The 72,089-nt window shown below is 41.7% G+C and overlaps 2 protein-coding genes across 6 annotated transcripts; one reads left to right on the top strand and one right to left on the bottom strand.

Moving 5' to 3' along the window:
• Window positions 1-22,556: 22,556 nt before the first annotated feature.
• On the bottom strand, window positions 22,557-32,399 carry LOC115160708 (beclin-1). 2 transcript variants are annotated; one of them, XM_029711019.1, is made up of 11 exons: window positions 32,332-32,399; window positions 31,219-31,352; window positions 31,037-31,101; window positions 30,852-30,910; window positions 30,482-30,709; window positions 29,162-29,356; window positions 28,479-28,625; window positions 28,053-28,202; window positions 27,787-27,847; window positions 27,389-27,531; window positions 22,557-24,234 (listed from the first exon to the last, which is right to left on the bottom strand). In XM_029711019.1, the coding sequence occupies exons 2-11, from the start codon at window positions 31,343-31,345 to the stop codon at window positions 24,066-24,068; spliced, it is 1,344 nt and encodes a 447-aa protein (XP_029566879.1). In that variant the 5' UTR covers window positions 31,346-31,352; window positions 32,332-32,399; the 3' UTR covers window positions 22,557-24,065. The 2 variants fall into 2 exon arrangements, with proteins under 2 accessions (XP_029566879.1, XP_029566869.1); XM_029711009.1 differs by lacking the exon at window positions 32,332-32,399 and adding an exon at window positions 31,431-31,448.
• On the top strand, window positions 31,765-71,303 carry LOC115160697 (breast cancer type 1 susceptibility protein homolog). Of its 4 annotated transcripts, none has more exons than XM_029710984.1 (21): window positions 31,765-31,844; window positions 34,874-34,975; window positions 35,199-35,252; window positions 35,450-35,530; window positions 35,776-35,864; window positions 35,977-36,013; window positions 36,180-36,301; window positions 36,553-39,534; window positions 39,641-39,714; window positions 42,413-42,569; window positions 42,791-42,860; window positions 45,006-45,133; window positions 46,567-46,811; window positions 47,000-47,087; window positions 54,811-54,888; window positions 55,066-55,106; window positions 55,349-55,432; window positions 56,816-56,873; window positions 68,502-68,575; window positions 69,944-70,004; window positions 70,947-71,303. In XM_029710984.1, the coding sequence occupies exons 1-21, from the start codon at window positions 31,801-31,803 to the stop codon at window positions 71,039-71,041; spliced, it is 4,764 nt and encodes a 1,587-aa protein (XP_029566844.1). In that variant the 5' UTR covers window positions 31,765-31,800; the 3' UTR covers window positions 71,042-71,303. The 4 variants fall into 4 exon arrangements, with proteins under 4 accessions (XP_029566844.1, XP_029566834.1, XP_029566828.1 ...); XM_029710974.1 differs by having other exon boundaries at window positions 36,529-39,534; window positions 46,570-46,811; XM_029710968.1 differs by having other exon boundaries at window positions 36,529-39,534.
• Window positions 71,304-72,089: the final 786 nt, after the last annotated feature.

The raw sequence follows: 72,089 nt of genomic DNA, 5'->3' as shown, positions 1-72,089 counted from the left end.
AAATAGATTTTTTGGAGAAAAAAATAGTTTAACAAATGATTCTTCTGTACTGTTGTATAGTTTTTTGCCAGTAGTTCTGAATATAGCCCTCACAAGCCCAAAGTGTCCCTGAAAATGTTGTGCTATGTCAGATATGTGCAGATACAGTGCCTTCAGAATGTATTCATACCACTTGACTCAATTCACATTTTGTTGTGTTACAGCCTGAATTCAAAATGGATTAAATATATTTTTGTCTCACTCATCTACACATAAGACCCCATAATGATAATGTGAAAACATGTTTTTTTGAAATTTTTGCACATTTATTGAAAATAAAATATACAATATCTAATTTACATAAGTATTCACACCCCTAAGTCAATACATGTTATAATCCCCTTTGGCAGCAATTACAGCTGTGGGTCTTTCTGGGTAAGCCTCTCAGTGCTTTGTACACCTCGATTGTACGATATTTGCCCATTATTATAAAAAAAAATCTTCAAGCTCTGTCAAATTGATTGTTGATCATTGATAGACAACCATTGTGAAGTCTTGCCATATATTTATTTTATTCTTTATTTTTATTTGACCCATGTCATAGTGGTTTATAAGTCAGTATTTGTGAATTGGGTTGTGTTTTTCTGTGGATTCATGTTTATTGTATTGCTATTGAACTTTGACCATTGAAATCTGAGAGACCCTCAGATTAAGATAGAGTTGGGTGCACCCTAGTAAACTATAGGCAGGATATTTGGCCGGTATCTAAGTCTATTGTACTGTTGATGTATTTCATTCATATTGAGCTCATTGTACAAATTTCACATATCAATATTTCCTCAAGGTGATTAATATTTTTTCTAAGTATTTTTATTTACAAAATACACGCCGGCATTATTTTTCTAAATTATTCAGTTATGTGGTTTTCATTTCTCCCTACTGCTCCAGTAGTGAACCTAACTGGTCCAATAGAGTTTAAGCTTAAACATAGTGTTTAGAGTGTTTAGCAATTGTTACATAAGCAACTCCAGTATAGATTTGGCCTTGTGTTGTAGGTTATTGTCCTGCTGAAAGGTGAATTAATCTCCCAGTGTCTAACGGAACCAGGTTTTTCTCTAGGATTTTGCCTGTGCTTAGCTCCATTCCCTTTCTTTTTTATCCTGAAAAACTCCCCAGTCCTTAACTATTACAAGCATACCCATAACATGATGCAGCCACCACTATGCTTGAAAATATGGAGCGTGGTACTCAGTAATGTGCTGTATTGGATTTGCCCCAAATATAACGCTTGTATTAGGGACAAAAAGTTAATTGCTTTGCCACATTTTTTGCAGTATTACTTCAGTGCCTTGTTGCAAACAGGATGCATGTTCTGGAATATTTTTTATTCTGTACTGTCTTCCTTCTTTTCACTCTGTCAATTAGGTTAGTATTGTGGAGTAACTACAATGTTGTTGATCCATCCTCCATCACAGCCATTCAACTCTGTAACTGTTTTAAAGTCACCATTGGCCTCATGGTGAAATTCCTGAGCAGTTTACTTCCTCTCCAGCAGTGGTGTAAAGTAGTTAAGTAAAACTACTTTAAAGTACTACTTAAGGAGTTTTTGTGGGTATCTGTACATTACATGAGTAGTGTGTCCAAATGTTTATCTGGTTCTGTGTGTGTGTATCTACCTATCTATCTGTCTATTGGGGGATTGGAAATGATGCAGACAATTACATTGATGGAAGCCACAATCTATATGCGATATTAAAGCTGATCTACCCCCTAAAAAACAAATAAACATCTCACTTCGGTGCCTTTATCTCTCTCTCCGTCAGGCCTTCATCCGCCTTTACCTCGCCCACCACAAGGAGGAGCGCATCGACGTGCTGCAGCTGGCCCAAGAACCCTTCCTCATGCCCCCCTTCCGCAAGGCCCTGGCCACCGGTCCTGGGCCGTTGGCATCGGGCTCCACGCCCTCCACCTCCAGCGCATACACAGCAGTGCCTCGAACTGAGGCGCCCAACACCATCCCAGAGGGACCCTGTGGGGGCCACATTACTCAAACGCCCTCCCTTCTAGATAGGGGGATGGGGGAAGGAGGATGGAGGGGGTAAAAACAGACTAAAGGATGGAGGAGGAATATCTGAAGTGCCCTCCCTATCCTCACCCCTCCTAAGACATGAAGGGGCAGTGCCAGTCTATGGCTTGTCTGTAAGACCCAATGGCTGTACATGTACACACCCCTGCCACAATGAAGAGAAAGACCTTGCTTGGCCTGTCCAGTGGGCTGCATCACAGGGTCATAGGAAAACGGACTGAAGTCACAGTATGTTGTGTGTGTGCATACCTGTTTTCAGGAAAACCAAACAGCTCAAATCAAATTGTATTTGTCACATATATGTGTTTAGCAGATGTTATTGCGGGTGTAGTGAAATGCTTGTAAGCTAGAAGCATTGCAGCCCTATCTGTCGGCACCATTTTCTTACGTATCCATTCCATTTGATATTTTGAGAGAAAGGCTTTTTTATAAATTATTGCTTGAGTTGTATCATAAGTTGAACTCTATATATTTCCCAATAATAGAATCAATTGCCCCCCTCCCTCTTTTTGAAGGGCACAAATGAAGGGGGAGTTTCTATTTTTGATGACCAAAGTTGAAGGCATGCCTGGCTGATACAACAATGTTACGTTTTACACACGTCTAACTGTCAAGTGAAAGAAAGAAATAATTTTCACTAGGATCATCACTTTTAACTGATTTGATCAGATTTAAATATTTTCTTGGATATTGGACTGGGAGTTTACTTTGTTATTTGGATGGTTGTCCATCTTTTTTTCATGAGGCTTTCCCCCAAAATGGAGAGGGAGAGACTTAATAGAAATGCATATAAACCATTTAACCGACTTTTGGTATAACTTTGTGGTTCGTTAGCAAGGAGTTACGTCAAAGATAATTCTCATTCATTGCAAATTGTGCAGTGTAACATTCTAAATTCCAACATGACTTAAATAATAGCAAAGTTATTTTAGTATATTGTGAAACATGATTTCACGCTTGAGCATAGGTGTGTTGTTTACCAGAGAAAAGCAGAATAGCCTAACTGGTAATACTCAAATATACACAGCCATACAGAGCTAGCTACATGCTACGTACAAGGCTAGCAACACAATGACTGCCTGAAGAGCCAATCTAAAAGTGCCTTCAGAAAGTATTCACACCACTTGACTTTTTCCACATTTTGTTGTATGGATTAAATTGAGTTTCACTGGCCTACACACAATCCCCCATAATGTGAAAGTGGAATTATGTTTATAGAGATTTTTACAAATTAATGAATTGAAAGTATTGTGTAAATACGTATTCAATCCCTTTGTTATGGCAAGCATGATGTTCAGGAGTAAAAATGTGCTTAACAAGTCACAAATTGCATGGACTCATCTGATAAGTGTTTAACAGGATTTTTGAATTACGACCTCATCTCTGTACCCGGCCCATACAGATAATTGTAAGGTCCCTCAGATGAGCAGTGAATTTCAAACACAGATTCAACCACAAACACCAGGGAGGTTTTCCCAAGCCTCGCAAAGCAGTGCACCTATTGGTAGGTGGGTAACAAAACAAACATACGTTGAATATCCCTTTGAGCATGGTGAAGTTGATAATTACACTTTGGATGGTGTATCAATATACCCAGTCAGTACCAAGACATTGGTGTCCTTCCTAACTCAGTTGCCGGAGAGGAAGGAAAACGCTCAAGGATTTCACCATGAGGTCAATGGTCACTACTATTGATATTTTTGAAACTTTTACTTTTACTTCACTACATTCCTAAAGAAAATAATGTACTTTTTACGCCATACATTTTCCCTGACAGCCAAAAGTACTACTTACATTTTGTCAGGAAAATGGTCCAATTCACGCACTTATCAAGAGAACATCCCTGGTCATCCCTACAGCCTCTGATCTAGCGGACTCACTAAACACAAATGCTTTGTTTGTAAATTAATGTCAGAGTGTTGTAGTGTGCTCCTGGCTATCCGTAAATAAAACAATAAAATATAAATTGTGCTGGCTGGTTTGCATAATATAAGGAATTTGAAATTATTAATACTTTTACTTTTGAAACTTAAGTATATTTTAAACCAAATACTTTTAGACTTTTGCTCATGTAGTATTTTACTGGGTGACTTTCAGTTTTACTTGAGTCATTTTCTATTAAGGTATCTTTACTTTACTCAAGTATGACGTTTCAGTACTTTTCGAGTCATTTCTATTAAGGTATCTTTACTTTTACTCAGTATGACGTTTCAGTACTTTTCCCACACTGCTCTCCAGCAACTAAGTTAGGAATGACGCCTGTATTTGTAGTGACGGTGTATTGATACACCATCTAAAGTGTCATTAATAACTTCACCATGCTCAAAGGAATATTCAATGTCTGCTTTTCCTATTTTTACCCATCTAACAATAGGTGCCCTTCTTTGCGAGGCATTGGAACCCTCCCTGGTCTTTGTGCTTGAATTTGTGCTTGAAATTCACTGCTCGACTGAGGGACCTTACAGATTCATTAATTATCTGAATTAATGAATAAAATGAAGAGCAGGTTACAGAGTTGTTGATTGTCCACTGTCAACATTCTGGAACTCTTGATGTCATAATCGACTCTTCTATTACATCATGTTGGGTCCATATCTTATGTATCTTTGACAGTGAACAGTAAACCCAAATCACTTTTACAAAGCACAGCTGACCAGTTAGTAGTTTGACTTGTAATTTGTACTGCCTACTTTTGAAAGACAATTTCTTTCATCAAAATGGCACAGCTCGCCCAGAAAGGTGGGCTGTGCAACATGAAGATGTTATTTTTGGCTGTTATTTTCTGTCTCCTATCGCCTGCTGCTACAAATGTGTTGGCTTCTTCGTCTTCGGACCAGAAGACTTTGATGCCAGTGAAGGACCACTCTGTTCGGAACAACCCTGACGCTACAAAAGAGACCAATTTTAAGACATTGCTGGAACAACTTGAGAGTTTACGGGTGAAAGACGATTCTTCTCCAGGTAATGTGGGCCAGTTGACAAAAGGATATTCCTCAAAAATTGCCAAGTACCCCTCGGAGCTTGTGGAGCCCCTGATTTCTGTTCCAGAGCACAAGCCTTTGATGCCAGTGAAGGACCACCCTGTTCAGGACATCCCCAATGTTGCAAAACTGACCAAAATGGTGCAAGTGGACCAGATGCTGGAACAACTTGAGAGGGTGAAAGATGATACTTTCACAGGTAAAGCTAAAGTCCCCCAGAAGATTGTGGAGAAACTTATTCCTTATCTACTGGCTTACAAGCAAACAGCATTACATGGTGACGATGACGTCTTCAAAGAAAATGTTCAGGCTTCAGCTCCAAAAGCTCAGAAGAGCACCCTGAAGATCAAACCCAGAGTCAACATATTGACCGACCCTTCTTACTCCGAGCCACTTGTGAAGGTGAACCTGATTTTGGGGATCTTTTTCTATGGCTTCATCGTAATAGTGGTTCTCTATGATGCTGTGAGAATCTCCAAGGAGGCTAGAAGGAGATCTGATGCTATGGCCGCTGCCAGGCTGAAGAAAAGACAACCAGCCACCGATGAACCACAGACACTGGTGTCCAGAGTTCGGGAGAGCATATCTTCACACTTTGGTTTGAAACAGGCATCATCCACACCACAGTGTGCCCACATTTCTGACAATTCGGCAAAAGAGTTGCACAAGTCAAAGGAGTCAACCTCCACCAAGGACAAATCTGAAACGGTAAAGAGACCCGGAAAGAGTGCCGTCAGCCTGAGAGAGTGTGAGCCACCTCTGCCTAGCATCCCAGAGAACTTTCTTGTGCCTGACTCTGAGCCTGCCATCCAGGTGGCATTGAACCCATTCGACACCAAGCTAGCCGAAGTTGTATCTCACAATACTGAGGCATCCAACTACGAGGCAACCGAGAAGCCCTGCTACACACATTCCGGACTCACTGAGGTTTGTGTCGATTAAGACCGAGGACTACTTCTTAAACCAAGTGACATTGAATAAAAGCAGCAGATATTGAATCACCAAATGAGATCACATGGAGACTGCCACCTTTGAAGACTTATTTTTTCTGTTTGTAAATGAATATAATTACTTTAGAATAGTAATAAAAATATATTGCATTTAAAATGTATGTTTTAAGTCATTTTTGGGTATTTTGATTTGTTGTTGTACATGAATAAGAACCATTATTTAATTGATAAAATAGATTTTTTGGAGAAAAAAATAGTTTAACAAATGATTCTTCTGTACTGTTGTATAGTTTTTTGCCAGTAGTTCTGAATATAGCCCTCACAAGCCCAAAGTGTCCCTGAAAATGTTGTGCTATGTCAGATATGTGCAGATACAGTGCCTTCAGAATGTATTCATACCACTTGACTCAATTCACATTTTGTTGTGTTACAGCCTGAATTCAAAATGGATTAAATATATTTTTGTCTCACTCATCTACACATAAGACCCCATAATGATAATGTGAAAACATGTTTTTTTGAAATTTTTGCACATTTATTGAAAATAAAATATACAATATCTAATTTACATAAGTATTCACACCCCTAAGTCAATACATGTTATAATCCCCTTTGGCAGCAATTACAGCTGTGGGTCTTTCTGGGTAAGCCTCTCAGTGCTTTGTACACCTCGATTGTACGATATTTGCCCATTATTATAAAAAAAAATCTTCAAGCTCTGTCAAATTGATTGTTGATCATTGATAGACAACCATTGTGAAGTCTTGCCATATATTTATTTTATTCTTTATTTTTATTTGACCCATGTCATAGTGGTTTATAAGTCAGTATTTGTGAATTGGGTTGTGTTTTTCTGTGGATTCATGTTTATTGTATTGCTATTGAACTTTGACCATTGAAATCTGAGAGACCCTCAGATTAAGATAGAGTTGGGTGCACCCTAGTAAACTATAGGCAGGATATTTGGCCGGTATCTAAGTCTATTGTACTGTTGATGTATTTCATTCATATTGAGCTCATTGTACAAATTTCACATATCAATATTTCCTCAAGGTGATTAATATTTTTTCTAAGTATTTTTATTTACAAAATACACGCCGGCATTATTTTTCTAAATTATTCAGTTATGTGGTTTTCATTTCTCCCTACTGCTCCAGTAGTGAACCTAACTGGTCCAATAGAGTTTAAGCTTAAACATAGTGTTTAGAGTGTTTAGCAATTGTTACATAAGCAACTCCAGTATAGATTTGGCCTTGTGTTGTAGGTTATTGTCCTGCTGAAAGGTGAATTAATCTCCCAGTGTCTAACGGAACCAGGTTTTTCTCTAGGATTTTGCCTGTGCTTAGCTCCATTCCCTTTCTTTTTTATCCTGAAAAACTCCCCAGTCCTTAACTATTACAAGCATACCCATAACATGATGCAGCCACCACTATGCTTGAAAATATGGAGCGTGGTACTCAGTAATGTGCTGTATTGGATTTGCCCCAAATATAACGCTTGTATTAGGGACAAAAAGTTAATTGCTTTGCCACATTTTTTGCAGTATTACTTCAGTGCCTTGTTGCAAACAGGATGCATGTTCTGGAATATTTTTTATTCTGTACTGTCTTCCTTCTTTTCACTCTGTCAATTAGGTTAGTATTGTGGAGTAACTACAATGTTGTTGATCCATCCTCCATCACAGCCATTCAACTCTGTAACTGTTTTAAAGTCACCATTGGCCTCATGGTGAAATTCCTGAGCAGTTTACTTCCTCTCCAGCAGTGGTGTAAAGTAGTTAAGTAAAACTACTTTAAAGTACTACTTAAGGAGTTTTTGTGGGTATCTGTACATTACATGAGTAGTGTGTCCAAATGTTTATCTGGTTCTGTGTGTGTGTATCTACCTATCTATCTGTCTATTGGGGGATTGGAAATGATGCAGACAATTACATTGATGGAAGCCACAATCTATATGCGATATTAAAGCTGATCTACCCCCTAAAAAACAAATAAACATCTCACTTCGGTGCCTTTATCTCTCTCTCCGTCAGGCCTTCATCCGCCTTTACCTCGCCCACCACAAGGAGGAGCGCATCGACGTGCTGCAGCTGGCCCAAGAACCCTTCCTCATGCCCCCCTTCCGCAAGGCCCTGGCCACCGGTCCTGGGCCGTTGGCATCGGGCTCCACGCCCTCCACCTCCAGCGCATACACAGCAGTGCCTCGAACTGAGGCGCCCAACACCATCCCAGAGGGACCCTGTGGGGGCCACATTACTCAAACGCCCTCCCTTCTAGATAGGGGGATGGGGGAAGGAGGATGGAGGGGGTAAAAACAGACTAAAGGATGGAGGAGGAATATCTGAAGTGCCCTCCCTATCCTCACCCCTCCTAAGACATGAAGGGGCAGTGCCAGTCTATGGCTTGTCTGTAAGACCCAATGGCTGTACATGTACACACCCCTGCCACAATGAAGAGAAAGACCTTGCTTGGCCTGTCCAGTGGGCTGCATCACAGGGTCATAGGAAAACGGACTGAAGTCACAGTATGTTGTGTGTGTGCATACCTGTTTTCAGGAAAACCAAACAGCTCAAATCAAATTGTATTTGTCACATATATGTGTTTAGCAGATGTTATTGCGGGTGTAGTGAAATGCTTGTAAGCTAGAAGCATTGCAGCCCTATCTGTCGGCACCATTTTCTTACGTATCCATTCCATTTGATATTTTGAGAGAAAGGCTTTTTTATAAATTATTGCTTGAGTTGTATCATAAGTTGAACTCTATATATTTCCCAATAATAGAATCAATTGCCCCCCTCCCTCTTTTTGAAGGGCACAAATGAAGGGGGAGTTTCTATTTTTGATGACCAAAGTTGAAGGCATGCCTGGCTGATACAACAATGTTACGTTTTACACACGTCTAACTGTCAAGTGAAAGAAAGAAATAATTTTCACTAGGATCATCACTTTTAACTGATTTGATCAGATTTAAATATTTTCTTGGATATTGGACTGGGAGTTTACTTTGTTATTTGGATGGTTGTCCATCTTTTTTTCATGAGACTTTCCCCCAAAATGGAGAGGGAGAGACTTAATAGAAATGCATATAAACCATTTAACCGACTTTTGGTATAACTTTGTGGTTCGTTAGCAAGGAGTTACGTCAAAGATAATTCTCATTCATTGCAAATTGTGCAGTGTAACATTCTAAATTCCAACATGACTTAAATAATAGCAAAGTTATTTTAGTATATTGTGAAACATGATTTCACGCTTGAGCATAGGTGTGTTGTTTACCAGAGAAAAGCAGAATAGCCTAACTGGTAATACTCAAATATACACAGCCATACAGAGCTAGCTACATGCTACGTACAAGGCTAGCAACACAATGACTGCCTGAAGAGCCAATCTAAAAGTGCCTTCAGAAAGTATTCACACCACTTGACTTTTTCCACATTTTGTTGTATGGATTAAATTGAGTTTCACTGGCCTACACACAATCCCCCATAATGTGAAAGTGGAATTATGTTTATAGAGATTTTTACAAATTAATGAATTGAAAGTATTGTGTAAATACGTATTCAATCCCTTTGTTATGGCAAGCATGATGTTCAGGAGTAAAAATGTGCTTAACAAGTCACAAATTGCATGGACTCATCTGATAAGTGTTTAACAGGATTTTTGAATTACGACCTCATCTCTGTACCCGGCCCATACAGATAATTGTAAGGTCCCTCAGATGAGCAGTGAATTTCAAACACAGATTCAACCACAAACACCAGGGAGGTTTTCCCAAGCCTCGCAAAGCAGTGCACCTATTGGTAGGTGGGTAACAAAACAAACATACGTTGAATATCCCTTTGAGCATGGTGAAGTTGATAATTACACTTTGGATGGTGTATCAATATACCCAGTCAGTACCAAGACATTGGTGTCCTTCCTAACTCAGTTGCCGGAGAGGAAGGAAAACGCTCAAGGATTTCACCATGAGGTCAATGGTCACTACTATTGATATTTTTGAAACTTTTACTTTTACTTCACTACATTCCTAAAGAAAATAATGTACTTTTTACGCCATACATTTTCCCTGACAGCCAAAAGTACTACTTACATTTTGTCAGGAAAATGGTCCAATTCACGCACTTATCAAGAGAACATCCCTGGTCATCCCTACAGCCTCTGATCTAGCGGACTCACTAAACACAAATGCTTTGTTTGTAAATTAATGTCAGAGTGTTGTAGTGTGCTCCTGGCTATCCGTAAATAAAACAATAAAATATAAATTGTGCTGGCTGGTTTGCATAATATAAGGAATTTGAAATTATTAATACTTTTACTTTTGAAACTTAAGTATATTTTAAACCAAATACTTTTAGACTTTTGCTCATGTAGTATTTTACTGGGTGACTTTCAGTTTTACTTGAGTCATTTTCTATTAAGGTATCTTTACTTTTACTCAAGTATGACGTTTCAGTACTTTTCCCACACTGCTCTCCAGCAACTAAGTTAGGAATGACGCCTGTATTTTGTAGTGACGGTGTATTGATACACCATCTAAAGTGTCATTAATAACTTCACCATGCTCAAAGGAATATTCAATGTCTGCTTTTCCTATTTTTACCCATCTAACAATAGGTGCCCTTCTTTGCGAGGCATTGGAACCCTCCCTGGTCTTTGTGCTTGAATTTGTGCTTGAAATTCACTGCTCGACTGAGGGACCTTACAGATTCATTAATTATCTGAATTAATGAATAAAATGAAGAGCAGGTTACAGAGTTGTTGATTGTCCACTGTCAACATTCTGGAACTCTTGATGTCATAATCGACTCTTCTATTACATCATGTTGGGTCCATATCTTATGTATCTTTGACAGTGAACAGTAAACCCAAATCACTTTTACAAAGCACAGCTGACCAGTTAGTAGTTTGACTTGTAATTTGTACTGCCTACTTTTGAAAGACAATTTCTTTCATCAAAATGGCACAGCTCGCCCAGAAAGGTGGGCTGTGCAACATGAAGATGTTATTTTTGGCTGTTATTTTCTGTCTCCTATCGCCTGCTGCTACAAATGTGTTGGCTTCTTCGTCTTCGGACCAGAAGACTTTGATGCCAGTGAAGGACCACTCTGTTCGGAACAACCCTGACGCTACAAAAGAGACCAATTTTAAGACATTGCTGGAACAACTTGAGAGTTTACGGGTGAAAGACGATTCTTCTCCAGGTAATGTGGGCCAGTTGACAAAAGGATATTCCTCAAAAATTGCCAAGTACCCCTCGGAGCTTGTGGAGCCCCTGATTTCTGTTCCAGAGCACAAGCCTTTGATGCCAGTGAAGGACCACCCTGTTCAGGACATCCCCAATGTTGCAAAACTGACCAAAATGGTGCAAGTGGACCAGATGCTGGAACAACTTGAGAGGGTGAAAGATGATACTTTCACAGGTAAAGCTAAAGTCCCCCAGAAGATTGTGGAGAAACTTATTCCTTATCTACTGGCTTACAAGCAAACAGCATTACATGGTGACGATGACGTCTTCAAAGAAAATGTTCAGGCTTCAGCTCCAAAAGCTCAGAAGAGCACCCTGAAGATCAAACCCAGAGTCAACATATTGACCGACCCTTCTTACTCCGAGCCACTTGTGAAGGTGAACCTGATTTTGGGGATCTTTTTCTATGGCTTCATCGTAATAGTGGTTCTCTATGATGCTGTGAGAATCTCCAAGGAGGCTAGAAGGAGATCTGATGCTATGGCCGCTGCCAGGCTGAAGAAAAGACAACCAGCCACCGATGAACCACAGACACTGGTGTCCAGAGTTCGGGAGAGCATATCTTCACACTTTGGTTTGAAACAGGCATCATCCACACCACAGTGTGCCCACATTTCTGACAATTCGGCAAAAGAGTTGCACAAGTCAAAGGAGTCAACCTCCACCAAGGACAAATCTGAAACGGTAAAGAGACCCGGAAAGAGTGCCGTCAGCCTGAGAGAGTGTGAGCCACCTCTGCCTAGCATCCCAGAGAACTTTCTTGTGCCTGACTCTGAGCCTGCCATCCAGGTGGCATTGAACCCATTCGACACCAAGCTAGCCGAAGTTGTATCTCACAATACTGAGGCATCCAACTACGAGGCAACCGAGAAGCCCTGCTACACACATTCCGGACTCACTGAGGTTTGTGTCGATTAAGACCGAGGACTACTTCTTAAACCAAGTGACATTGAATAAAAGCAGCAGATATTGAATCACCAAATGAGATCACATGGAGACTGCCACCTTTGAAGACTTATTTTTTCTGTTTGTAAATGAATATAATTACTTTAGAATAGTAATAAAAATATATTGCATTTAAAATGTATGTTTTAAGTCATTTTTGGGTATTTTGATTTGTTGTTGTACATGAATAAGAACCATTATTTAATTGATAAAATAGATTTTTTGGAGAAAAAAATAGTTTAACAAATGATTCTTCTGTACTGTTGTATAGTTTTTTGCCAGTAGTTCTGAATATAGCCCTCACAAGCCCAAAGTGTCCCTGAAAATGTTGTGCTATGTCAGATATGTGCAGATACAGTGCCTTCAGAATGTATTCATACCACTTGACTCAATTCACATTTTGTTGTGTTACAGCCTGAATTCAAAATGGATTAAATATATTTTTTTCTCACTCATCTACACATAAGACCCCATAATGATAATGTGAAAACATGTTTTTTTGAAATTTTTGCACATTTATTGAAAATAAAATATACAATATCTAATTTACATAAGTATTCACACCCCTAAGTCAATACATGTTATAATCCCCTTTGGCAGCAATTACAGCTGTGGGTCTTTCTGGGTAAGCCTCTCAGTGTTTTGTACACCTCGATTGTACGATATTTGCCCATTATTATAAAAAAAAATCTTCAAGCTCTGTCAAATTGATTGTTGATCATTGATAGACAACCATTGTGAAGTCTTGCCATATATTTATTTTATTCTTTATTTTTATTTGACCCATGTCATAGTGGTTTATAAGTCAGTATTTGTGAATTGGGTTGTGTTTTTCTGTGGATTCATGTTTATTGTATTGCTATTGAACTTTGACCATTGAAATCTGAGAGACCCTCAGATTAAGATAGAGTTGGGTGCACCCTAGTAAACTATAGGCAGGATATTTGGCCGGTATCTAAGTCTATTGTACTGTTGATGTATTTCATTCATATTGAGCTCATTGTACAAATTTCACATATCAATATTTCCTCAAGGTGATTAATTTTTTTTCTAAGTATTTTTATTTACAAAATACACGCCGGCATTATTTTTCTAAATTATTCAGTTATGTGGTTTTCATTTCTCCCTACTGCTCCAGTAGTGAACCTAACTGGTCCAATAGAGTTTAAGCTTAAACATAGTGTTTAGAGTGTTTAGCAATTGTTACATAAGCAACTCCAGTATAGATTTGGCCTTGTGTTGTAGGTTATTGTCCTGCTGAAAGGTGAATTAATCTCCCAGTGTCTAACGGAACCAGGTTTTTCTCTAGGATTTTGCCTGTGCTTAGCTCCATTCCCTTTCTTTTTTATCCTGAAAAACTCCCCAGTCCTTAACTATTACAAGCATACCCATAACATGATGCAGCCACCACTATGCTTGAAAATATGGAGCGTGGTACTCAGTAATGTGCTGTATTGGATTTGCCCCAAATATAACGCTTGTATTAGGGACAAAAAGTTAATTGCTTTGCCACATTTTTTGCAGTATTACTTCAGTGCCTTGTTGCAAACAGGATGCATGTTCTGGAATATTTTTTATTCTGTACTGTCTTCCTTCTTTTCACTCTGTCAATTAGGTTAGTATTGTGGAGTAACTACAATGTTGTTGATCCATCCTCCATCACAGCCATTCAACTCTGTAACTGTTTTAAAGTCACCATTGGCCTCATGGTGAAATTCCTGAGCAGTTTACTTCCTCTCCAGCAGTGGTGTAAAGTAGTTAAGTAAAACTACTTTAAAGTACTACTTAAGGAGTTTTTGTGGGTATCTGTACATTACATGAGTAGTGTGTCCAAATGTTTATCTGGTTCTGTGTGTGTGTATCTACCTATCTATCTGTCTATTGGGGGATTGGAAATGATGCAGACAATTACATTGATGGAAGCCACAATCTATATGCGATATTAAAGCTGATCTACCCCCTAAAAAACAAATAAACATCTCACTTCGGTGCCTTTATCTCTCTCTCCGTCAGGCCTTCATCCGCCTTTACCTCGCCCACCACAAGGAGGAGCGCATCGACGTGCTGCAGCTGGCCCAAGAACCCTTCCTCATGCCCCCCTTCCGCAAGGCCCTGGCCACCGGTCCTGGGCCGTTGGCATCGGGCTCCACGCCCTCCACCTCCAGCGCATACACAGCAGTGCCTCGAACTGAGGCGCCCAACACCATCCCAGAGGGACCCTGTGGGGGCCACATTACTCAAACGCCCTCCCTTCTAGATAGGGGGATGGGGGAAGGAGGATGGAGGGGGTAAAAACAGACTAAAGGATGGAGGAGGAATATCTGAAGTGCCCTCCCTATCCTCACCCCTCCTAAGACATGAAGGGGCAGTGCCAGTCTATGGCTTGTCTGTAAGACCCAATGGCTGTACATGTACACACCCCTGCCACAATGAAGAGAAAGACCTTGCTTGGCCTGTCCAGTGGGCTGCATCACAGGGTCATAGGAAAACGGACTGAAGTCACAGTATGTTGTGTGTGTGCATACCTGTTTTCGGGAAAACCAAACAGCTCAAATCAAATTGTATTTGTCACATATATGTGTTTAGCAGATGTTATTGCGGGTGTAGCGAAATGCTTGTAAGCTAGAAGCATTGCAGCCCTATCTGTCGGCACCATTTTCTTACGTATCCATTCCATTTGATATTTTGAGAGAAAGGCTTTTTTATAAATTATTGCTTGAGTTGTATCATAAGTTGAACTCTATATATTTCCCAATAATAGAATCAATTGCCCCCCTCCCTCTTTTTGAAGGGCACAAATGAAGGGGGAGTTTCTATTTTTGATGACCAAAGTTGAAGGCATGCCTGGCTGATACAACAATGTTACGTTTTACACACGTCTAACTGTCAAGTGAAAGAAATAAATAATTTTCACTAGGATCATCACTTTTAACTGATTTGATCAGATTTAAATATTTTCTTGGATATTGGACTGGGAGTTTACTTTGTTATTTGGATGGTTGTCCATCTTTTTTTCATGAGGCTTTCCCCCAAAATGGAGAGGGAGAGACTTAATAGAAATGCATATAAACCATTTAACCGACTTTTGGTATAACTTTGTGGTTCGTTAGCAAGGAGTTACGTCAAAGATAATTCTCATTCATTGCAAATTGTGCAGTGTAACATTCTAAATTCCAACATGACTTAAATAATAGCAAAGTTATTTTAGTATATTGTGAAACATGATTTCACGCTTGAGCATAGGTGTGTTGTTTACCAGAGAAAAGCAGAATAGCCTAACTGGTAATACTCAAATATACACAGCCATACAGAGCTAGCTACATGCTACGTACAAGGCTAGCAACACAATGACTGCCTGAAGAGCCAATCTAAAAGTGCCTTCAGAAAGTATTCACACCACTTGACTTTTTCCACATTTTGTTGTATGGATTAAATTGAGTTTCACTGGCCTACACACAATCCCCCATAATGTGAAAGTGGAATTATGTTTATAGAGATTTTTACAAATTAATGAATTGAAAGTATTGTGTAAATACGTATTCAATCCCTTTGTTATGGCAAGCATGATGTTCAGGAGTAAAAATGTGCTTAACAAGTCACAAATTGCATGGACTCATCTGATAAGTGTTTAACAGGATTTTTGAATTACGACCTCATCTCTGTACCCGGCCCATACAGATAATTGTAAGGTCCCTCAGATGAGCAGTGAATTTCAAACACAGATTCAACCACAAACACCAGGGAGGTTTTCCCAAGCCTCGCAAAGCAGTGCACCTATTGGTAGGTGGGTAACAAAACAAACATACGTTGAATATCCCTTTGAGCATGGTGAAGTTGATAATTACACTTTGGATGGTGTATCAATATACCCAGTCAGTACCAAGACATTGGTGTCCTTCCTAACTCAGTTGCCGGAGAGGAAGGAAAACGCTCAAGGATTTCACCATGAGGTCAATGGTCACTACTATTGATATTTTTGAAACTTTTACTTTTACTTCACTACATTCCTAAAGAAAATAATGTACTTTTTACGCCATACATTTTCCCTGACAGCCAAAAGTACTACTTACATTTTGTCAGGAAAATGGTCCAATTCACGCACTTATCAAGAGAACATCCCTGGTCATCCCTACAGCCTCTGATCTAGCGGACTCACTAAACACAAATGCTTTGTTTGTAAATTAATGTCAGAGTGTTGTAGTGTGCTCCTGGCTATCCGTAAATAAAACAATAAAATATAAATTGTGCTGGCTGGTTTGCATAATATAAGGAATTTGAAATTATTAATACTTTTACTTTTGAAACTTAAGTATATTTTAAACCAAATACTTTTAGACTTTTGCTCATGTAGTATTTTACTGGGTGACTTTCAGTTTACTTGAGTCATTTTCTATTAAGGTATCTTTACTTTTACTCAAGTATGACGTTTCAGTACTTTTCCCACACTGCTCTCCAGCAACTAAGTTAGGAATGACGCCTGTATTTTGTAGTGACGGTGTATTGATACACCATCTAAAGTGTCATTAATAACTTCACCATGCTCAAAGGAATATTCAATGTCTGCTTTTCCTATTTTTACCCATCTAACAATAGGTGCCCTTCTTTGCGAGGCATTGGAACCCTCCCTGGTCTTTGTGCTTGAATTTGTGCTTGAAATTCACTGCTCGACTGAGGGACCTTACAGATTCATTAATTATCTGAATTAATGAATAAAATGAAGAGCAGGTTACAGAGTTGTTGATTGTCCACTGTCAACATTCTGGAACTCTTGATGTCATAATCGACTCTTCTATTACATCATGTTGGGTCCATATCTTATGTATCTTTGACAGTGAACAGTAAACCCAAATCACTTTTACAAAGCACAGCTGACCAGTTAGTAGTTTGACTTGTAATTTGTACTGCCTACTTTTGAAAGACAATTTCTTTCATCAAAATGGCACAGCTCGCCCAGAAAGGTGGGCTGTGCAACATGAAGATGTTCTTTTTGGCTGTTATTTTCTGTCTCCTATCGCCTGCTGCTACAAATGTGTTGGCTTCTTCGTCTTCGGACCAGAAGACTTTGATGCCAGTGAAGGACCACTCTGTTCGGAACAACCCTGACGCTACAAAAGAGACCAATTTTAAGACATTGCTGGAACAACTTGAGAGTTTACGGGTGAAAGACGATTCTTCTCCAGGTAATGTGGGCCAGTTGACAAAAGGATATTCCTCAAAAATTGCCAAGTACCCCTCGGAGCTTGTGGAGCCCCTGATTTCTGTTCCAGAGCACAAGCCTTTGATGCCAGTGAAGGACCACCCTGTTCAGGACATCCCCAATGTTGCAAAACTGACCAAAATGGTGCAAGTGGACCAGATGCTGGAACAACTTGAGAGGGTGAAAGATGATACTTTCACAGGTAAAGCTAAAGTCCCCCAGAAGATTGTGGAGAAACTTATTCCTTATCTACTGGCTTACAAGCAAACAGCATTACATGGTGACGATGACGTCTTCAAAGAAAATGTTCAGGCTTCAGCTCCAAAAGCTCAGAAGAGCACCCTGAAGATCAAACCCAGAGTCAACATATTGACCGACCCTTCTTACTCCGAGCCACTTGTGAAGGTGAACCTGATTTTGGGGATCTTTTTCTATGGCTTCATCGTAATAGTGGTTCTCTATGATGCTGTGAGAATCTCCAAGGAGGCTAGAAGGAGATCTGATGCTATGGCCGCTGCCAGGCTGAAGAAAAGACAACCAGCCACCGATGAACCACAGACACTGGTGTCCAGAGTTCGGGAGAGCATATCTTCACACTTTGGTTTGAAACAGGCATCATCCACACCACAGTGTGCCCACATTTCTGACAATTCGGCAAAAGAGTTGCACAAGTCAAAGGAGTCAACCTCCACCAAGGACAAATCTGAAACGGTAAAGAGACCCGGAAAGAGTGCCGTCAGCCTGAGAGAGTGTGAGCCACCTCTGCCTAGCATCCCAGAGAACTTTCTTGTGCCTGACTCTGAGCCTGCCATCCAGGTGGCATTGAACCCATTCGACACCAAGCTAGCCGAAGTTGTATCTCACAATACTGAGGCATCCAACTACGAGGCAACCGAGAAGCCCTGCTACACACATTCCGGACTCACTGAGGTTTGTGTCGATTAAGACCGAGGACTACTTCTTAAACCAAGTGACATTGAATAAAAGCAGCAGATATTGAATCACCAAATGAGATCACATGGAGACTGCCACCTTTGAAGACTTATTTTTTCTGTTTGTAAATGAATATAATTACTTTAGAATAGTAATAAAAATATATTGCATTTAAAATGTATGTTTTAAGTCATTTTTGGGTATTTTGATTTGTTGTTGTACATGAATAAGAACCATTATTTAATTGATAAAATAGATTTTTTGGAGAAAAAAATAGTTTAACAAATGATTCTTCTGTACTGTTGTATAGTTTTTTGCCAGTAGTTCTGAATATAGCCCTCACAAGCCCAAAGTGTCCCTGAAAATGTTGTGCTATGTCAGATATGTGCAGATACAGTGCCTTCAGAATGTATTCATACCACTTGACTCAATTCACATTTTGTTGTGTTACAGCCTGAATTCAAAATGGATTAAATATATTTTTTTCTCACTCATCTACACATAAGACCCCATAATGATAATGTGAAAACATGTTTTTTTGAAATTTTTGCACATTTATTGAAAATAAAATATACAATATCTAATTTACATAAGTATTCACACCCCTAAGTCAATACATGTTATAATCCCCTTTGGCAGCAATTACAGCTGTGGGTCTTTCTGGGTAAGCCTCTCAGTGTTTTGTACACCTCGATTGTACGATATTTGCCCATTATTATAAAAAAAAATCTTCAAGCTGTCAAATTGATTGTTGATCATTGATAGACAACCATTGTGAAGTCTTGCCATATATTTATTTTATTCTTTATTTTTATTTGACCCATGTCATAGTGGTTTATAAGTCAGTATTTGTGAATTGGGTTGTGTTTTTCTGTGGATTCATGTTTATTGTATTGCTATTGAACTTTGACCATTGAAATCTGAGAGACCCTCAGATTAAGATAGAGTTGGGTGCACCCTAGTAAACTATAGGCAGGATATTTGGCCGGTATCTAAGTCTATTGTACTGTTGATGTATTTCATTCATATTGAGCTCATTGTACAAATTTCACATATCAATATTTCCTCAAGGTGATTAATTTTTTTTCTAAGTATTTTTATTTACAAAATACACGCCGGCATTATTTTTCTAAATTATTCAGTTATGTGGTTTTCATTTCTCCCTACTGCTCCAGTAGTGAACCTAACTGGTCCAATAGAGTTTAAGCTTAAACATAGTGTTTAGAGTGTTTAGCAATTGTTACATAAGCAACTCCAGTATAGATTTGGCCTTGTGTTGTAGGTTATTGTCCTGCTGAAAGGCGAATTAATCTCCCAGTGTCTAACGGAACCAGGTTTTTCTCTAGGATTTTGCCTGTGCTTAGCTCCATTCCCTTTCTTTTTTATCCTGAAAAACTCCCCAGTCCTTAACTATTACAAGCATACCCATAACATGATGCAGCCACCACTATGCTTGAAAATATGGAGCGTGGTACTCAGTAATGTGCTGTATTGGATTTGCCCAAATATAACGCTTGTATTAGGGACAAAAAGTTAATTGCTTTGCCACATTTTTTGCAGTATTACTTCAGTGCCTTGTTGCAAACAGGATGCATGTTCTGGAATATTTTTTATTCTGTACTGTCTTCCTTCTTTTCACTCTGTCAATTAGGTTAGTATTGTGGAGTAACTACAATGTTGTTGATCCATCCTCCATCACAGCCATTCAACTCTGTAACTGTTTTAAAGTCACCATTGGCCTCATGGTGAAATTCCTGAGCAGTTTACTTCCTCTCCAGCAGTGGTGTAAAGTAGTTAAGTAAAACTACTTTAAAGTACTACTTAAGGAGTTTTTGTGGGTATCTGTACATTACATGAGTAGTGTGTCCAAATGTTTATCTGGTTCTGTGTGTGTGTATCTACCTATCTATCTGTCTATTGGGGGATTGGAAATGATGCAGACAATTACATTGATGGAAGCCACAATCTATATGCGATATTAAAGCTGATCTACCCCCTAAAAAACAAATAAACATCTCACTTCGGTGCCTTTATCTCTCTCTCCGTCAGGCCTTCATCCGCCTTTACCTCGCCCACCACAAGGAGGAGCGCATCGACGTGCTGCAGCTGGCCCAAGAACCCTTCCTCATGCCCCCCTTCCGCAAGGCCCTGGCCACCGGTCCTGGGCCGTTGGCATCGGGCTCCACGCCCTCCACCTCCAGCGCATACACAGCAGTGCCTCGAACTGAGGCGCCCAACACCATCCCAGAGGGACCCTGTGGGGGCCACATTACTCAAACGCCCTCCCTTCTAGATAGGGGGATGGGGGAAGGAGGATGGAGGGGGTAAAAACAGACTAAAGGATGGAGGAGGAATATCTGACGTGCCCTCCCTATCCTCACCCCTCCTAAGACATGAAGGGGCAGTGCCAGTCTATGGCTTGTCTGTAAGACCCAATGGCTGTACATGTACACACCCCTGCCACAATGAAGAGAAAGACCTTGCTTGGCCTGTCCAGTGGGCTGCATCACAGGGTCATAGGAAAACGGACTGAAGTCACAGTATGTTGTGTGTGTGCATACCTGTTTTCGGGAAAACCAAACAGCTCAAATCAAATTGTATTTGTCACATATATGTGTTTAGCAGATGTTATTGCGGGTGTAGTGAAATGCTTGTAAGCTAGAAGCATTGCAGCCCTATCTGTCGGCACCATTTTCTTACGTATCCATTCCATTTGATATTTTGAGAGAAAGGCTTTTTTATAAATTATTGCTTGAGTTGTATCATAAGTTGAACTCTATATATTTCCCAATAATAGAATCAATTGCCCCCCTCCCTCTTTTTGAAGGGCACAAATGAAGGGGGAGTTTCTATTTTTGATGACCAAAGTTGAAGGCATGCCTGGCTGATACAAAAATGTTACGTTTTACACACGTCTAACTGTCAAGTGAAAGAAAGAAATAATTTTCACTAGGATCATCACTTTTAACTGATTTGATCAGATTTAAATATTTTCTTGGATATTGGACTGGGAGTTTACTTTGTTATTTGGATGGTTGTCCATCTTTTTTTCATGAGGCTTTCCCCCAAAATGGAGAGGGAGAGACTTAATAGAAATGCATATAAACCATTTAACCGACTTTTGGTATAACTTTGTGGTTCGTTAGCAAGGAGTTACGTCAAAGATAATTCTCATTCATTGCAAATTGTGCAGTGTAACATTCTAAATTCCAACATGACTTAAATAATAGCAAAGTTATTTTAGTATATTGTGAAACATGATTTCACGTTTGAGCATAGGTGTGTTGTTTACCAGAGAAAAGCAGAATAGCCTAACTGGTAATACTCAAATATACACAGCCATACAGAGCTAGCTACATGCTACGTACAAGGCTAGCAACACAATGACTGCCTGAAGAGCCAATCTAAAAGTGCCTTCAGAAAGTATTCACACCACTTGACTTTTTCCACATTTTGTTGTATGGATTAAATTGAGTTTCACTGGCCTACACACAATCCCCCATAATGTGAAAGTGGAATTATGTTTATAGAGATTTTTACAATAATGAATTAAAGTATTGTGTAAATAGTTTCAATTCCTTTGTTATGGCAAGCATGAAGTTCAGGAGTAGAAATGTGCTTAACAAGTCACAAATTGCATGGACTCACCTGATAAGTGTTTAACAGGATTTTTGAATTACTATCTCATCTCTGTACCCGACACATACAGACAATTGTAAGGTCCCTCAGATGAGCAGTGAATTTCAAACACAGATTCAACCAAAGACCAGGGAGGTTTTCCCATGCCTCGCAAAGAAGTGCACCTATTGGTTGGTGGGTAAAAAAACAAACAGGCATTGAATATCCCTTTGAGCATGGTTAAGTTATTAATTACACTTTGGATGGTGTATCAATATACCAAGTCAGTACCAATATATAGGCGTCCTTCCTAATTCAGTTGCCGGAGAGGAAGGAAACCGCTCGGGGATTTCACTGAGGCCAATGGTGACTTTAAAACAGTTCAGGCTGTGATAGAAAACTGAGGATGCATCAACTACATTGTAGTTACTCCACAATACTAACCTAAATGACATAGTGAAAAGGAAGTTTGTACAGAATAAAAATATTCCAAAACATGCATCCTGTTTGCAATAAGTCACAAGTAATACTGCAAAAAATGTGGCAATAAAATTGACTTTATGTCCTGAATACAAAGCGTTATATTTGGAGCAAATCCAACAACAAATAACTGAGTACCACTCTTCAAATTTTCAAGCATGGTGGTGGCTACATGCCTGTCATCGACAGATGTTTATGAAGAAAATAAACAGAATAGCTCTAAGCACAGGCAAAGTCCAAGAAGAAAACCTGGTTCAGTCTGCTTTACAGACACTGGGAGATATTCAACTTTTAGCAGGACGATAACCTAAAACCCAAGGCCAAATACACACTGGAGCTGCTTACCAAGACGACATTGAATGTTCCAGAGCGCCCCAGTTAGTTTTGACTTAAAATTCTATGGCAAGACTTAAATGGCTTTGTAGCAATGATCAACAACCAACTTGACAGAGCTTGAAGACTAACATGCAATCCTGGAGTGCAAAGCATTTAGAGATTTACCCAGAAAGACTCTCAGCTGTAATCGCTGCCAAAGGTGATATTAACATGTATTGACTCAGGAGGTTGAATACTTACGTAATCAATAAATCAATCAGTCTATCATCTATACAATTTGATGACCTTTTTTTATACAAATGTTAGAATTGGAAATATCCTTTTACATAAGACGTTCTGTGTGGGTTCATTATTGGAATGTTCATATGTGTAATGAACCTGAAAAACCAAATCATACAGTGATATGGGCATTAAATACTGCCACAAGCCTCCTTGTCTACATTTATATCCACACCAAGAAGTCACTTGTAGTAAAAGGATTGCCTTGTTGAATTTGCCAATGAACAAAAGCACAGCATAATCTTGACGCCAAAGCTTTCGGTAGACACTTGGTGCGCCCTGCGAGTGGGGAGACAGAACAGACAAGGCAAACGTTCCAATGCTGTTCCAATGCATGGTGAACTTAAACCATATTTACCTTGTCAGCACAGTAAAAGAAAAACTATTAAAACATAAATGTACATTATTCTGTGGCTAGAGTGTAGTTGAACCACAAACCAATTGAATAAAAATAGGCAGAAAACCAGATTCGTGACTCTCCAGTTTTGCTTCTGGAGCAAAGTAAGAAGCATGTGATACATAAGAACCCATTCCAGTGCTGCATCTCAGTAGTTCAACGTGTCCTTCTCTCCTTCCCTTCATGTGTACTGATCTTTAAGAATTGAACAGGTCAATTGGAAACAACAGCTTTCACCTATCCAGTGTCATAAGATATGTGCATATGAAGGAAAAGACACAACCAGAAGCCACTTAGTTACTATTAGGACTCAATCCTGGAATGTGCTCCAAAAGTCTCAGATATCTCCCTTCATAACACCTACGAGTCTAGGTGGACTTCAATGTGTATAATTTAACCGTTTTTAATCTTTTCCTTTCAAACGGTCAATATAGAAATCAAACAAGGAAACAAGACTTATTGAATTTGAACACACACCAGTGGTGAATCTCAAAAGTCCTTCCTCCAGTCTTCTCCCTACCCTCTCAAAACATCATAGGGAAGCAAGGAGAGCATTGTATAAGAACTTTTGAGAGTCACACATTGTGACGAAATGGTGGTTTTAGAAGGGTCAATGGGCACACCCAGGGTGAGTCCTCATCTATCGGTTGTAAAACTGAGACGACACCCACGCCAGGCCCCACTTGAGGTTGGTCAACATGAATTTGAGCGCCTTGGTCCACTGCTCCTCTGAGTTGAACTGGGTCTTGATGGAGTAGGAGCCGCCACTGCCTCCTGTGTCCTCAATCTTGCCCTTCTCGACATCCATCCTGACCCATAACAGAAAAAGGTGCATTAAAACTCAAACCCCCAAGTGTTTATTTCTTGAAGGGTATGAAAGAAACTGGTGAGACATCTACAGCTGCTAACACCACATTTAAAAAAAAAAATCTAAGGCCAGGACGCTAAGACAAAATCATCTGCAGATGTCTCATGCTAGTGACTAGTTGGAGGCAAAGGATTAAGCTGTCAAAAGCTGACCAACTCCAGTTATTTCTGTAAGTACAATAGAGTACCACAGTATGTGTCATAATACCCATAAAACATAGCGGTCAAACAAGAATGGTTCCAACTGTTTTTTCACCATCGGTTTTTCCCCATAGAAATTTTGGAAACACTTAAAATTAGGGATGCGTTTCATGTAGGCTTACCCTTGTGTGACGTGTAAATATCTGTAGGACAAGGTGACTTATCAATATATTTGCCGGTATTTAGCCCCCAAAAATGAAATGCTAATTGGCTGCTAATGTGGCTATCATAAAGAACTACAAATGCCATGATGATCTGGACGAGACTGCCGAGGCAAAGGTAAGAATCTCTGAATTAACTATGTTAGCTAAATTTAGTACTGAATAAATTGGCAAAATGTCTTTAAATTGACAATTGAGAGTTCAGTAATATGTTTCACCTCAAACAAAAGTGGCATGTTTAAATATGAGGTGAGGGCAAGCAGTTCAACACAGGTAGGTCACATTCACCATTTTGGGCTGTATATTATGGTCTATTATGACATCACATAACCATAAGTGTGAGATTCTAGAAGTCTCATTATTTGTGAACCAATTATGATGTCACAACTGATCAATAAATTCCAAATGTTCTGTTTGAACATTCTGGTGTCTGACTGCTGAAAATAGAACACTAGTATCCAAGACAATCAAGCAGATTCCTCCTGAGATATAGTTAACACAGTAGATCACCATAAAATATAGAAAGTGCTACTAGACGAAAACTTAGTTGCAGAACGAGGTTAGAAAAATATAACTGTCAACCTCCTTGATGATGAGGAGATTCTTGCAGCCGCTACAGGAACATAATGCTTTACCAGGGAACCTTGGAGCTGCCAGTAGCAACTCTGTTCAGCCTGCCCTGCCATCTCAACCCAAGGCCACTGAGAAGCTTCCGGCGATCAAACAAAACAGTTTAAACACCTCCAGAATCCCAGTACTGGAGTTGACTGAAGAAAGAAAGGGTGCACTGCAGCGACTTGCCAGTTTGAAGGCTGTGGAAAAGAAACCACATCCTCCCTCCAGAATCCCAGTACTGCAGAAGAAGAGGTCCATCTGCAATGGGAAGAGTCAAGGACTGCATGTAGCTCCAACACCTCAGCAGTCAGGGAAGGCTACTGTTCCTTCCATCCGGAAGCCACTGCAACCCATCCGTACCAAGAGGGATCAAACCTGTGTGGTGAAAGACATCTACCTCCATAGTACCAAGCCATTGAAGGCAGTCCATGGAGCCAATATGGACGCCAAGATGCCACTGCCTCCCATAAGAGCCAGAGTCACTGTGCCAAACAATGATGCCAAGAAGAAGCCATTGCAGCCAGTCAGACCAGAGGGCATCCCTCGTCCTGCTGCTTCAAAGTACAGAAGGCAGGTTGTGAAGAAACACGTTCAGTTCAAGACTCAGACCCTAACTGTACAGGATCTACCGCCGTGCCCCGATGAGATGGTATGGGACGTCTTTAACTCAGAGGCTGAGCAGGTGATGGCATATATGAAGGCCAAGCTGATCAGTGTCACCCAAGAACTGAAACTGATTAAGAGTGGGGCCAAGATGGATGCTCAGGCTTTGGAGGAGAAAAACGCGAAAGTGCGGTTGAGAAAAAAGGTGGAGAAGTTCATCCAGGAGATCTGCCTGATGAAGGTGGATTCTGACCTATGGGAGATGATAAGAGATAACGAAGAAGAGGAAGAAGAGGAAGAAAGGATTAAAGAGGTGAGGAGAAATGGAGAAGAAAGCAGTGTGGCAAGTAAGCCAAAGCAGACAGCCACAAGATACACTGTGAGGAAGCCAAAGGAAGTCAAGAAGGGTTTGAACATGGAAGAGAAAAAGGAGGACAGACAGGTAAAGTAGCTTGACATTCCAAAGCCATGCTAACTGCTGATCTAGTGTAGTGTTGGTGATCACGTGTGTTTGTATCAGAGGAGGCTGATGGGAGGAGTTATAGGAGGATAGGATCGTTGTAATGGCTGGAATTAAATGAATTGATCGGAATAAAACGTGGTTTCCATGTGATTGATGTGTGTGATACCGTTCCTTTAATTCCATTCCAGCCATTACAATGAGCCCATTATAATGAGCTCCTCCCACCAGCCTCATCTGGTTTGTACATATTGTATATCTTGTCTTTGTTGCCCAGCTGCCCATTATTTGGCCTATCTGATAACATCCATTCATTCAGGTGGTGTTGAAACGTCGATTTGGGATGAGTGCAGCCAACTCCAAGCTGAAGCAGTGTGAGCACTGCGGCCGGTGCTTTGATCCTAGTCGCCTGGAGAAACACAGCGAGATCTGTGCCAAGCTCTCCTCCAAGAGCTCTAGACGGGGGGTCTATGACTCCACCATGCACCGTCTCAAAGGCACTGTACTGGCTGGCTACGTGAAGCGATCCGTGGTGTGATGCACCAAGGGACCTGAGTCTGTCACTCTTTTGTATTTTGGATTGAACAGACAGACATACAGTGACTGCTAAACCACCTGCTGCCCAAATGAGGACTTCTACCTTGGAATCTGTGAGGGTTCCAATAAGAGGCAGTACTACTAGGAGGCAGTATTGTATCCAGAAACATCTAAACCAACAGTGTTCAGCAGTTCCTCAAATCTACAGAAACACCTGTATAAAATACCTCAATAAAATCAAATCCAAACACTCATCTAAATCATTCTGTCAGATGTGTTACTAGTGCAGGAAAATAGAATAAATGAAATATTAAGAAACAAGGGAACGCATTTGTCAAATCTGAATATTAAAAGGAGTGATTTTTTTCATGAATTGGAAAAATGAAGAAAGGAACTAATTATTTTAGTGTTACACAAATAACTGAAGTTGGTCAGCTTTTGACAGCTTAATCCTTGGACTCTCGGCATAATCCATAGATGATTACAATTCGATGATGTCTGCTAGACTAGTTGACTGACCTGTAGGGAAGGCAGAATCCCGTGTCTCCCTTCTCCACCTCCTCCTTGAACTGCTGCACACAGTCCAGGAAGGCCACCATGGCATGGTCAAACTTGTTGTCCCAGAAGAAGCGCAGGCCCCCTGAACAATACAGTGGTAGCTCCTACACACACAAGAAGAGAGAGAGCGAGTGGAATGTACCATATACAACATGGCCTATTCACTGGGGTGGGGTTGGCTTGGGCCAGTCTAATGAGTATTGCAAAATAATATTAAAAAGGATAGTTCACTATTTCCCCCCCCCCCCCCACAGCTCATATATATATATATATATAGCTTGTCTCCATATAGTCGCCAGCAGAAAGTGTGCTCCTGTGCCTTTTAGTGTGAGACCTCACTTACTGGTAACAAGCATTACCTTGGACTTGTCTGTAAGTGACTCCAGGTACGAGTGGTTTCCATATGGGACCAGGCGGTATCTATAGAGAGAGAGAGAGAGAGAGAGAGGTTCAAGAAATCCAGCAAGATATTTTAAATGACATATTGTACAATGTATCATGTTTATTTGGATATGATAAAATATCTGATTAAAATACAGTTACTTCTTTGGCAATTTAACATATTACATGGCGTAGAAGGGTGTCTATAGAGAGAGGTTCTCCTTGTGTGCGTGTCATGTCTAACCTCTGGAAGCGTAGCCCCATCTTGTTGGCGAGGGCGTGGAGCAGTAGCACGGTCTGACCCCAGGCGGCGTTGATCTCGTTCCACTCGACGGGGACACTGGGTAGTCGGCCCAGACGGAAGTTATTGATGGTGCCAAACTGGCCACTGTGCCTGGGGACCAGAGACAAAGTTATTATAAACACTAAAACCTATCAATGTAAAAGATGCCGTTCAAAATTCTATGTGAAGACAAGATGAGGGGTGAGAGACAAGAGGCAGCCGTTCATTCTAAACGCAAGCGTGCAAACGCCACCACTTCAAACAGAGATTAAGTCGCTAAACTGACATACATTGGGTCAATAATTCATGCGTGTGTTCGTTTGTGCACGTCTGTGTATTTTAGTGCATGTATAAGCGTCTGTAATGCGTCGGAGTATGTGTCCTTACCAGATGTGGAAGGTGGCGTTGAAGACGTTGGTCTTCTTCAGGCGGTCCAGTTGGATCTGGCAGTATCGCATCTGGTTGTCCACACTCTTCAGCTCGTCATCCAGCTCCAGCTGCTGCCGCTTGAACTCACTGTACTCCTTCTGGTACCTGGAGCACACAGACACACATCACTCACACAGGCCAGGGGAGGATAAGGGATTCATTTGTGAAATTGAATTATATTGTGCATAGGAGTAGGTGTTGATTTGGTGTCTCCCTCTTTTTCCTCATCCCATTCTCCTGTCTTGCAATATACCAGCGTTTCCCAAACTCGGTCCTCAGGTTCCCAAGAGGTGCACGTTTTGGAGTTTGCCATAACACTACACGGTTGATTCAAATTGTCAAAGCTTGATGATTAGTTGATTAGGCTGTGTAGCGCTAGGCCAAAAACCAAAACGAGCACCCCCAAGTTTTGGAAACCCTGCGTTATACAGTCTCAAAATTTGAGTTCCAAGTAGGGTGACCGGTGTCCCATTCATTTCTTTACTAAGTGCATAATGTTGAGACAGCGGACTTCCAAAGCTCATTTTACACTCTAACCCGTGTGAGACAGGATGACAGCCGCCACAGCCAAAGTGCTTTGAACTTAGAAATACAACAGCCAAAATTCCTCAGGAGGTGGAGGACAGACAGCCATTACTCACTGCAGTTCCTCAGTGTCTAGCTGCTGGGAGTGGCTGCGTCCCTGGACCAGGTCCTCGGCCACGGCAGCCCTCTGCTCTTCCACCGCCTCCAGCTCCCCCACCAGTGACGACTCCTCCTCGCCCAGTTTCTGGAGCTCCAGCAACAGGCTGTCCTCCTCCTCCTCCTTCAGCTGGGACAGCAGCTCCAGGCAGTTCCTAGTAGAGGACACACACCGTAGTCAGACAAGGAAAACACACACACGCGCACTGACAAGGAAAAAGACACATAAAAAACACAAAACACACATAGTTCCCGGGCGTGTCATGTAAAGTTGCGTGCACAGTTCGTAATCAGAAACCTCTGTTTACCTAGCAGTGGATACAAGCACATGCAACTTCAAAATGCAGCACGTGTAAGTTAACGAACGCGAATTCAGATGTTATCGTCCACAACGTCGCAGATGTCAGAGGATCGATCACCTAGCAAGCCAGCGAGGCAAGATAAAATATCCCAAATAGAGCTGGATAAAGCCAGAAGAATAAGAACTTGTTTTACATAGCTATAGCCCTCGGTCTTCTGTGTTTTCACTCACTCACTGTTAAGTTTGTCAAGGTCCCTACTTCAACGTTAGCCATCTGATGGTTTCTCTGGATTGATGGCTTCTACGGTTGTGGCTAGATGGGAGTACAGCATTTTAGCCTAACCCTTTAATTAACATAATTCTCCTAACCTGCTACGTAAATTATAATAACCTGCTAAGTAAATTCTCAATCTAGCTAGCCACAGCCGTAGAAGGGAAAGGGGGATACCTAGTCAACTGAATGCGTTCAACTGAAATGTGAATCAGAGAGGTGTGGGGGGGGGCTACCATAATCGACATCCACGTCTCTCGGCACCAGGGGAACAGTGGGTTAACTGCCTTGCTCAGGGAAAGCTCGGGGATTCAATCCAGCAACCTTTCGGTTACTGGCCCAACGCTCTAACCACGGGGCTACCTGCCACCTATCAAGCCACCAGTTCTAAGAAACCATCAGTGTCACCACACCGGGATGCGCGCACGTCAATCGAACGTGAACAACAAAATTGCCCTACACATACACAGGCATCAAAAACACGCTCATATCCACACAAATGATTCATGCATGCAAATAAGTGATCCTCTTTTGACACACAATATTGCTCCAGGCAACAAAATATTGGTGTAAACTAAGTCCGAGTGGGTCTCCCTGCCTAAGAAAATATTTCTAGGGCAAATCCTGCTGTGTGTTACATAGTGTAGTACACTTTGACTACCCACTAGTTCTGTAATGTTAGTGTAGTTGCAGTGTATGACTACTCACTTGTAGTTCTGGCACTCGTTCTCTGTGATGTTGAGCTGCGTGTCCAGGTGGTCTAGCAGGGTGTCTGTACACTCCTCGCACAGCGGGTGGTCTACGTCGGTCTGGCCCGACATGATGTCAAACAGATCGCTGGTCACCTTCAGCCTCCGACTGAGGTTCTCCATGGTGCCTCCGTCCGACGCTTCTCCAATCAGAGTGAAGCTGTTGGCGCTCTCTGTGGACATCATCCTATGCACGCGCACACAAACACACACGAAACTATGTAGGCATCATCCTAGACCTAGAGGGTATGATAGTTCAAGTTGCGAGCAGGGCATTACACTGTGTAGGCCAAGCAGATTGGAAGGTAGTAAGTTAGACATGATGCTACCTTGCAGGAGGGATGTATTTTCTTGCGACTCCATCTTGCTTTGTTTCCACAAAGGTTTCCTGGAGGAAGAGAGGAAAATCAGAATCCTTTCAGGTGTTCTAAACTCAATTTCTATTAAGGATATTGCTGTGAAACCTGGTTTCAAAACCATCTTTCCATTGGATTGAACCAACCCAGTGTCTCACCTCTGGAGCACTTTCCGCCTCATTGCTTTCTGTCTGCTTGCTTGGTGTCACTGTGACCAGAGGAGCTGATGGGACAGAAGACACACAGACTCACAACGCTGATCTCCGTCTCTTCCTCTGTAGCTCTCTCCAAAGCATGTGCACACACCCACGCTCTCAAACATACACTCGGGTAAACATACCAATAAGTTCCTGGATGGTGACACGGTCGAGCACATTGAAGGATGTATCCAGCTTTAGAGGCTGACTGCAGCGCTGACACACGAAGCTGACCTGCATGGTGGTACTAGAGGACTTGGAGCCCTCCATAGCAACACTGGAAACAGAATTAACAGTGTTAGCCTGCGGGCAAACTACTCGTGACTGGTGGTTTTGCTAGCACAGTTTAGCTTACCCCATTCATAGACGCCAACTACTTTAGCGCCTATTGACGACAGTATCTACTGACGGGGTGAATTTTGTTAAGAACCCCGATGCTTGTTCCTAACATTAACATGCATCGCTTGCAGTATTGTTTTGGAAACATAAGCTACATACCCTTCATATCAGCGAGAAATAATTGTCAAAAAACAAAAGGTAAAAGGCTACACCTATTATAGCGTTAGGGTTACCACACGGCCATATTCCCATGTTACAGCGTTTGTTGACGGAAAACAGACAGTAGACTGACTATCTGTGTTAATAAACTATCTGCGTCTCCGAACACCTGTATGTAAAGGGAAGAGGACGCCACAAACGTGGGGTGTAATCATTAGTCCAAATAGATGCAAAACTTCAGTAGAACCTCAGTTCTTTTTGACAAATTCAGGTAGGTCCCATCCCAGTTCATTCCGTTTAAGAAACTTTTTGCAATATAATCCACGAAATGAATACATCCATGCAATGTTGTCATTGAAAAGTATTGTCGGCAGCAACTGCGTTAAAACCGGTTAAAACAATGTACAACTGTGATATTATTTTTGATGTGATATGGAAGTAGAGGTATTTATAGAACTGTACCACAATTGAACATCGATTAACGTTTACATTCTGGCTTCCAGAGCCAATTCGCCTTTAAACAGAACATGTACGGTCCGACCTTGGACTATAAGAAATAATGTTAGGCTCCTTTAGAACATGATTGGGCTAATGTTAGCTAACCGTTGCTAGCTGGCTAAAATACGGTACTAACTCGGCGGTTGAAAACAACACAGTGTCAGTAGCAAAGTCTCATATTTATTTATATTGCAACAACAGAAAGACTTAAGTATATCAAAATATATCTTTATTTGACATGACTTTAAGAGTTTTCTTACCATAGGACTTTATTGTTGTTTTTAACGGATATGACGCCTTTAAGATTGCTCGCGAAAGGAAGTTGTCATTCTTTAACGGGAAGGGTTGTTGTCACGCGCCAAAATAGTTGCGGGAAAACTAAACTGAATCCAGGAGAGAAGCAAGATACAAAAGTACTGTAAAGTTTTACTATTTTCTTCATTCACTCAATATTTGTGTCAGGTGTAGTGTCATAATATGTATTTTCTCTATTGGTGATCTTATTGAAATCAAACAGTCTTGTCATTCATTACATTATTATGCCTGTCTCCACTCAAACTCAAGTTGCGTAATTGGCGCTAGTTAGCCACAGCAACAACATTGTGTAACGTTAGTGCCCAGCCTGCAGTTGTTGTTAGCAAGCTAGCATGCAAGGACACTGACACACTAGTCTTAATATTTTTTATATATTTGGCAAATGTTATCAACTTTTTACGAATAACAATAGATTGCTATTAGTTAACGTTACAACACTAACGAATGTAGGGCTCGATTAAATCAGATCTGCTTCTTTAGCCAACATCAGCATAGGGGTTGTTTTTGACGTGTTGGAGGTGGAACCGTTTATGGCACGTTCAAAACAACTGGGAACTTGGAAGAAAACGAGTTCCGACTGGGAATAATCGTTTTGAATGGTCATCCAACTCGGGAACTCTGGCCAATTTTTAGTGCTCCGACCTGAAGATCACTGATGTCATAATTTGACCTCGTATTTTTCCGAGTTCCCAGTTGTTTTGAACGCGGCATTAGACCTGTCAAATCCACAATTGGCTCCCGGAATTATACCTGGAGTGGACATAGCCATTGGCTGCAGAGAGTTGCAAAAACAGAAATCTTGTTTACACAAATTCGAACACTGGAATGTGAGATGTAATCTTCACCTGGATTAGGATGATAGAAACGTGATTATTTAGTTTCATGATTTTTCAATTTGAGCATAATTATTTATATATAGCTAACACGTTCTGAACTTCTAATGCCTAGTTCATTCATTATAGGCACTGCATTACGTTGCGCCAGATATTCATTTAAATTGGGACGACCACAACTGAGTGGTATCACAATTCCACCCTTGCGGTTGAATTGTCCGTTGCGAGACGGACGCCGCATACTTTGAATTTGCATTTTCTTCAGTCCAGCCAGAGTGACTAAACCACAGAAAAATAGAAAATGTGTGGTTTTCAGTGCCTTTATGGAATAGCTAGCAACGTGTAAACAATTACTCATTCCTGTGAGTGAGTACTGTATTAGAAATAATGTTAAATAATACACATTGGCTGTTAAGACAAGTCTATTATGACTGTTGCCTCCCGTTTTAAGTTTGATGGCAATTATGTTTTTGTTGTTGTGATAATTATTAAGTGGAGGTCGCTAGCTACAGTGGTATCTTTAGCCTATATTTTAGCTAGTTAGCTGCTCTGCAAGCTAGCTTGATCTCAGACAAGAGACAGGCTCTCTTCCTTATTGAGTTACAAATATTACAACGTTTTTTAGACTTTACCAAAGTATATAAAAAAATATTTGTTTAGGAGTGCAAAGTTGAATTGAGTTATTGCACACGCGCACATCAGACTAGGCGTTGCCTAACAGAAAAATGCACATTTTGATAGAACGCGCCAATAGGATCTCGCTAGTTCCTGCTTGGCTCTGCCGAATTCCTTGCTTTTTCTGCCCACTATGACTCATTTGTTCTAATTTGAAACGACGGGCTGTGGTCTATCTTGGTTTAGTTATACAAATCTTTGCTACTTGTCAGTTCAGTAGTGGGGCAAGATTTAATATTTTTTAAATTTATTATTCAAAATACAAATCAACAATTTACATTGTTACATCATACAAAAGAGAACACAGGTATTATTAACGAGAAAATACTAAAACATACAAAAAATATCAAGTAATAAAAAAATACACAATTCTAGTGCAATTGTAGTGATTACTACAGTAGTGGGGCAAAATTATGATGAAGATGGCACAATGAAATACGTCAGGCCTTAGCTGCTTTTAGCAACGTGGGTGTATTTACATACGCTAGCGTTGCTCCCTATTGGGTTGTACAAAAACAGTCAGCGGAAATTCAGAAGTAAAAAAAATATATATATATTTCAACTTAGTGCCGATATGATGGGGGAATTTGTGACAAAATATCTAAGGAATGTATTATTCAACAGACTCTCTAAACGTGGGTCTGTTGTAGACCCACTTCCTCTCTGCTTACCTCATGTCAAAATAAAATTCCCCCACAAATTTTTCATTTTTTGGTCCACATATGGCGCGCGTGCAGAACTTTTATTTTGCCCACCAGGAACACTAACTTGAAATTTAATTTAACTTCTGGCTTCCTGCGGACTGTTTTTGTGCAACCCTATACAATACGGAGCAAGGCTACTGTACTAAATACACCAGTGATGATAATAGCAGCTAGTGGGAACATAGCTAGGAAATCAACTTGCTAGGAAAAGCTCCAATTATTTTTGTTGTCAGGATGGTCAGAAAGTAATGAAATCACCCATTACTTGGCTACAGTTGTGCTGCACATGAGAAAATGAACACCATGAAATCCCCGAAGGCTGAAGATGTCAGACGGGGGATCTCTGTCATCTGGGAGATCTTGCAGTGTCCAATATGGTGAGTGTGACAGCAGAATAACGTTAGCCATCTGTAGAAGATTACTGTATTGTGTAAGGTGTGTTGATGTTACATATACTTTTGGTGGTAGTTTACTGTTTAGTATGCAGGCTGTTTCTACTTTATGTTGAAATCAATTGTTGTCTGATAAGAAGCAGGAAGTAGGCAATTATGATCCTGTTCATAGTTTGTTCTTCTGCTCTATGCTCTCTGTTCCATGTAGTTTGGAATTGATGAGCACACCTGTGTCTACTAAGTGTGACCACCAGTTTTGCAAGTAAGTAAGCTCTCACTTTCTTTGCTGTGGTTCAAGTAAACTTTACTCCTGGTTCATTATGTAGTGTAGGTGAATGTTTGTAAGTGATTTTAACGTTTATTTTCAATGACAGTATTACGCATTGACATCTCCCACTAACCTGGCATTGTTTTTACGTTGTACAATCACTCACAGTTGTTGCTCTCTCCATGAATTAGGTTTTGTATAATGAAGCTTTTGGACAGCAGTAGGAGAAAGGAGGCCAACTGTCCAGTTTGTAAGACCAAGATTACAAAAAGGTATGCCGTATTGACTGTAGAGGAATAACCCCCCCCCCCCCCCCTGAATTGCATTCATTATGAGAGTAAATGTGTCAGAGATATGCTTTCAAATGAAAATTGTACTATGCTGTACTTCTCAAAAGATCACAATGTTTTGAATTATTTTGCCATAATGAATCAGACTTTGTTTTCTGGTAACTAGTGACTACGTGTGATTTACAGTTGGGTCAATTGTGTTATTTGACCCTGTTGTCTGTGTGCAGGAGTTTGCAGGAGAGCCCTGGGTTTCAGAAATTAGCAGAGGGATTGCAGAATATGGTCCAGGCCTATGAACATGACACCTGCACAAACTGTGAGCCTCATCGTTTAGCTTCTATCACCGAAACATGTTACTATAAGTCATGTTTGAGATGTGCTAGAATTTTGATAATGATGACTTAGTTTGACTGTAACATTTTTTTCAGACTTCACTGGAATGTCCCAGATGAGGAGACATATGAGGTAAGAACAGTAGCACCGAAAACAATTATAGAGCTAGTTTCAATAAAGACGTGGTACATTTACTTACAATAAGTATTTTTCTGTCTGTTGTCACTCCTGCATATTTTTCAAATGAATTAGTATTTAATTCAACATTTCCTTCCATTTTCCTTTCTCTTCAAAACAGTGTCACAGAGACTGTGCAGAAGAAAAACGGCCATGATGTCTCATCTGGTGATGTGTGGGCTACTGACCGTGCTGATGGCGAGGATCATGAGTTTCCAATGTCCTGCTCGTCAACTATAGCAGGTGAGAGATTTAATTTGGGTATGGTGTGTTGTCAATTTTCCTGTAACTATTCCTTAATAGCATTATTGATGGACAGCTGTATTAGTAGATTAATAAGAATAAGTCATTCAAAATAATAGTGTATATTTCATTCATTGAAATTACTGAAAGTCTTAGAATGTGTCTTTTTAAAAGCATGCTTTTCACATGATTATTTGAGCATATGATTATTATGAGTCTTGTGTTAGTCACCGCCATGCCTGTCTCTTCAGCCAAGGATGGCTTTGCAAAGCTCATGGGTCTTGAAGATTCTTGCCCTGTCATTTCGGACGAGGGGTTTGACAGCGGCCTAGGTGACATACCTCCAGCCACTGAAAAGGATACCGATGACTCTAAAGCTACCTCCACCACAGAAAAACGGAAGGCAGCATTAGAGGCAGAAATACCTGAGGTTGTTGAAAGAGCTCCTTCACGACCCCAAAAGCTTGGGAAAAAGATAACCACTCATCCTCAAGATCCACCATGCCGTCCTGAAAAGGTCGGAAACCAACCTGTCAGACGATCTTCAAGGAATAACAAAAGAGAGTCCTTGACCGAAATGATTGACCAGAATCAGAAGAAAAGTCTAGAGAAAGTCTCTGAGTGGCTCATGAATAATTCCTCAACAGAAGTAAACTCTGAGAAGGAGAAAAACACAGAGGGCTTCGATGACTCAGTTTCTTTGGCAGGAAGTTGTTCCGCCTCCTCACCCTTAGAGGATAACCTCAGAAATAAGGACGAGAGTCCAAAGAGAGAAGAGCGTGGCAAATGTCTTGAGAAGCTGGTATTTGGGGCTGTTTACAAACGGGATCGAAGAGGGAACCGCAGTTTTTCACCACAGAATAGAGCGATCACAGAGCCTCCACCACCCTGTCCAGCTGAGGAACTCCCGATCCTGAAGAAGATTGCCAAAAGGAGGATGAGAAATAAACTGATACCTGCTGACTTTGTCAAGAGACCAAGATCTGAGGAGAATGAAGACAGTGTTATGGATGACCGACCAGAGATGACAGAACCACAAGATGATTCTCCCAATGAACACCCAAAAGATACTGAAGAAAATAATTTGATTGACCTGACTGGGGAGCTGAATTCCAATAGCTCTGACAAGCAAGGAGAAGAGCTTGATGAGTTGCCAGAAGGTGACAACAAAGAGAATGAAGATGTAGAGGACAGTCCTGTGTTTGATGTGCCACTACGGGAACCTGGGAGGAAGTCAAATAAAAAGATGCACGGTAGGTGGCAGGGTGTTGACGGGGATTTACAAGGGAAAGTAAAGTCGGAGAATAACGAGCAAAAAAAGCCTGCTAAGAAAAAAGGGGAAAACATCAAGGTGGAGAAGAACAAAGCAGCCAAATCCTTAGTCCTTGTGGGTGTCGGAGAGGGTGGAAGTGACCCTAAGATACCTAAGAGCAGACCGTCAGGCCAGACCGAGGTTCAGATTGAGAGTTACCCTAGCAGTGAGGACCCAGGAAGCCCGATCATGAGGAGAACCAGGAGGAGTCGGAGGCTTCAGCTCTTCACAGAGGAAGTACAAGGGAGTAACAAGAACATCGGCACTGCAACATCCACAAAGGCTGTCGTTCTTGATTCAGACTGCAACAAGATGCAGCAATCAGAGGAGGCGAAAGCCAACACTGACAGGGATAATGTGACTTGTTTGCAGAACCAAAATACAGAAAAGTCTGTAAGGAAAAACGGATGTGTTTTAGATGAAGAAATGGGAGGTATTGAGAACTTGGACTCTAGCGAGAAAAGATCCGGTGAAATGATTGAGGCACAGAAAGTGAACCCAATTGAGGAGTCTATTGTTGAAATCCCACGTACAGGAAGTCCTTGTCATGCTGATATTGCTTGTTCAGTGACTATGGTACCAAGTTCAATTAGTACCCCAGAGGCAAGTGTCTCATGTGCCGAGCCTGAGAGTGTAAACCAAAGTAATCCGGTTATCAAACCATTCGATGACTTGAGATCAAATGTACCACAAGAGACGTCAGCCAGCCAGGCCAAATGCATTGATCTGGAGGAGGATGACAGGAATGACAGTGAGCTGGACACTGAGCAACTGGTGAAGAGCTTCAAAGCCACCAAAAGGAAGTCCTTCCACCTTGGTAGTCCAAATATCAAGAGGAGTACCTTCTGGTCCAACAAGGAAAATACAACTCTTACAAAGACTCAAGAGAACAAACATGTCGGCACAGATATGGAAGCAGGAAATGGGCAGGGATTTTCAAGGACAACGGAGTGTCCCACAGTCCAACAGGAATCTGAGAAAAGGACAATATTTGAAAATTCTTGCTGTAGTGATTTGAGCCCACCTTCAAGTTCCCCCAATAATATTTCACAAGAAAAAGCGCAGAGGAATTGTAAAAGGCTCAGAAAATCCATTCTTACCAGACCACCTCAGGATTTAGTGAAGTCTTCGAACCCTGATACCAATGGGAAGACCCAGAAACAGATTCTGTCCAGGCTTTCTGGCAACAGCTCAAAAAGTGCCCTCAGTCCCAACAAAGTCACAAAAAGCCAAATGGAATCTCCCCACCAAGCTGTGGGTTCTGGTCTGCTCTTTCCAGCTTTTAGCGCCTCTAAGGAAGATCTACCAGATCCGACACCTGTAGCTTCAAAGCAACTTAGAGTCCCTAAAGGTCAGCAGCCATACAAAGTGGAGGGCAGCATGAGGAAAAGTCCAACAGAACTGGAGAGTAGCCACGGTGTTGGATCAGAGACGGCAGTGGAGCCAAACAAAACGTGGCCAGAGAACATGACTGGAAACATGGCCAATACAGAGTCCTCCTTAACTCCAGATGACCTTCCAATTTTCCAATCAGTAGTTATCCAAGAGGCAGAGAGGACTAAAGGAAGTGGTGTGGTCAGCTTGCACTCTCCCATCAAGTGCACCCTAAAGCGGAGGATGGCTCAGAGACTGGAGTCTTCCTCAGAGTCCGACTGCAGTGGAGAGGAAGAGGAACTGCCTTCCCTTGCGCAAATTTTCAGATCTTCGGCTTGTCCACCAACCGCGGAGGAGGAGGAGGAGGAATCCGTCACATTGCTCAAAGACCATGCCAGGGACCAAGGAAGCTACAGGGAGGCTGGTGATGGTACCTGTGCTGCAGCTGAAGATGGGCAGCGAGAGAGCAGTCCTCTCATGTGCCCCAGTCCCGAATGGGTCACCACCAGTCAGGTATCTGTGGACCTGTTTGGAACACCAGAAGAAGGTGAGTAAATTTTAGGCCTTATTATATTAATCTTATTACCTGTGATTGAACTGCGACTGAAACATGAAATGCGCAAATGCATTTTCAAATGTTTCTGATCTTTCAGCTGAAGGAATGGCAGGTGACACTGGCCTGACACAAGAATCATCACAATTTTCAAGCGAGTGTATTGCCACTCAGGTAAGGGTATTTATACTCCGCCCTGTTATTTCATATATTACTAGACGGTAGTTATAACTTTTGATTTATTTTTTAATAAAAGGAAACACTAGTGTGTAAATCTCACACGGTGTAGTGATGTAGATTTTTTTAAATATATCTAAATCTCTCAATTTCCAGGTAATTTAATACTCAACACGTGTCACACCCATCTTTGGTACATATGTAGCTATGATTTTCAAATGTAAATATATATATCTATATCACAAGCAGTAGTAGTTTGCGGTATTGGATGCTTTGTGCTGCATTGGCACGCCATGACCAATAGATGGCAGACGTTGCATATATTTATTTTTTCTTCACCAAGCTTGTCAGTGCTTGGAAGACAGACTACATGGACGAGTAAGGAATGTCCCCCTCAGCACCTTTCTAAATTGCATTTCATTAAAGTTTGAGGAAACGCGGCCGAGGAGATGATTCTCGTTTTCTGCCCCATCCATCTTCATGCACTCCTACTTTGTCTGCTGTATTTGATTGGGAGTTTGGTTTATGTGGTTTTAGGCAGCGGAGAGGAGTTTATTCACAGCTGTACAGCCAGTTGAGGATTGGGTCTCACTGACAAGTGTGTGTCTGTGTCTACGAGCGTCCAATGCACGCTTGCCTGTGCGCATGTGTTTGGTGATTTTTACATGCTGACTACCTACAGTATATGTTACTCCGATTTAGAAAATAATATCATACATCCCATCTCTTGGTCTCCATAGAGGATTCACTCACCAGTAGTCATTCTGGGTCTGCATGGTTCTGGCTCAATGCTCAGTCATGGCCAGTGAGTAATGAGCTTAGCCAAAGCCCTGACACATCTAGGGGGCATGGCTGCAAGCCTTTTGGGGCTGGGTGTCTTCCATATCTGCCCTGAACCGTTGAACCCTAGGTCTTCCCCTCAGACAAATGACTACACCCCAACTTACTCTCTCTCTCTCTCTCTCTCTCTCTCTCTCTCTCTCTCTCTTTCTGTTTCTTTATCTCCATCTCTCTTTGAGTGTGTGTGTCTGCGTGTGTGTGTGTTCTCCCTCACTTTTTTACCTCTTGGTCTGTCTCTGTCTTCCCCCTCTCCATCCTTCTGTCTCTCTACCTCTTTTTGATGAAGTGTTCAGCGCTTCAAGCAAGTTTCCGCTGCCAACTCCAGTAATGCTGCATGGCAGAAAATACATCTTTTAATGTTTGGTTCTGTCACCACCAGTCGAATGACATGCCTAGCGCCATCCTCTCCTAGTTGATGGACGTTTTCTATTGTTTACCCGTATCAGCGTAAAGGCGACCCATGCGTTAGAACTTTCTCACACACACACTATATATATATATATATATACACACACACACACACACACACACAAGTATGTGGACACCCCTTCAAATGAGTGGATTTGGTTATTTCAGCCGCACAAGTTGCTGACAAGTGTATAAAATCAAGCACACCGCCATGCAATCTCCATAGACAAACACTGGCAGTAGAATGGCCCATACTGAAGAGCTCAGTGACTTTCAATGTGGCACCGTCAAACGATGCCACCTTTCCAACAAGTCAGTTCGTCAAATTTCTGCCTTGCTAGAGCTGCCCCGGTCAGCTGTAAGTGGTGTTATTGTGAAGTGGCAATGTCTAGGAGCAACAACGGCTCAGCCACAAAGTGGTAGGCAATACAAGCTCACAGACGAGTGTGAGCACGTAAAAATCATCTTTCCTCGGTTGCAACACTCACTACAGAGTTCCAAACTGCCTCTGGAAGCAACGTCAGCACAATAACCCTTCGTCGGGAGCTTCATGAAATGGGTTTCCATGGCCGAGCAGCTGCACACAAGCCTAACATCACCATGCACAATGCCAAGCGTCGGCTGGAGTGGTGTAAAGTTCGTCGCCATTGGACTCTGGAGCAGTGGAAACGCGTTCTCTGGAGTGATCAATCACGCTTCACCATCTGGCAGTCCGATGGACAAATCTGGGTTTGGCGGATGCCAGGGGAACGCTACCTGCCCGAGTGCATAGTGCCAACTGTAAAGTTTAGTGTCGGAGGAATAATGGTCTGGGGCTGTTTTTCATAGTTTTGGCTAGGCCCCTTAGTTCCAATGAAGGGAAGTCTTAATGCTACAGCATACAATGACATTCTAGACGATTCTGTGCTTCCAACTATGTGGCAAGCCCCTTTCCTGTTTCAGCATGACAATGCCCTCGTGCACAAAGCGAGGACCATACAGAAATGGTTTGTCGAGGTCGGTGTGGAAGAACTTGACTGAGCTGCACAGTGCCTGGACCTCAACCCCATCGAACACCTTTGGGATGAATTGGAATGCCGACCGCGAGCCAGGCCTAATCGCCCAACATCAGTGCCCGACCTCACTAATACTCTTGTGGCTGAATGGAAGCAAGTCCCTACAGCAATGTTCCAACATCTAGTGGAAAGCCTTCCCAGAAGAGTGGAGGCTGTTATAGCAGCACAGGGGGACCAACTCCATATTAATACCCATGATTTAGGAATGAGATGTACGATGAGCAGGTGTCCACATACTTTTTGTCATGTAGTGTACGTACACACTAAGCAGGCGCTCCACCAATTTTATCAGACATTTTCTCCCTTTCAATTGCTGTATATATTTTTCCTCATTCTGCTTCGCTCATCTATAGTTATGTATCTCTCTCTCGGTCTCCCTTTCTCTCCTTCAGCAAAAGGTTGCGATGCAGGAGGAGCTGCGAAGGCTGGAGAGAATGATGGCGTTGGTGTCTGAAGCGCTCCAGGAGAAGGAGGGGGAGCCCACTGAGGCCAAAGTTAACCCCGGGGCCCCATATCCCCCAGTGCTGCTTCAACCAGACAGGTCCACAGGTACAGAACTGGGCTTTGTTCAGGAAGGTGCAACATAACCGACCGATCAGATAGAAATGTATTGTACAGAAGAGGAAATTGTTTGTCCTGTAGAATAGGAGATGGTTTCAGTTCGGTATACCTTTAAGAAATACGAGCAGGGGACTGGTTGACAGTGTTGTTTGAAAGCTGTCTGCTTTCGAATGGCAGCTGACCTGAATTTGTTGGTTTTGTTTGTTTAGTCTCCGCAGGCCTTGATCTCCAGACGACCCTGCCGTGTGGCCAGGGCACCAGGAAGAGATCTGCCAGCAGGTGAGCAAAGCCAGAGGTTAACAAGGCACCACACATTAACAACAGACTTCATGAAATTATGACCGATTCAACGCTTCACTACACAATCACTTTGATAACCCGGTGCTGTTGGTTAGGTTTTGCTTACTACTTCATAAAATATGTGGGAGTTATTGAAAAATATAAGTGCTATCGCATAGTAGCACAAATTAAGGCTGTGCAATTAGAAAAATCCTAATTTGGGCGTTTTTAATTGAACTCAGTGCAACAGAAAACAGGTCGTCCCCCACCGAGTTTAGAATGTAGGAAATCGCACTTAGATGAAGTTGACTTTCTATTATTGCCAGCTGCTTACTTACTTACCATCACCACAACAGCAAGTTATCTGAATCTGCGACTTATTGAGGCGCGACTGATGGAGGGGGGTGGGTGTCGTTGGCTGTAACCTTCGGGCAGTATATGCTCATTTCAACCAGAGTGGGGACCTATATCAGCTTCAGAGCCATTTTCAGGGCATGAATTTCATCCTCAACATAACAATAATTTTAAGTGTTTGCCATGTAATTGCTCTTTCCCTCAACCCGTGACTGAGGGGAAAGTCCAAGAAAGTTAGCTTGTGTTAGCGAGTATCTTTGTTTTAGCTAGCTCAGCGTCTGCCTGGTGCAGTTTTTTGGATAGAGGGTGATGCATCTCGGAGGACAGGCGGATAATCTCCCTAATGAAGCCGGAATCTGCTTATGCTGCGGAGAATCAAAAAGTAATTAGCGGCTGCATCTTATTTGTCATTTGGAGCACTTAGAGGGAAACTTGGGTTGCCACGGTAATTTATCTCTCCCGCTTGACTGCATCTCCCTATCTCTCCCTCCTTACTCATCTCCAGGGTTCTAAGTGCTGTCCTCTGGGGGAGGGAGAGAGCAGGGCCGGCTCCAGGCATAAGCCTAATAAGCAGTCGCTTAGGGCCCCCGGCCATTACGGGGCCCCAGACTCAATAAAAGCATTTTTTTTCTGAACTCAGTCAGGATCTCAACTTACTGTTGAGAGTTAGAATAGAAGAATACACAAGGTGCAACTTCAAAATGTGGTTTTGTATCAGCAGTGTTTCCTCTTATGACAGTAACACAATTAGCCATGTCAGCTAGCAATTTTTAGATTGCTAAAATAGTCTAGCCAGCTATTTAAACTTGCAGTAATCATGGCCACATCCTGACCAGGCATTTGCCCAGGGGCCCTGACCTCCAGCGGGCTCCCATTGATTTTGTTAGTCACTCTAACTCTGATATCATTAACTTGGCATAAGTCTTGGCAAAATGTGTAGAATTGCAGGAAATTAGCTTTAAAACAGCAAACATTTCTCTCCACCCAATGGCAAAATGGGTAGAATTGCAGGAAATTAGCTGTATAAAATGAAAAAATGTTCTCTCTGCCCCATGGCAAAATGAGTAGAATTTCATGAAATTTGTTATAAAATTGCTAACCTTCTCTCCGCCCCTGGCAAAATTTGTAGAATTGCATAAAGCTTGCTTTAAAACGGCAACATTTCCTCTACTCCCCATGGCAAAATATGTAGAATTGCAGCAAATTTACTTTAGATCATACAAGAGGGGGGCCACTAAAATGTTTTGCCCGCAGGTTGGGGGCCCCCCCCAACCAAATCTAATTTCACCTCACCAAAAGGCTAGGGCCGGCCCTGAAAGAGGGATGAGGGGGGAAAGAGGAGAGACTGGGATCATATGAGACAAGTTTTGCTGGCCTCTATTTTACTGTGCATGTCTGGAGACATTGGTGAAATTGTAAGGAATGGGTTGCAATGACGATTTGGGCGTCTTTTACCTGGGACCTCTATCATCTAGCCACTAGTCATTAAAATACAGGAGTTCTGTCAAGTTGCTGCATTACCTTATCCTGATCAAAATGTCCCTGACTAAGTTTCTATTGCATATTTTTTGATTCACCAAACCAAGAACAAGAAAAGCAATTGTATCTTGCTTCACTAGGTTATATTCCAATTTTAATCACAAGGGTTAAGCTTTTAGTCATGACTGTCAATCACAATTGTATTAATTAAATGTATATCTGTCAATGTCTCTTCCTTGTGGTTCTTTGCTGTGGCTGCTCTTTCCCAAAAACTTTCCACATAGTCTGATGTTCTCTCTTCTTTTCCCCTAGGGAAAGTGCCCAAAACATTGGGGGAAATGCAGCCTCACCGCCCCCTGGTTTTGGAGACTGTGAGGGCCTTGGGCCCACCCCCACCACGCCCTGCCGCACCCAACATGAGGGACCTGGAGGGACTGGGGGTAAGTCCACGGATCCAGTGGCTACTACAATGACATTAGACTAATAAGACCAAAAATCATTTTGGAGAAGGTCCAAGGTCCTTCACAAATTTTTCTCCAATGCGTTTTGAGAAGGAGGCGATAAAATACAGAGTCAAAAGCCATAGTAGTATAGAGAATACTCATCTCTGTCTTAATCTAAGAGTGTTTGTGTGTTGCCATGAACTTGCATCAAATCAAAGTTTATTTGTCGCGTACAGTTTTGCAGATTTTATCGCAGGTGCAGCGAAATGCTTATGTTTAGGGATGCACGATATATATTGGTGAACGTATCAAGTTTAACGCCGATGTGCAAAACCAATGTCAAAGCCGACGTGCATACCTATATAACGTGTTATTTGACACGCCAAATAGTGTGTTATTTGACACGCAAGACCCAAACGGCATTCCATAGAAATCCTGGTTGAGAATGAACAAATGAACAACGAAACAGTGAAAGAAATTGGTTTTAATTATATTTTACTGGTAATGGGGACATACGTAAATGCCAACAAAATAACTTTTTGGTCAGTGTGTGTGCGCGTGTAACCTTTCTTTAACTAGGTAAGTCAGTTAAGAATAAATTCTTATTTACAATGACAGCCTACCCCGACCAAACCCGGACGACGCTGGGCCAATTGTGCGCCGCCCTATGGGACTCCCAATCACGGCCGGATGTGATACAGCCTGGATTCAAACCAGGGACTGTAGTGATGCCTCTTGCACTGAAATGCAGTGCCTTAGACTGCTGCGTTCGTGTGGGTGTTAACTATTTAACTGTACTAGAATGCTTAAAAGGCTGCTAAAATTTTAAATATGGGGTATCAGTATAGTTTTTTTTTTTTTTTTGCAAGGAAAATATTGGATATTGGTATTGGACAAAAATGTCATATCGGTGCATCACTAGTGGACATTTTGAAGTGGGGCAACAGACTGGGATAGGGAGAGATTGACTATGTCCCATAAACACACCGGCCAGCTGGTCTGCACATGCTCTGATGATGCGATTTGGGATGCTTTCTGGGCTGACAACCTAGTGAGGGTTAACGCACTTGAACTCCTTACTCACGTCGGCCATGGAGATCGGGAGCACATATAGTCCTCGTGAGCGGCGGGAGCCCACGTCGGCGGCTAGGTGTTGTTTTTGCTGGAAGCAGGCGAAGTAGGTGTTTAGCTTGTCCGGGAACGAGGCGACGGTGTCCGTGACATGGCTGGCTTTCCCTTTATAATCCGTGATTGTGTCTGAGCCGGTGAATTGCGACTCTACTTTGTCCCTGTACCGTCGTTGCCGTATGGAGGTCATAGCAAATCTGTTTTGTACACGTCCATAGTAGTATTACATGTTTGTTAGTTCACGGTTTCGATTGATTAGTGTTATTTTGTAGTATATGAATGTATTTGCGTGTCTATATCAGCAGGGCGGCTTGGCAGACAGTCAGGACGGAGCCTAAGGAGCAGCATGAGAGCGAGGCCCAACCAGGTGTCGTCAGTGGTCAGAGTGCACAGCGGGACCAAGGCTCCCTCAGCTGGGCTGGAGGTCCAGGATACTCCGGGGTTCATCCAGCCTGCCAACACACCCCCATCAACACACACTCCACTGCAGGAACCCGCTGGGGTCAAGTTGGTGCTGGTAGCATCAGGACTCAGTGCACCTGAACAGGTAAATGTTTCTGTGACACATCCTAGTATGTCAATTCACACGTTCCAGGTGTTTAATGTGTGAAAATAATTGATGTTATTAGGCTTTAATATAACTTTAATCTACCTTATAAGATACTGGTTGTACTTCTGTGGCACTTGAGTCTCGAGTTTGCTTACTGATGACAGATTTTTCCACTTTCTCTCCAGTCGATGGTGAAAAAGTTTGCCAAGAGGATGGGAGGCAGTGTGTGTTCACAAGTGACGTCCGAGACCACCCATGTCATCATGAACACAGGTTAGTGTGGAGTAACCTTTCCCTACAGAAAATTAAAGAAGTATTTATTTTTGGACTAATTCGGGTAGGTCCAGGCCGCGAATTTCACGGCAGCATGGCCTTTGATTCCCCCTTGTGTGTCCATAATGCCCCCCACCAAAAAGCCATGCCTTGTGGCCGTTGTGCCCTTCGGCTGAATATAATAATTATAATTCCCTTCCCCTGGCTACCAATCGCCGTGCTCAGAAGCACCTCTCACTCACATGGCTTTCTCAGATCTCAATTCTTATTAGCCAATGCCGGTCACGTGATCAGCTCCTTCTCACAGCTCCGAAGTACAAGTGAAGACCGACACATCGGGAATACAACGGCGTGCGTCCTTCTTATGGAATTCCGAGGCACACTTTGAAGATGATAGAAAAACTGTCCACATTTATCTCTCCTCAGCCAACAAGACGAGAAACGTACAGCAAAATCACTGGCCTATGTCAATCTACTGTTCCCCCATAGAATAGGTTACCTACTCTATTGCTCAGCTTGTCGTTCTGTGCGAGAAATAAATATTTATCTCGAGGCGGCTTGAAATTAAGGGCATCTAGTCGTCCCGGAGACAATAGAAAAAATGTCTTGCACAGTTCAAAACAGATTCTGGGACAGTTGTGGGACGGTAGATCCCAAATTCATGCAACCACTGTAAATCCAAAATTATTTCTTCACATTATAACCGCAGAAATACGCTCACGGCAGTAATAATTACCTCAACATTTCAATGGTCGGTTTTTTGGCTAGACTACTTTGAAACAAGATAAGATAGACGTGCCTTTATAAAATGACAAACAATTAAGTTTATGGTTAAAGTGTTTCAAAATGCTGATCGCCTCAACTGATTCCAATGGGCGGTGCGCAACAGGCACTGCCATTTCTCTCCTATGTGAATGAACCGTGCCTTAAGTATGCCGACAGAATCAAGCCTTTTTAGACGTTAACGTTTGTCCTTCATTATATTTATCAAACATGACTGGCGTTTAGCCTATATTTATGTAATCAAACGTCTAATTAAAGTTGGCTACATTTTCAGGCATCTCCATTTCAGCATGGGTGTAGACATGAGAAGCTGTAAGCTAATTCGCATATCACCTACACTTTGACGTGTGTGCTAATTATTTATGTACATTTGATGCAAAATACATTTTGAATATTATTCTAAAAGCACTTTTGAAAGAGGGGGATCCGAGCTTTCGGAGTGTGTATAATAGCATGGTTTTGTGGCATTTAGCGCTCAGTGCCTTGGTGGAGGCCACGGCTGAATGGAACACGGGTCAGTTGTAACAGGTAGGCCTACATTATGTTCCACTGTATTTATGCATCCTTGTCTGAGTGCCAGTGGACAGTTTCCTTAACAATACTTCTTGATTATATTGTTTGGGAAGTGTACAACACAGGGAGGACAAAGGATTTATTGTATAAACTCCACAATACACATTAGGCCTACAAGCTTTTTATTTTACCTTTATTTAACTAGGCAAGTCAGTTAAGAACAAATTCTTATTTTCAATGACGGCCTAGGAACAGTGGGTTAACTGCCTTGTTCAGAACGATAGGTTTTTACATTGTCAGCTCAGGTATTTGATCTTGCAACCTTTCGGTTACTAGTCCAACGCTCTAACCACTAGGCCACCATCAGTATCTGTAAATGTCAAGTTTTAGCCAGTAGGTACTAGCTACAGTGCCTTCAGAAAGTATTCACACCCCTTGACTTTTTCAACATTTTGTTGTGTTACAGCCTGAATTTACAATTGATTTAAATGTAGAATGTGTGTGACTGGCCTACACACAATACCCCATAATGTCGAAGTGGAATTACAGTACCAGTCAAAAGTTTGGACACACTTACTCATTCAAGGGCTTTTCTTAATTTTGGACTATTTTCTACATTGTAGAATAATAGTGAAGACATCAAAACTATGAAATAACACACATGGAATCATGTAGTAGCCAAAAAAGTGTTAAACATTACAATATATATTTTTGATTCTACAAAGTAGCCACCACCCTTTGCCTTGACAGCTTTGCACATGCTTAGCATTCTGTCAACCAGCTTCACCTGGAATGCTTTTCCAACAGTCTTGAAAGAGTTTCCACATATGCTAAGCAGTTGTTGACTGCTTTTCTTTCACTCTGCGGTCCAACTCATCCCAGCCATCTCAATTGGGTTGAGGTTGGGTGATTCTGGAGGACAACCTTACTCACACTTACTATTTCATAGTTTTGATTCACTATTATTCTACAGAAAAATTAGTAAAAATGAAGAAAAACCCTTGAATGAGGTATGCCCAAACTTTTGACTGGTACGGTATGTTTTTATAAATTAATTGTCTTGAGTAAATAAGTATTCAACCCCTTTGCTATGGCAAGCCTAAATAAGATCAGGAGTAAAAATGTGCTGACAAGTTGCATGGACTCAATCTCTGTGCAATAATAGTGTTTAACAGGATTTTTAAATGATTACCTCATCTCTGTGCCCCACACATACAATTATCTGTAAGGTCCCTCAGTCGAGCAGTGAATTTAAAACACAGATTCAACCACAAAGACCAGGGAGGTTTTCCCATGCCTTGCAAAGGGCACCTATTGTTAGATGGGTAAAAACAAACGGCATTGAATATTCCTTTGAGCATGGTGAAGTTATTAATTACACTTTGGATGATGTATCAATACACCCAGTCACCACAAAGATACAGGCGTCCTTCCTAACTCAGTTGCCGGAGAGGAAGGAAACCGCTCAGGGATTTCACCATGAGGCCAATGGTGACTTTAAACAGTTTAACGGCTGTGATAGAAAACTGAGGATGGATCAACTACATTGTAGCTATTCCACAATACTAACCTAAATGACATAGTGAAAAGGAAGTTTGTACAGAATAAAAATATTCCAAAACATGCATCCGGTTTGCAATAAGGCACAAGTAATACTGCAAAAAATGTGGCAATGAAATTAACTTTATGTCCTGCGTACAAAGCGTTATATTTAAAACCGTTAGTTTTAATGGATTTTATAGGAGAAACTGAGGGTGGATCAACAACGTTGTAATTACTTCACAATACTAACCTAATTGACAGAGCGCTAAGAAGGAAGCCTGTATAGGAAAAACAAATATTCCAAAACATGCATCCTGTTTGCAGTAAGGCACTAAAGAAAATATTGCAAAAAATGTGGCAAAGCAATTCTGTTTTTGTCCCGAATACAAAGTGTTATATTTGCGGAAAATACAACATATTACTGAGTACCACTCTCCATATTTTCAAGCGTAGTGGTGGCTGCATCATGTTATAGTTATGCTTGTAATTTGTTAATGACTGGGGAGTTTTTCAGGATAAAAAATAATCAAACTGGAGCTAAGCATAGGAAAAATCCTAGAGGAAAACCTGGTTCTGTCTGCTTTCCACCAGACACTGGGAGATGAATTAATCTTTCAGCAGGACAATAACCTAAACACAAGGCCAAATCTACACTGGTGTTGCTTACCAAGAAGACATTGAATGTTCCTGAGTGGCCTGGTTACAGTTTTGACTAAAATCTGCTTTAAAATCTATTTTGGCTGTGACACTGCAGAATAAGTCAAGGGGTATGAGTACATTCTGAAGGCACTTAATTAAATCAAATCAAATGTATTTATATAGCCCTTCGTACATCAGCTGAAATCTCAAAGTGCTGTACAGAAACCCAGCCTAAAACCCCAAACAGCAAGCAATGCATGTGAAAGAAGCACGGTGGCTAGGAAAAACTCCCTAGGAAAAACTCCCTAGAAAGGCCAAAAACCTAGGAAGAAACCTAGAAAGGAACCAGGCTATGAGGGGTGGCCAGTCCTCTTCTGGCTGTGCCGGGTGGATATTATAACAGAACATGGTCAAGATGTTAAAATGTTCATAAATAATAATAATAATCATAGTAGTTGTCGAGGGTGCAACAAGCACGTCCGGTGAACGGGTCAGGGTTCCGTAGCCGCAGGCAGAACAGTTGAAACTGGAGCAGCAGCATGGCCAGGTGGACTGGGGACAGCAAGGAGTCATCATGCCAGGTAGTCCCGAGGCATGGTCCTAGGGCTCAGGTCCTCCGAGAGAAAGAGAGAATTAGAGAGAGCATATTTAAATTCACACAGGACACCGGATAAGACAAGAGAATACTCCAGATGTAACAGACTGACCCTAGCCCCCCGACACATAAACTACTGCAGCATAAATACTGGAGGCTGAGACAGGAGGGATCAGAAGACACTGTGGCCCCATCCGATGATACCCCCGGACAGGGCCAAACAGGCAGGATATAACCCCATCCACTTTGCCAAAGCACAGCCCCCACACCACTAGAGGGATGTCTACAACCACCAACTTACCGTCCGAAGACAAGGCCGAGTATAGCCCACAAAGATCTCCGCCATGGCACAACCCAAGGGGGGGGCGTCAACCCAGACAGGAAGACCACGTCAGTGACTCAACCCACTCAAGTGACGCACCCCTCCCATGGACGGCATGGGATTACTTCACCATGCTCAAAGGGATATTCAATGTTTGCTTTTTCTATTTTTACCCATCTACCAATAGGTGCCCTTCTTTGCAAGGCATTGGAAAACCTCCCTGGTCTTTGTGGATGAAATTCACTGCTCGACTGAGGGACCTTACACTTTTCTGTATGTGTGGGGTACAGAGACGAGGCAGTCATTCAAAAATCATGTTAAACACTCTCATTGCAGTCCATGCAACTCAATATGAGCAAATATTTACTCCTGAACTTATTTATGCCATAACAAATGGGTTGAATACTTATTAACTCAATACATTTCAGCTTTTTATTTGTTTATTAATTTGTAAACATTTTCAAAAACATCATTCCACTTTGATATTGTGGTGTATTGTGTTTAGGCCAGTGACAACAACAAAAAAATCGCAATTTAATCCATTTTAAATTCAGGCGGTAACACAACAAAATGTGGAAAATGTCAAGGGGTGTGAATACTTTTAAGTATTGTGATAATATTGTATCAGTTCTCTGGCAATTCCCATCCCTAACACAAACACACAGCCCTCTACACACACACACACACGCAGTCTTCAAGCCTTAATTGCGCTCTCTGATGGATTCTTTGGATTTCAAAGCCGCCTCCTCCAAAGCACAACATTAGCTGAAGAGCGCGTTAAGGAAGCCACGTTAATGGCAGCCGTTACCCCGGCAACTGCCAAATGAAAGTGTGCAGGTTCTTGATCTTTCGGGGGCAGTGAAAGGTTGAGGAGGAGTAGGAGGAGGAAAGTTTGGGTCTGTGTGCGAGAAAGAGTTCTCACCATGGTCATTAGACTAAAACCGACATTTAGAATTCCGCACCTAGGTAGTATTCATTAGGCACCAAATAAAAAAAAAAAACGACTGAAACATGGAGGGACTGCCTCTACTTAATAAGAAACAATTGTTTTTGGTTTCCGTTGCAAAATGTTTTGCTACAATGTGCACTAATGGATACAACCCTGCCTTTGACATGTTGCACTCAATGTGGTGACTTCTTAACAGTGTATTCGGAAAGTATTCAGACCCTTTCACATTTTCCACATTTTGTTATGTTACAGCCTTATTCTAAAATGGATTAAAAAAATAAATAAATGATCATCAATCTACACACAATACCCCATAATGACAAAGTGAAAACAGGTTTTTAGAAAATGTTGCAAATGTTGCAAATGTATAATTTTTTATATATTTTTTAAATGAAACCTTATTTACATAAGTATTCTGACCCTTTGCTATGAGACTCAAAATTGAGCTCCGGTGCATCCTGTTTCCATTGATCATCCTAGATGTTTCTACAACCTGGTTGGAGTCCACCTGTAGTAAATTCAATTGATTGGTTATGATTTGGAAAGGTACACACCTGTCTATATAAGGTCCCACAGTTGATAGTGCATGTCGGAGCAAAAACCAAGCCATGAGGTCGAAGGAATTGTCCGTAGAGCTCCGAGACAGGATTGTGTCAAGGCACAGATCTGGGGAAGCGTACCAAAACATTTCTGCAGCATTGAAAGTCCCCAAGAACAGTGGCCTCCATTATTCTTAAACGGAATAAGTTTAGAACCACTAAGACTCTTTCTAGAGCTGGCCGCCCAGCCAAACTGGGCAATCGGGGGAGAAGGGCATTGGTCAGGGAGGTGACCAATAACCCGATGGTCACTCTGACAGAGCTCCAGAGTTCCTCTGTGGAAATAGGAGAACCTTCCAGAAGGACAATCATCTCTGCAGCCCTCCACCAGTCTTTATGGTAGTGGCCAGACGGAAGACACTCCTCAGTAAAAGGCACATGACAGCCCGCTTGAAGTTTGCCAAAAGGCACCTAAAGGACTCTGACCATGAGAAACAAGGTTCTCTGGTCTGATGAAACCAAGATTGAGATCTTTGGCCTGAATGCCAAGCGTCATGTCTGGAGGAAACCTGGCACCAGCCCTACGGTGAAGCATGGTGGCGGCAGCATCATGCTGTGGGGATGTTTTTCAGCGGCAGGGACTGGGAGACTAGTGAGGATCGAGGGGAAAGATGAACAGAGAAAAGTGCAGCGCGATCCTTGATGGAAACCTTCTCCAACCTCCAACTGGGGAGAAGGTTCACCTTTACATTAGGACAACAACCCTAAGCCCACAGCCAAGACAACGCAGGAGTGGCTTCGGGACAAGTCTCTGAATGTCCTTGCGTGGCCCAGCCAGAGGCCGGACTTGAACCCGATCAAACAGGGCTTGAGAGGATCTGCAAAGAAGAATGGGAGAAACTCCCCAAATACAAGTGTGCCAAGCTTCGAGCATCATACCCAAGAAGACTCTAGGCTGTAATCGCTGCCAAAGGTGCTAAAACAAAGTACTGAGTAAATGGTCTGAATACTTATGTAAATGTGATTTTTTGCTTTGTCATTATGGGGCATTATGTGTAGATTGATGAGAAAAACTATTTCATCCATTTTAGAATAAGGCTGTAACGTAACAAAATGTGGAAAAAAGTGAAGGTCTCTGAATACTTCCCGAATGCACTGCAGATGGTTGTGGATTGAGACAGACTTAACCGATGACAAGACTGTTACTGATAGGAAAGTGTGTGTGTGTGTGTGTGTGTGTGTGTGTGTGTGCGTGTGTGTGTGCGCGGCCAACCACCAGACAGGAAGCTCCAGGCACCATCTCTAAGATCACAGCAGGGCTCTCGCCTACGCGCTCATTGCCGTGGGTCAGCTGTCTACTCTGCACTGTCAACCACCGCATGCTTGATATCTAGTGTAACTTCATATTCATAAAGGTGTAGCTTTATTACGCAGATTGACGAAGTATGTCAGGAAGTCCGGTGATGTCTCTCTAACCTGGTTGTGGATCACATGCGGTGAAGCATTCATTTCCCACAGAATGCTGACTCGTACTCCACTGTGACTGTAAAATACGACTATGGATTTCCGGTTTGATGCTCTGCGCTGCCATTTACTGCTGGTTTTCCAAGTTCAGTTCATGATCTTACTGTCATTTTGAAAATCTTGTCATCAAATCACAAAACCCCAACATGGCAACAAAGTATTTGTGAACAGTGATTTCATTGGGTGAGATTAACGAAGTGTTTTGAGGCCATTTTTATGAAACTCTATGGATGACATTCATTGAAGTTGTGATTTGTGTGTACTATGTGTATGTTTTCTCACGTCTACCCTACCTCTTGTTTGTCTGTCCGTCACAGATGGTGATCTGGTGTGTGAGCGCACGCTCAAGTACTTCCTGGGCATCGCAGGCAGGAAGTGGGTGGTGAGCTTCCAGTGTGAGTTCAGAGTTCCGTCACTGTAATTTGTCACCTCACCACAGAAAGATTTAGGGAAACCAGTGTTAATGTGAAACCACAGGGAATGGAAGGTTTCTTACGTAACACAGAGCAAGGAAAATGGGGATTGTTTGTGTTGCCGAATATAAGCATTATTTTTGTTCCTATACTCCACAGGGATTTCCGAGTGCTTCAAACAAGGGACAGTCTTAAATGAGGTACACTCTCTGCTTGCATGTCATATTCCAAGAGTAGATTCTAGTATATTCCATATGTTTCCCATTGAGTTAATCTCTGTTTGTGAAGCATGGATTTTAATTTGTATTTTTCTTGGTAATGTCCTGGTAATTTATTTTTCCAAAGTCTTGGTCGTAAAAAAAACATTTTTTTTCATTTCAATGACAAATGATACTACCGACTTCCCTATTAAGAATATTTTAACCCTTCGTCACCCCCGCAGACGTCATTTGAGGTGCGAGGAGACGTTGTGAACGGACATGACCACCAAGGGCCCATGAGAGCACGGACCACAGGGGACACAAGTGTAAGTTTTACACCTGTACTGTTACACCTTCACTATTACACCCCATAATACATGCTACACCCCATATCACACCTGCACTATTCCATTCCAGATGTACACCTAGGTATTCTATTACAACTCATTACCCCATATTGCATTTAAACTAATACACCCCCATATTACAAGATGTGTGCAGTCTTTTACTTTTTAAAAACTTTTTGCTGAACAGATCCTTTGATCTCCTGCTTCAAACCACTAGATATGTCATCTTGGAGTACACGCCTAGTCCTGCTTTAAAAAGTCAAACCCATTTTCTCATGGCGCTTTCGTCTCCTTTTGGATTGGGGCCAGACCTGAAAGCAGCATCAGAGGAATCTTTGCAACTCAAGAGGAAAATTTGAAATGGCTTGATGTCATGTTGGTATTATTGGCTGCTTTGAGGAGGCCCCTAATTGAATTAACCAGTAATTTCAGGCCTATTTGAAGGACCCGATTACAGTCTCCCCACCTTGATGGCTTCAGACAGACTGCCGTGTTCATATTCGCTCTCTGTCGCCAGACGAAACAAGACAGACAGTCAAACCGATAAATTGGTATTCTAGGCGTTTGTCACCAGAATGCTGATTGCAAGATGTGAGTGGCATGGTGGGTGGTAGGGAGGTGGTTGAAAGGGAGGGGGGGGGGGGTGTGTGTGTGTGTGTGTGTTATCATGTCCTTGTTTTAATTCCACCTGAAGGGCATTAGGTGTCTGAGAAATATGTAAGCGAGACGTTTGTTCATCAGACCGCCACCGCGGGCTAACGATCATTATGGATGGAGACCGAAGTGTTGAGATTGAGCGTTTCTCAGTCAAATAGGTTGGAGCTTTATCTTCTAAAACGGTACCATCCAACCGAATCGTGGATATTAGCCTAGGCTTTGATGTGAAATCAGTGTTGTCGCTTTATATGGCTTGACTGGCTATAAATAACTTTTATTGTTTGGACAAATGTTAACTATTGATAATGAAGTACTTCATGAGATACATATTTTTTCCATGTATAGGCCTAAATTAACAGTAAACAGTAGAGATGTGCCTGACTGGCTGTGCACTTCACCAAAAGCATGGATGTTACCATGGAGAATTCTGTACAGCTTGAGCCTTTTCTTGGCCCCATGTTCTGTTTGACACCATACTGGATTCAAAAGCAGTTAGTGCTTTTGGTTTAATACAGTGTTTTCCCTACCATTGTATAGGCAGGGTGGACCCCCCCCTCCCTCCAACCTTGGCTCCACTGGTTTCAATGGAACGTTATGGTCCCACAGGACCTGGACGTTGCTTTGGGCCTCTGTGCCCCACCTGGAAGTTCTTATCTCCTGAATTTACAAAATCTAAACTGAGCTCCCGTCTCTCTCTCTCCCTAGCTGCTGATGAAGGATTACGAGATCTGTTTCCAAGGCCCTTTCACCGATATGACCACTGGTAAGTAACTGCAACGCCAACCAGAAAACAACCCACTACAGACCATACTACACAATCTCACCTCGCCAAGAAATGGGTTGAGGATGGAACACTTACTTTTTTTTAAAATTATTTTTTTTTTTTAGGTTTGCTTGAATTTTTTCTTTTAGAAAATACCATTGATTTATTTGACAATGGTGGATGTTTAATGTTTTTGTGAAAAAATACAGTACTCTCTCTACTCGCACCCTCATTCAAAATAGAAGCCCATTTAAATTAGAAGTATCATCAGTTTCCCCTAGAGCCTTTTGCAGGTGACAGCTAGTTGGCTGAACTTTGGGAACGTTGGCTAATGGAACAAGAGATAGATATAGATATATATATATATATCTTATATATAATGCAGTTTTAATTTGTGTATAGATATATCTTTTTTTAAAGAAAGGAAAAAAGTGAAAAGGCAAAAAGGAAGAAGCCTGGATGTCAGGAAAAACACAAGGTGGCCTTCATTTATGGAAAGCTTCCCCAGGACTCCTGGTGGTACCGCTCTCTTTAGAGACAAGAAAATGAATCCTCCTCTGTCTACCCAGTCCCCCTCATTTACCACTGAACTGTAGGACTCACACACACACACACACACACTCTGGCATAGAGGAGTAGTTCTCTGACATTGGGAACAGTTTGAAGCCCATTGTTTTGTGCCTGTCAATTTATTGAATGGTTAAAAATTGCAATGTGCAGATAGTCTATGGGAGGGTTGAGAACTGACTGAAAGTTATGGATGAGTCATAGCCAGAGTTTAACAACCAGCTTGGATCTCAAACCATGCTACAAAGACCTTAACACTCTACGTGCTCCACTACAGCCCTGTCAATGTTAATGAGGGCCTGTTCGACCCTCCTTTTCCTGTAGTCCACGATCATCTCCTTTGTCTTGCTCACACTCATCTCCCATAAGTGTTTTTAATTAGGTTGAGATTTGGTGACTGACACACACACACACCCTTTAAACCAGCTGTGCTCCTTTGAGACCCCTCTTTCAAAGTCACTAAGATAACTTTTTCTAGCCATGGTAGACCCAATAATGGGCACCTGGGCACTTTCTTTTTTATACATGACCCTAAGCTTGATGGGATGTTTTAATTGCTTAATTAACTCAGGGACCACACCTGTGTGGAAGCACCTGCTTTCAATATAATTTGTATCCCTCATTTACTCAAGTGTTTCCTTTATTTTGCCACTTACCTGAACATTATACAGCAATTCGTTGCCCTTAGGGGTAACTGTGGAGTAAAGTTGGTGCCAAAGGTCTGAAAACATTTAAACATTTTTAAATTGTCTTAAGACGTAAACTTTCACTCTTCTTGGAGACTCTTTTTAGTACAGTGTCTTCAGAAAGTATTCACACCCCTTGACTTTTTCCACATTTTGTTGTTACATCCTGAATTTAAAATGGCTTGAATTTTTTTTTTTTTTCACTGGCCTACACACAATACCCCAAAGTAGAATTGTTTTTTGGAAATGTTTACAATTTTAATTAAAGATGAAAAGCTGAAATGTCTTGGGTCAATAAGTATTCAACCCCTTAGTTATGGTAAGCCTAAATAAGTTCAGGAGTGAACATTTGCTAAACAAGTCACATACTAAGTTGCATGGACATGATTTTTGAATGACTACCTCATCTCTGTACCCCACACATACAATTATCTGAAAGGTCCTTCAGTGAGTTTCAAGCACAAATTCAACCACAAAGACCAGGGAGGTTTTCCAATGCCTCACAAAGAATGGCACCTATTGGTACATGGGTAAAAAAAATAAAAAAAATAATCTTGCACTGAATATCCCATTGAGCATGGTGATGTTATTAATTACACTTTGGATGGTGTATCAATACACCCAGTCACTACAAAGATACAGGCGTCCTTCCTAACTTCGTTGCCGGATAGGAAGGAAACCACTAGATCCAAGAGGAAACCTGGTTCAGTTTGCTTTCCACCAGACACTGGGAGATGTATTCACCTTTTAGCAGGACAATAACCTAAAACACAAGGTCAAATCTATACTGGAGTTGCTTACCAAGAAGACAGTGAATGTTCTACTTGAAAATCTATGGCAAGACCTGAAAAATGATTGTCTAGCAATGATCAACAACCAATTCAACCGAGCTTGAAGAATTTTGAAAAGAATATGAAAATGATGTGCAATCCAGGTGTGGAAACCTCTTAGACTTACCCAGAAAGACTCATAGCCGTAATGGCTGCCAAAGGTGCTTCTACAAAGTATTGACTCAGGGGAATGAATACTAATGTAAATTAGATATTTTTGCAAACATTTCTAAAAACATGTTTTCACTTTCTCATGATGGAGTACTGTGTGTAAATGGGTGAGAAAAACATATATTTAATTCCATTTTGAATTCGGGCTGTAACACAAAATGTGACCGACTGGCTCAATTCGGTCTTAGGCAGCAACATTTGAAGCAAGCAAGCAGCACATTTATTTATAAATCCCTTTTTACATCAGCACATGTCACAAAGTGTAATACAGAAACCTAGCCTAAATCAACAAACGGCAAGCAATGCAGATGAAGAAGCACGGTGGCTAGGAAAAACTCCCTAGAAAGGCCGGAACCTAGGAAGAAACCAAGAGAGGAACCAGGCTCTGAGGGGTGGCCAGTCCTCTTCTGGCTGTGCCGGGTGGTGATTATAAGAGTACATGGCCAAATGGTGTTGTTTTTTTACATTGGTTAAAAGTAGAGACTCAGAGCTAGCAAATTGTATATCATACACTACAGTTGAGGAACAATAGGGAAAGTAATTCTGCTTTGAAAGTTGATAAACTGGAGAACTCTTGTTTGTCTACACCCATTCAGTATCGTTCACACCTTCTTTAAGCTTTAGGACCACCCATCCATTTAAGGATTCATATGTGAGGCTATGTACTAAACAACCAAAGATTTCAAGACCAAAGGCTGGTTTATACTACAGGTGTATTCGTAAATTTAATCTGGAGTGCCAGAGTATGTTCTGGGTGTTGTCAGATTGGCCGTTTTTGTAAATTTAGAGCGTTTCGCTTTTGGGGCGCACACTGGACGCTCTGGCCAAAAAGTAGGGTTGATCCGAGCTTTCTGACCTGACAACAGCAGTCAAGCACACATGCTAACTGGCTAACGTTGGCTAGCTTGCTGCCTAATTCCAGACACAAAAGACAGAACAGCTCACTCTAACCAATTTACTTGCCCTAGCAGAGCTGGTTGGTCTTTTTTGCCGACGTTTACTGACACCGGCCATATTCAACGGGCGTTGAGCGCTTGTAAATTTGTCAGTTATTCTGCGCTCTGGCACACTCAAATGAGAGTGCTATGAAAAAGTTGTTGCAGTGACTTTCTATTGAAATGGATACTTGCATAGTGGAGTCTTTAAGTTTTTAGTACGCGATACATAAAACAAAACAAAAGCCGCGTTAGACAGGATTACCTACACATACTGGTCAGCTCAAAAAGACAGAAGCGTGCTATATGACCAATCCGAACTCATCTGGCATGTCCAGCCCGCTCATTATCTCGGCTAATCATGGCTAGCGGGAAGGTTGCTGACTTTCTCGGGCTTAACCAACTAGGCTTGTAATTTAACAATTTTATTCATATTCACAGATGGCATACAAGTTTGTTATTAAGGCACATGAAAGTTCACATGTTCAAGAAGGCATTTCTGCCAAAAAACGTTTACATTAAAACGGCTCTCCTGTGAAGTAGTGACCCACGACATACGCCTAGTTTTCTGAATCGGGTCACACATCTGAAAATGTAGCTAGCTAGCTAGCTAGCTAGACTATCTTACCTGTGTACATGGATGGACGCTTCTCTCTCTCTGTCACGGATTCCATGGTTGCCCTTAGTTTGAAGATGTAATCCGTAGACTTGTTTTATACATCAGCCTTTGTGTGTTCTCTTTTCGACTTCGTCTGCATATTTGCAATCAAACGCCAGAATCTTTTCCATCTCCTTAGCTATCATACTCAACTCGGTCCTCCAGAAAGTGGAGAGCAACACTTAAGCAGTTCTACTACGTGATATCTTTAAATAAAGCCGCTTTAGAAAGGATTACCTAAAACCTACTGACCAGCTCATGTTATGGACAGAAGCATGCTACATGGCAGACCAATCCGAACTCCTTTCGCGGCATGTCCTGCCCACTCAATATCTCAGCCAATCATGGCTAGCTGGAAGGTTGCTGTCTTTTTCCCTGGGCTTAACCAACTAGGCTTGTAATTTAACAATTGTATTTGTATTTACAGATGGCATACAAGTTTGTTATTAAGGCACATGAAAGTTCACATGTTCCAGAAGGTATTACTGCCCAAAAATGCATTTTGATAACTTAAAAAAAAATATATATATATTTTCAAATGGTGCTCCTGTGAAGTAGTGACGTGCGACATAAGCTTAGTTTCCTGAAACGAGTCACAAGTGGAATAAGTTAAGGGGTGTGACTACTTTCTGAAGGCACTGTAGGTAGTTGGAGGTTGAGGTTCAATCTTCTCCCTTCATCACAAATTTGATAAGCGGCAAACACTGATGGAAAGAGACTGAAGGTTATCTATATCTTGTCCTTTCTGTCCACTCCGCATTAGAAGAGACACTGTTCAGAAGAGGTAGAGGAGAGTTCATATTCCGTTGGAATGATGTGGGAGTACCCCAACAACAGAATGGTGTGGGCATATACCGGTCATTAAGAATATTAATACAAGTAGACCGCTGATTGGCCAGCTCAATTAGGAAATTACAAGCACTTTTTAAACGCTTGTCTCTTGATTTTTATTTTTTTCAAGTTTATGCTTTGGCCACGAACAATGTTCCCTGTACATTTTTTGGGACACTGAGCAAATATTAGGTCTTGTGAGCGGAAACTTGAACATTCTTAATTTTTTTCCATCTTTTGGCATGCGTTTACAGTAGACACTGAGGCTGTACCCTGACAGTTTTAGACAACCACAATAGTATATTGGCTACTATTTGAGCGTAATGTAGGCCTACCAACAAAACTAATTAAGCAAATCCCATAACATTTTTACATGGAAATAGCTCATGATTTCTATGACATCCTACAGTAGCCTATATGTGGTGTTCAATGCTGGCATACATTGAATGAGACAAATATATATATTTTTAAAAACATTATGAAGGGCTTGACATTGATTAATGTAACACCATGGGCCAAATAGGTGACTGTAAATTGTATTGTGTTGTATGATGCAAGAAACCACAAAATAAAAGTCATTATTATTATTATTATTACCATACAGAGAATTAGACAATGTATTCTACCCTCTGCCTATGGGCTTATTTGCATATTCAATTCAACACTGAGCCTTTTAATTAAGACATAAGGTTATTACCTGACTGGCTTTTCAAAGAAATGTAGCCTACACTTGTGCTCTTGTAGGAAGCAGTAACTCCAAATTGCTGACCTATACTTATCTATAACTGGACTAATAACTTCAAAAAATATAAAAAAATGTGCACACTCGTGGCTCTGATCTGAAAAGCACATTCACTCTCGGGTGATTTGAAAGACCACTCCTGGGCTATCCTCACCAATATAATTCTACTCGGGTGCACTCTGACTCTGCCTACAACAGAATCACAAACTCAATCTTGAAAAGTTAGCTTTGTTGCATTGAAAAGGGGCTGATATAATGTTGATTGGATCACAGAAAAAAAACGTTGCTCTGTATAGTGCAAAGTAATGGGGCGAACTCGGTGACGTTCAATCTCTTTCGCCTCGGCGCGACCAGGCATTTCTTCTGCGAGGCAGTCTTGGAGGTGCATGGCCGCTCACCCGTGAAGCTTAGAGGGAACATTGGCCACCAATACGACTATAGGATGAGTCAACATTTTGGGTATGAGTTAACAGAATATTAACTTTTAAAAGTGAGATTTTCACTGGACAGTTACACTAATTTAAATTAAAAAATACAAATAATTGGTGGAGTACTATGAATACCAATGTCCCTGTGAGCCTCCCAGGCCCATGTTGAGAACACCAATATTACATCGTATTACTTATTCCAAAATGCTTTCATCTGTTTAAACGGAGGGGGTGGACCCCCCGCAGTACCTCTGGGGGTCCGTGGACCCCACTTTGAGAACCCCTACTTTAGATTACGTGCTAAATGTCTCTAGTGTCAGCGGGTGTGTGTGCATGCATGCGTTTGTGGCTTTCTTTCACGTGGAGAGGGTACACAACTGGAGTCTGTTCTCGGCAACATGTCTCAACAGGATCTTCATCTATTATTTACCTGCCTGCTTCCACTGTGTATCATGTGCAATCTATATCAGCTCTATGTGCATTTACTTGGCTTTCCCCAAATGAGGATTTTCTTGAAGTAGAAAATATTTTTAGTTAAAAAATGTTCAACTTTTTGCGTATTGAATAACGAGGTTGTTATTGCAAAAGATAATTTATCTGTGACTTAACTTTTATTCAGTCTGGTAAGTATGAATAAAACGTAAGAAATTAAATGAATGTGGGTTTGGTTGCACTGGCTGCGCTGGAGACTTGGAGTTTGTCTACAAGTGCCACTTTGTTGGTGCAGATTCTTTTTTTTCTTTTTTCTTTTCCTTCACCGGGATATAGAGTGCAATTACAAAGTGCTGTGAACACAAGCCCTGAAAGCAAAGAATCATCAATGATGTGGTTGGTTTCCTATGTGTAGCTTGTTGATTTATACACAATGTCATTTCTGTTTCTAACCTTGTAATGTTTGGAATTAAGTTTGTCTTCCTGAAGTGAACAAATTCTTGGCTAGATCCACAAAATATATTGTTTTCAGTAAACGTTCCTTCCCCCATGTTTCTTGTCCAACAGTCTGTCCTGATTCTTGAGCAGCAACATTATACCCTTTTCAAACTATAGCGACAAACTTTTCACAACGTTTTTTTCCCAGCCACTACGGTGAATGCGTAACCAGGCTAGCACAGTGAAGGGAAGTACATCGGCTTGACTCTGTTTGTGTGGACTCGTTAATGTGAAAAGGGTACCGAATATAACTCCGCAAAACGAGCCACCCAGTGGTTGTCCAGGAGAAGGGCTGGACACCCCCTGGTATAGCCAAGCAATGTGATGGAAACTCTCTGAACATCACACCACTTGTGGATGAAGACCGACACAAACGATAAACAAGACAGACTGAAGACGTTAACAAAGTGAGTAAAGTGATACTTCAAATAAAAATGTACAGTATATCGTGATATTATGTAGTTATAGTACGGACAGTGGAAAATATTGTGATAGTACTTTTTTGTTCATTTCGTACACCCCTACTCTGATGATGAGAGCGTGTAAAAAGTGTTCCAGTCTTCTCACCGTATGAATTCATACCCAGAGGTCACCTCGGGTTTAGGTTGGTTTTGCGATGGTGTAGTCATTTATTGGCCAAGGGAACCGTGGAATAATTTGAGGAAGGAATACAGTCTGGTACCTAGCTGTTTTTGGATGTTGAAACTTACCAATGGCAATGTGTAGTCTGTGTCCAAAACACCCTAGTCTTGTCCATTTTGTTCAGCTCCAATGCTTTGACCATGTTCGATTCGCTGTCGGTGGTCATACATACTTGACGTGACTCTTTCATGCCCCAGGATGAAAGTGCCTCCCTCAGCCCAGCTGCAATTATGCCTCCGGTGTGGTCGTCTGGGAAATAAGAGGTCTGAAGGCATTTGCTTTGCAGCTTCCAGTTGTCGTCAATGTAATGAATCGTGAGGCTAATGTATGGCTCTGTGGTCCGGCTTGACCGTAAGTCGGCAGTGGTAGAGAAGAATGCAGCGTTACGGATTTTGTTGGCAACTCTGCCCCGACATTCTGTGTAGAGTTCTGGCAGACGTGTTGTTGAAGTATTTACGGCTCGGCATCTCATATCTTGGGTCTAGAGTTCGAATCAACTTTCTGAAACTGTCTTTCTCCACAGTTTGAATTGGTTCCATGTCGCTATGTGATACGTAATTGCACTCGTTATCTCATTCCACTTCTTTCTCTTTTTGTCATAGGGAATACCACTAACGAATGATGCCTTGAGTGATAGCTGAGTGCGGGTCTTGCTTGAAGATGTCTTGGGAATTGTGCCGGGGGTTTGTTGCACGCGTTCTGGTAGATTCTTCACATTCATGCACATGCAGGGTTTTCAGGTGGTGAAAAAGATTGCTGGTGTTTCCACCTTTTGGCTTGTGCGTCGACACAGTACTGTTTGTTGGTCGAGGTCGGATATAAAGCTAAACCAGTTCCAAACAACAGAGTAGGCCCCCTTTTTTCGAACCAATTACTCGTCGTCCTGCAAATCAACCTCAATAGCGTTGTTTTCCTTGTCAGTAATTCTCGATGCTTGATTTTCGGGCACTTTTGCTAACGGAAGGAGTTTACTTCACACAATTTCCGCTTACTCTGCAGTTGCGCATGCTTGTTTGTTGACTTTGATTGGCAGGCAGATTGCGTGTAATGTCCATGCTTCTAGTTTTTTTTCTTTGCTAAAAAAAAGGCTATGTTTTTAGGAGAAGAAACTCGACTGAAATTAACGAAACAAAAACGCTTTATTTCATACATGTATTAATTTATCAATCAAATGTATTTATAAAGCCCTTTTTACGTCAGCCGATGTCACAAAGTGCTATACAGAAACCCAGCCTAAAACACCAAACAGCAAGCAATGCAGATGTAGAAGCATATGGCAAAATCCATATCAACATCATACCGGTATACCGCCAACACCTACGTCAGCAAGAAATGACGTGGTCTTCATGGACGGGTTCTATGTTACCAACCTATTGACACATATGGTGAGGGTCTCTACTTAATCGTCCTCTCTCCATCAACCCACTTCTACGTCCATCACCCCCTCTACTTTTCTCCCTTTCTCTTCCCATTCGTGTTATCAAATCCTGTAATGAATCCATGCTCTAAATCGTTTTTGGGGATGTGGAAGATGATTGGGGGGGGGGGGGGGATGTAAGGAGGAAATTAAGTCTAGTGACTTGGTGAAAAAAGGAGTTGATACCTATCCATGACGAGGTTTAGCAGCCTTCTTGTTCGACTGTTACTTAAGATGATCAGGGCCTCAAGCCAACTTTTTTAATGTAGAGAGAATGTTTGCTAAGTGCATGGTTAGACCATGTGTCGATACTGATAGGATTGAAGGAAAAGCAGTGCTGCTCTTGGATCAGCTTTCATTCAAATTAACATTAGAATTATTCCACAATACTGACGAGGGATCAGCTCCGAGCGATATTACCACGTATGGCTTCAAACAGTAGCGGTGCATAGGTAAAATCACTGGAGAAGCCAAGCCAGGAAAAAAAATCTATATTACAACCCATGTGTTGTGATAATTGTTGTTTGTTCTATAACCTGTTAATGCATATGCCTCGACACTATGATACATAGGCTGAGACAGTAGGAAGATACAGTGGCAGAATAAATTCAACCACACCTTTGTTTCCTCATAAAACCGGAGAGCAAAAACTGTCCGGTGAAGTCCACAAAACATATTGCACGTAACAAACAGTTACATGACCTACAGCATGGTCTAACAAGTTAATGTTTCAAACTACTAAACAGCTTTTGATTTAGAACCTCAGAGTTACCACAAAGAAAACATGCGTTGCCTCCACTATTCCAGCACCGTTTCAACTTTAACATCTAATCACCTTAAAAAAAGTAGAAAAAACATGTTGACTTGTAGAGAAATGCCAATACCATCTTCCACTCATGTTGCCTAAACGGTCTATGACTCTGTCATGATACAGTACACGGTTTAGTTTTTGTTGTCCTAGGCTACCTGGATAAAATGCCAGCCCAGCTAGCTACAAAAGTAGGGTGGTTGGTCGGGGTGGGCGTATACCACAAACGCCTAGCAACCTAAAGGTTGCGAGTTCGAATCTAATCATGGACAATTTTAGCTAATTAGCAACTTTTGAACTACTATCTACTTTTTTGCTACTTTTACGTTTTCCAAATTCGTAACATGCGCTATATATACAGAAATATGTGGACACCCCTTCAAATGAGTAGATTCGGCTATTTCAGCCACACCCGTTGCTGACAGGTGTATAAAATTGAGCAAACAGCCATGCAATCTCCATAGCCAAACATTGGCAGAAGAATGGCCTTAAGAAAGAGCTCAGTGATTTTCAACGTGGCATCATCATAGGATGCCACCTTTCCAACGTGTCAGTTCGTTAAATTTCTGCCCTGCTAGAGCTGCCCCGGTCAACTGTAAGTGCTGTTATTGTGAAGTGGAAACATCTAGGAGCAACAACTTCTCAGCCACGAAGTGATAGGCCATACAAGCTCACAGAACAGGACCGCCGAGTGCTGAAGCGCGTAAAAATCCTCTGTCCTCGGTTCAACACTCACTACTGAGTTCTGGTAGGCAACATCAGCACAATAACTGTTCATTGGGAGCTTCATGAAATGCGTTTCCATGGCTGAGCAGCCGCAAACAGCCTAAGATCACCATGCGCAATGCCAAGCGTCGGCTGGAGTGGTGTAAAGCTCGCCACCATTGGACTTTAAAGCAGTGGAAACGCGTTCTCTTGAGTGATCAATCACGCTTCACCATCTGGCAGTCCAACGGACCAATCTGGGTTTGGCGAATGCCGGAAGAACGCTACCTGCCTGACTGCATAGTGCACCAACTGTAAAGTTTGGTGGAGGAGGAATAATGGTCTGCGGCTGTTTTTCATGGTTCGGGCTAGGCCCCTTTAGTTCCAGTGAAGGGAAGTCTTAATGCTACAGCATACAATGACATTCTAGACGATTCTGTGCTCCCAACTTTGTGGCAACAGTTTGGGGAAGGTCCTTTCCTATTTCAGCATGTCAATGCCCCTGTGCACAAAGCAAGGTCCATACAGAAATGGTTTGTCGAGAACGGTGTGAAGAACTTGACTGGCCTGCACAGAGCCCTGACCTCCATCCAATTGAACACCTTTGGGATGAATTGGAACTCCGACTGCGAGCCAGGCCTAATCGCCCAACATCAGTGCCCGACCTCACTAATTCTCTTGTGGCTGAATGCTGCAGGGACTTGCTTCCAATGTTCCAACATCTAGTGGAAAGCCTTCCCAGAAGAGTGGAGGGTGTTATAGCAGCAAGGGGGGGACCAACTCTCTATATTAATGCCCATGATTTTGAGATAAGATGTTCGACAAGCAGGTGTCCACATACTTTTGGTCATGTAGTGTGTGTGTATATAGTACGTTTTGCAAATTCACAACATATTGTAATTCGTAGCTTATTATAAGAAATGGGTGATAGACATCCACAAATTAATATATACCATACATATCATACAAAATGGAGGGTCACCGATTTACGTACAGAATAATACGCAATCCTCTGAGACCAAGTTGCACTGTCAGACAGATAGCTTAAACATCTTCATTATAAGTTTTACCAGAGATGTTCTGTGAATAAAGTGACGCAGCGGGGCAATAAAAACCATCTGACGATGCCCTTTGGCTGCCCTACGAGTTGTCTGGATCACTCGTAGACGTGCAAAGGTTTTCAAGAGTCACGTTACTAATGAAGGCTCTGGGAAACTCACCGACCTCTGTCTCTTAATCAGGATGTATGTCTTTCTCGCTCTCTCCCTTTTTCTCCAGGTCAGATGGAGTGGATGGTGGAGCTTTGCGGCGCAACGGTGGTCCGAGAGCCACTTCTCTTCACGGGTGAACTGGTAAGAATGTCTGTCTGACCTTGAAAATGTTATGTTATTTGTCACATGCGCCGAATACTACCGTGAAATGCTTACCTGCGAGCCCTTCCCAACGATGCGTCAGGCTAGATGGTGATGATGATAATAAGAGTAAAATAAAGAACGGACTAGCAGCAGCATATGATGAGAATGAAAGTGTGTGTGTGGGGAGGGAGTACAGAGTGTGTACAGTGAGCTCCCAAATGATTGGGATTGTGACACATTTTTTGTTGTTTTGGCGCTGTGCTCTAGCACTTTGGATTTGAAATTATACAATGACTATGAGGTTAAAATGCAGACTGTCTAACTTTTTAATCCATATCTGGTGAACCGTTTCGAAATTACAGCACTTTGTACACAGTCCCCCCCATTTTAGGGGACCAAAGGTATTGGGAGAAGTTGTATGCGTATTAAAGTAGTCTAAAGTTAAGTGAGTTAGACGCACAAATATCATACCCCCCCCATTTGTGCGTCTAACATTATCTCTCATTATTGTTATTATTATTATTATTATCGATTCATTCAGGATTTTCTGTAATCATGGTAGAATCTACATTAATGTAGAAGTGCTTAGAAACATATTCTATTTTTTATTACAATAAAAGTGACTCCAAAATGACACAATACATTATTTACCATTTAATTTCTATTGGGCACAAAATTATCTGAAACACCACCAAAACAAATGCATCCAACAAGTTTGTAGAGTCACAATCTTGATGTAATTATTGCGTACTAGGAATATGGGACCAAATACTACACTTTTGAAAACTTCAATACACATATAAGTGAATTTCTCCCAATACCTTTGGTCTCCTAAAATGGGGTGGACTATGTACAAAACGTGCTGTAATTTCTAAACGATATGGATGAAAATACCCTCAAATTAAAGCAGTCTGCACTTTAACCTCAGTCATTGTATCATTTCAAGTCCAAAATGCTGGAGTACAGAGCCAAAACAACAACAACATGTGTCACTGTCCCAATACTTTTGGAACTTACTATATATAGTATTTCTAAGTATCCCTTAGAGTCAGTGCAAGATGAATGCAGATAGTTCCCTCTTCACGCATTACAAGTGTAACATCCACACACTACTACACTCAACAACCAAAACAATGCTCAAGTATCGTGTGTGTGTGTGTGTTAACCCTGGAGAAGGGCTTACTGTGTCTGTCGGCTGTAAATATCACAGTGTGGGCCTTTTGTAAGACCTGTGTTGTAACTGCACTGAAAGAACTGAAAGTGGAGAAATACTAAATGACTCTTGTTCTATCTTGAGTGGATAATTCCGGATACAGTAGTGGGGAGGAGGGGATTATAAATTCTCTTTTTCTTACTTTTTGTCAGAAAACTCGTCAGCTAATAGTGGTACAACCAGGCTCGGACCAATCACCAATAAACTACCAAGGTGAGTCTCACAAGTGGAAACACACTCTTCCACAAACACACACATTCTCACTCGCGCGTGCACACACACACATACACAGTCACACACACATTCTCTTTCACACACATTTCCAACATTTTTCTCTCTCACACAAACACACACACCGTTAGGCTCCGTTCCGAAAAAGGCTGTGATTATGGTGCCGTCCCGGCCAGCGACAGGGCGGTTACATAAGTCATCCACACCCTATCGCCCTGAGGCTGAAGCACCGCACAGGGATAGACCTCTAGTGTGTCAGACAGAGGGGGGGTGGGGAGAAAAAGCTGTGTTTGTGCGTACTATCTGGGGGTCTGAGAAACATGTATATTAAAAAAAATGTCCGCTGTAACAAATGGACTAATAAAGTTAAAGAAGAAAATGGAAAGGGAGTGATAGAGGGGGTGATGAGAGGTGGTGCAGCAGCATCCTTATGGGGCACCATTTTAAACATGCTATATTTTGTGAAAAATATAAATTCTGTGCCACAAAATACAATCTCTTTCATTAAAAAAAAGTTACTAACGGCACCACACCCAATACATCTCTCTCCCGGTGGTCTAGTTCGTGTAGTTACATATTTAACGTGGCCTTTCTTACCCAGCGTCCGCAGGCTCTTCCAGGTAACCAAGTTATACCTGCTAGCCCCTCTGCACCATTGATTTTAATGAAACACACAGACGTGCACACATTCACGTCGCACCGTCTCACACACTACACACATCAGTCCATACACAAGTTAACACGAGGTAACACAAGGTCACGCTCACATTGGGAAGAGCAAATGGTGTAAGAAGTCGATCCGCTGTGTGTGATGTCATATCGCTGCGTCTACCTGTTTTAGTTAAATGCACCTGTGGCCATTTTGTTGTTGCGGGTGTTGCCATAGCAACATATACCTCATCACTTCCTGTGTGTTCTCCACAGCCCTCCAGAGGATCGCCACGGTCATTACCCGTGGTTGGCTATTTGATACCGTGGCAACCTACACTCTTCAAAGCCTCGACAACTACAGAACGTAACCTCCAGACCTGGTGTCACATCCAAATCGCTCCGCTGGCCTGGACCCACTCCACTCAGTTCATTGGTGTGATACCCAAAACGTTCCCTGGTCTGGATCCTGTCACTAGAGGCAGTCCCTGTGTGTCACGTCCAAGTGGCTCCCTTGCCACCCTCCTTTTTTAATACAGTGCCTTCAGAAAGTATTCATACCCCTTGACTTATTCCACATTTTGTGTTACTCTCCTATCTACACACGATACCCTGTTAATGACAGTGAAAACATGTAAAAAAAATTACAAAAATGTTTTTGCAAATTTATTGAAAATTAAATGCATAAATATTTAATTTACATAAGTATTCACTCCCCTCAGTCAATACTTTGCAGAAGCACATTTGGCAGCGATTACAGCTGTAAGTCTTTCTGGGTAAGTCTGTAAGAGCTTTCCACACCTGCCCATTATTCTTTTCAAAATTCTTCAAGTTCTATCAAGTTGGTTGTTGATCGTTGCTAAACAACCATTTTCAGGTCTTGCCATAGTTTTTCAAGTAGATTTAAGTCAAAACTAACTCAGCCACTCGGAAACATTCACTGTCTTCTTGGTAAGCAACACCAGTGTAGATTTGGCCTCGTGATTTAGGTTATTGTCCTGATGAAAGGTGAATTCATCTCCCAGTGTCTAACGGAACCAGGTTTTTCTCTAGGATTTTGCCTGTGCTTCATTCCATTCCCTTTCTTTTTTATCCTGAAAAACTCCCCAGTCCTTAATTATTACAAACATATCTATAACATGACGCAGTCACCACTATCCTTGAAAATATGGAGAATTGTACTCAGTATTGTGTTTTATTGGATTTGCCCCAAACACAACACTTTGTTTTCAGGACAAAAAGTGAATTGCTTTGGCAATTTTTTTGCAGTATTTAGTGGCTTACTGCAAACAGGATGCATGTTTTGGAATATTTTTTTGTGCATGCTTTCTCTTCACTCTGTCAATTAGTTTAGTATTGTGGAGTAACTACATTGTTGTTGATCCATCCTCAGTTTTCTCCCATCACAGCCATTAAACT

The sequence above is a fragment of the Salmo trutta genome, chromosome 2 (genome assembly GCF_901001165.1).
Source record: "Salmo trutta chromosome 2, fSalTru1.1, whole genome shotgun sequence".
In the NCBI taxonomy this organism is placed as follows: domain Eukaryota; kingdom Metazoa; phylum Chordata; class Actinopteri; order Salmoniformes; family Salmonidae; genus Salmo; species Salmo trutta.
Note: the sequence above shows the minus strand (reverse complement) of the source record. Positions and strands in the feature narration are given on the sequence as shown.

Coding starts and splice junctions, on each gene's coding strand:
- LOC115160708 (XM_029711009.1), bottom strand. Junction 31,102..31,218: donor CACCATCCAGGAACTTATTG/GTATGTTTACCC, acceptor CTGTCCCATCAG/CTCCTCTGGTCACAGTGACA. Junction 29,357..30,481: donor AACGAGTGCCAGAACTACAA/GTGAGTAGTCAT, acceptor GTCCTCTACTAG/GAACTGCCTGGAGCTGCTGT.
- LOC115160697 (XM_029710968.1), top strand. CDS start 31,801: ATGCAAAACTTCAGTAGAACCTCAGTTCTTTTTGACAAATTCAG. Junction 42,570..42,790: donor TCAACCAGACAGGTCCACAG/GTACAGAACTGG, acceptor TTGTTTGTTTAG/TCTCCGCAGGCCTTGATCTC. Junction 42,861..45,005: donor AGGAAGAGATCTGCCAGCAG/GTGAGCAAAGCC, acceptor CTTTTCCCCTAG/GGAAAGTGCCCAAAACATTG.